Raw genomic sequence first — 70,512 nt, 5'->3', positions numbered from 1 at the left:
GATCTATTTGCCTTTCAAGCAAAATCCTGATGTCATACCTTGGCTTTAGGATTTCCCTCAAGATTTTGTTCTGATGTGCGTGCAGACCCCACTGCCCATTCTGTGGATCCAGTAAGATTTCAGCAGCTGCTCCACCCACTGCTGTTTGTGCACACAACAGAAGGGTGAATGGAGAGAGAGTACTGAGGGTAAAGGGAGATGTAGGGAGCAATGGATGAGGAAAGAGGAAGGAAAGTTGAAACCAAGGGTGAAGGAGAGAGGGAAATGGAGGAGAGTCTAAGCATGGATATGTGGAAACAGATGATGTGGTTGGAGGTTAGTGGGGCCCTCTTTGATTCAGCCGTCAGAAGTGGTGTGTTCACCCATAACTACTGGAAGGGATCAGTTACACTTATGTAATATTTGAAGAAGGCAGCACTGATGGGTGTCTTGCTTGAAACCGTACAAGGGGAACACTGGACTCTTGGGAAGGGCCATCTGGGAGAGTATGGTGACTGTGCACTATCGCAGCCATCGTTTCTTCATATGTGTTTACAGCGATCATCTTATCGCTCCATTTCCAGGAGTGAACCCAAATACCGTCTTCGAGGATCTGTCTTTAGTTCTGCATGGCTGATACTAGCCAAACACCAAGCACAAAAATTGGTGTCCCACCGTAGTTTCTCTCTGACACTAAAAACAAAAAAGAAACAACTACAGATGTCTTTTTAGAACAACCTCTTTGTGCAGATGCACTGAGGTAGATGTGCTAGAAAAGAGACAGACTCATCATCCTGGTAAAAACCTTTGTACTCGTTCTTCTCTCTTCACAAATATGAGATGTAGAGAAAGGAGAACTCCTTCTGGGGAGGTGAAAGGATAGAATCAAAGAAATCAAAGACATGTGAAGTGGTCTGAAGATTGAACTGTGTCCATTACCAAGGATAGATGAAATGTTTTTCCAGGAGATTACTGGATGAATACATATGGATATATGTACATATATCCATAGATATATATGTAGGCTTAAAGGTGAATGAGAAACTGCTTAGATTTAGGATGTACCAGATCCTCCAGTGAGGACAGACAAACGTCTAGAGGGAATAATTTCCAGTTAAATGAGGTTCCAAAACCGTTTTCATTGTGGCAAGGCAAGAGATGACTCTCTTGCTTACCTCAAAGACTCTGGCACCCAGGAGAGGTAATGAGAACAAGGAGCGCTTCTGCAACTAAAGACGAACCATACTTAACACAGCGCTGAACACACACTGTTCTTGGCAGCGCTCGTGCTTCAGCTGTGTTGAGATCAGGCTCAGCTGCACCCCTTTGCAATAATTGCTAGCGCAGATATGCAGCATACACAGCGCTGGGACTTCATAAGGAACACGGCCCCTTAGATGGATGCTCAGATTGCAAAACGCCATACCGAGCCCTCCTGTTGGTTCCAGGAAGTTTAACGTACGAAGAAAGTGCTTTTGAACGCTTTCATCATGATAGACACTACAGGGGGCTGAGGAAGAAGCCTGTGGTCACATTAACCTGTGCAGGCTGGGGATCTGTGGAAAATATTATTCCTGGTCCATGGAGAGGAAGCCTTCCTCTTTGCAGTGGTATTTCTGGCATTGTTACAACCCCAGAAGCAGCTGAGAGCTCCTGGCTGGAATGCTGTGGGCACCTTGATACTGGAGAGAGCAATAAAAAACAGTTTAAAAGCTCTGTTTTATGTAAGAGCAAGCACAGGCTACAGGTGCCCTGCCAAGGCAAAATACAACCGAGTTTATGGCCTTCTTTGTTTGTTGACGTTGCGTGATCAGGGCAAGAAAGAAAAATGGGAAGAGGGAATGGTTTGCTTGTTTCTTTGCTAGAAACAACAAAGTCCTTGCGTTTGTGTCCTCCTTGATTTTGATGTGTTTCAGAACCAGCAGATGTCTTCTATCTACATTTACAAAGCAGTGATTGTTAACGAAGATTGATTTTTTTTCCTATATTTATTAGGCACCAATATTAAGCAAAAGAAATGAACCTCTCAACTTAGATCGCCTTTGTGCTGTTCTCTTCTTCTCTCGACATAAGAACCGTCTATAGTTCTCCCACCATCTCTTGTTATTCAGGGTGCAGGAAGCTGAGTATGAGGATGAAGAAAAATCACTTTTTAAAACACTATGAAAACATTATTAACTACCTCTTAAAGTCTATAAATTCAAACAGCTTTTCTTTGGAAGTCAACTTTAAAATATTCTTAAAAGATAATGCCATAATGCAGAAGAAGAATCAGATGTAGAGGCAATCAGAGACTTTGAGCCATTGTTTTTTTCTCTGGTTTTGCTTCCCATTATCTTTTTTTTCTTCATCTCCTTTCTGTTCCACTTTTTAATTCCTCCTGAAGGTCAGACATTTGAGGCATCCAGTTCTGATTGATTGCTGTGGAAGTAACGATGAGGCAAAAGTGAGAGCAGTGACATCATGGGAGAAACAGATGGTGAGCTGATAAACTTCTAAGAAACAAAGACTCTTCTGCCAATAAGTGTTCCTAGAGAACAAGAAAAGGAAAATCGTGAACAATCTTAGTTCATAATGCAAAGAGGGTGCATTACTCCTTATGCATAGATTGTCTGAAAACAAAAACAACTAGCCGTCATGGATAGCTATTTGGATTCTGCTAGGACTTCAACCTGATCAAAATTGAAGCAGTAGTGAACTGTGGAAGAGCAGAGAGTAGAAGATGACAGAATGCAAAATCTTCCAGACAATTCCACTGATTTAGGAAGATAGTTTAGAGTGAGCTCACAAAATCCCCTCCCTCTTTACTCAGACACCTTCAGAAAATTTGCTTTTGGGGAAGCACAGTTCCCACAGTGAACCAGGCTCTTCAGTTATGGGATGGTGTCTTTAATGATCTTGTGGAGATCCTGATGTTGAGTAAATGTAGCTAGATTTGAAGAGGAATATGGATAGAACAAGAAACAGCCCTGATGTCAAAGAAAGGTTAAAAAAATATATAAATGGAATCTGTACAAGTGCATGTCTGCAGTCTTCTAGTGTGAAGAACTTGAAGAAATGGTTGGTTGGGAGAGGAGGGTGGCTTTTAGTTTTCATTCTCCCACCAGTCATTGTCACACTGCCATTACAATTACTCTAGGATCTACATAAGAGAGAACTTTATCATTACTTACTTGATTACAAGTCTGCTATCTAGGGTTGCTGGACTCTCTCTGTCAGCATCAGCAGCAGGAGCAGTAATTGCCATACCTGCTGTTCACATTTGAATGAGGTCTGTATATGGTCTCCTGCCATGAAGTGGACAAGACAATTTCTCGCTGGTAACAAGTGGCAAACTGTGCCAATGAAGACAACTGAGTTGATGCACCTTCATGGTGTAAGTTTAGAGGTGAAGCATTTTGCCTTGCATTACTTTGGGTAAACACAAGCTAAAATTATGGAAGACTGCATCATACTGACAATGCTTGGTGACACCAGACAAGCAGCACTTCCCACAAACGGAGATTTCTGTGAAGACATTCCTCAGCTTGCTGAGACAAGGCAATCTGACTTGGTGGCAGCAGAAATACTTGCACCAAAGGCGTTGGGGCTGAGGCTCAAGCCTAGTTATCTTCAGCCATGTGAGTGGATACCACTCCCAGACAAGGAGCATACAGTTGTGATTCCTCCACAGAAAAACCTCTCCCTTATTTTCTATCACTATTTGATCTCATCATGGAAAAAACATAAGCATAGATACTACTTCATGCACTACAAAGGACCCAAAGCCTGGTGAACGCTGAAGTGCCTTCGTATTAGGTGCTTTATGGACCACACACTTTAATCTCACCTCACTTTTGATGTTTATGTTTGAGTTTAAGCTCCGGGCAATCTTTGCAACCAATGAAGAGATATGCACTTGCAGGACTTGGTTCATCTGAGCACTTTTCAACATCTACCTGAAAATGAGATTACCCATACCCCAGATTGCCTATTTCTCTGCACTGACTGCTAGAGTAAGTCTAGACGTCTAGCTCTGATGTAAATGCCAACATCTGGACAGGTTTATCACAGCAGCAAAACGTCCCCTGGTAAAATCCAGAGCAATTACAGATAAATCAGGGATGAGAGCAGAGAAGAGTGAGGCTGAAGGGAAAGCCCAGGAGAAAGTGATAAAGGGATCAAATTCCCATACCACCTCAGGGGTGGCAGGGAACAGAATCAGTGCAGGGGCCCAGCTCACCCCCTTATCTATGGATTAGATGGGAAGATTTTATAGTTTTCACAGGGAGGAGACAGGAGGATCTGAATGTTTTGATATAGCCTGCAAAAATCAGTTAGTAAGTACTGGTCCTGTATGTAAGCGTAGTTATCACATTAGCCTAAACTCTGTGACAGTGCTCTGCCTCTAAAGCATGGGAGGCTACATGCAAAGGATCTGTAAGCTGTAAAAAGAGGGAGAGAGAAAGGGGAGTGAAGGAAAGGAAAGGAGAAAGAAAAGAAAGAGAAAATGCTGCGGTGCTCTAGAATAAAGCAGAGCTGCTATGGGTTAGGTCATCCAGTGACAACTGTCATTGCTTATCCATGGCATGAGCAAAAAAGCAGTGCTAGGTGGTGTGTCACCAAAGGGCACTGCTCCTTTTATCAGACACTGGAACAAAGGAGCCAATAGATATCTGCTTTCTCACCTACTTGCGAGTACTTGACCATTTTTTCATTTCTTTTCTACCTCTCTATGAAACCAACAGACAGTAAACTCTGTCTCTGTAAATCTGAGCCCTTAAGACGCTATGACAGTTGCTGAACTTGACCAAGATAGCACAGCAGAACATTATTTTGCATTCACTCATTTAAGCAGATACATCTGTTAAAATTTCCCTCTCAAACATTCCAGTATTGTTTTGCTTTCCTGTAAAGACGATTGCTATCTTGTATGAGGAACACTATCTGTGTGACTGCGGTATGTATTTATTATGGAGTTTTCTGCTATAAGGTGATCAGTTAACGTTTATTTAGTGTAAGGAGCAAAGTATTAGTGTAACTCTTGGAAAGTAAACCAGCAAGAAATGTCATCCACAGGGGTGTATTCATACATGACTTGTTATAAAATACAAGCCTAAAATACGAGAGGAAGAATGTTGCTATAATTAAAAACAAAGGACTGGAAGCAAGAATATCTGGTTTCTGCTTTCGGCTGTGTCACAGACGCTCTGTGTGGCTATGGAAGGATCACTTCTCTTTCCCTTGGGTTTCCCCATCTGGAAAATGATCTAATGATACCTTCCAAAAAGGTGCTTGAGAAGCATGACTCACTAATATTTGTAAATATCCTGGGATCAAAGGGCCTGTAGATACACAATGTAACATATGATTATGCTGTTGTTCTTTGCCAATTTCCCTTCGCTGTGGGGATGAGCTCTTTCTATTTATTGCTCGCCTCAGAAAAAGGCCCCATGAGACTCCATGTTTTTATTGACTCCAGATGAAGTTTTCACATGTTTACAAATAAAGCGATAACTTACTGACCTCCGATGCCCACCGTGGGAGCACAGCCTTGTATCTGGCTCCAAGAGTGATTCGTCCCAGTGCATGGCAATAATCAAAATGCCATATTTTGGAGGAGCAGGGTCTGTTTTCTGCCTCACTGTTGGATGGCTGCTGTGGGGCAGCACAGAGGGAAGAGCCCTGGGTGGGAGTTTGGAAAGTAAGCAGCACTGGGCAGGCGCGGGAGCTCAGCTCTGCCGTAAGGAGTGGTCTCGGCTGCAGATATTTTGCAAACGTGACACGATGCTGTTCTAGTAATGATTGGTCCTTCTTTGCCTACCCTGAGATGCAAACACTTTACAGTCCTTCTTATGAGGCAAATCACTTCTGCAGCTGCTCCACTGTGGGGATGTTTCAGAGCAAGAAGAGCCAAAGAGCAGCTCCTGCAAAATGTTTTCTCTAGCTGAAGGGAATGTATCACAAAACCAAAATGGGCTTGCAAATGCTTGGAAATAAATTCAGGCTTGTAAACTTTTAGCTATTAGGGTGCGTGAGAAAGTCTGAATGCGTTGGAGCCCGCTGGTAGATAACAATTCCAGAAAGTGATTCTGCACATTTGCGATCAAAGCGTGTCATCGGCCCTTAAAATACAGAATTTACTTCAAAATTTACTTACAGCTACTTTGTTCTCCAGGGAAAGCTGAAAGAGCTTGCAGGCTGGTAAGATGGACAGGTAGATTTAACTTATGGAGTACTTAAATCTTTTGGAGATGGGTAGACACTGTTTTGCTTAAAATAAAGTGCTTGAGGGATTCTAACACAGCTGCATTTCTTGAAATGCACCCTTCAGCCCACTGGAGAAGAAAGAAGCATGATGGCCTAAGGCCAGCGTTTGCTAAACTAGGGACAGAAATTTTACTCAGGGGAAAACTGCTTTACTTTGGGGTAATTTTTAAAAAAATTATTATACAAAAATGTTATCTTCATGGGAACAAGAGGTTGCAGGAGAGGCCAGGGCCGACCACTTTGAGCAGGAAATTATTAACGATCTTATCTTCTGGAATTTGAGTAGATTTGGTTGGTGATCTTTATAGAACAATATTTATCTTTCCCTGATGGACTTTCTCTTTGTCTCCACCAGCTATCAGAATTATAACCTGGTGTTCTGCATGAGTGCCTGTAACTGTGAGCTGAGGGACTGGGCAGCAAAGACAATGGAATTATGGTTACAGTTGGCAGTTTGTGAAGACTTTTTGTTTAAAGGTTGGATGGTAATCACAGGAGATTGGGTTTTGCGATTACTAATGGTCCTTCACTCCCCTTTCCCATGCGAGTCTTTGCCCATGCAGAACTGAAAGAAAGCGTGGGGCGGGAGATTTTCCTTTTTTATATGCTATTAAAGTGAGCTAAGATTTCAGCATGTTTTTCTTCCATTTGTGCTGTTTGTGTGTTTATGAGAAGAGAACCACAACTGCCCTTCGGTGATCGTCTGATGTTTAAAACTCTCATTCAAATTCATGTCTTCCTCAGTCTCTCAACTGTCTTGTGCAAAGTCTCTCATTTTCTTCCCGTACCACCTTATCTGTCCTTCCTCACTGTGCTATCTTGTCCCATAAATACCCCCAGAATCTATATGTTTGTACGACTTCAACTATTTTTCTTACACTATCTTGAGCTATTCCTGCTGCATATGCAATAGTAAACAATGATAGCACAAACTGATGGTGTTTTTTACTCTTTGTATATAAATATGTCTAATCCTGGTTGTTGGGAGAAGCTGCTCTTCACTTCCGTGCTTGAAAACTGGTTGTGTGTGGACTGACAGTGCATGAATTGTTCTACTCCAGAGGAAATTAATGCTGGATTCCTTACCAGATAGGCAGAGATACACTAAAAATGTAACTTATCACTAGTGGGGCTGTGCTGTCCCAGTTACAGCAAGGTCTGGGCTCCCTTGTTGCTTTATTCAAAGTGTGATGGTGGTGGTGTGCAGCCCACGGGCCAGACCACATGCTGTCTGTTGTGTTGATTGGCGTGTCGGAGACCTTTTGTGTGGAAGCCAGGGCAATACATGGTCTGATGAACCAACTTCTGAAAGAGTAGGTTGGGTTTGGGGGAGCTTCAGCTCCACCACAAGGTTATTCTGGCAGATATTGCCAGAGAGACAGAGGTATCCCACCAGTATTCTATCTCAGCTTTCTGCAATAGGAATATAGCACTGGTTTTCTTCTCTGGGGTTTAGCAGCTTTGCCCCAGAGTCCTCTACACACAAAGAAAGTGCTCAGAGTAACTTCGGCGTGTGTAGAGTCAGGCCTTCTAATGGCCTGATGGGATCTGGGGAGCACAAGAAATATGAGGTGCAAGGCCAGTTGCATTTCAGTTTGGAATTTTTCCATCTTCTTGCAGCTAGGATACATTCCCTGGAAAGCCCAACAAACGTGCCCCTCCATTAGCCACATGTTAATTATTACCAGCTATCTCAGAAACGGAAACTGTCATTCATTTTTCTTCTTAATCCCTATCTTGGGCAGCAAACGCCTGCCTCCAGAGGGCGGCTGGCAGGAGAGGACAGGGGGACAGGCCATTCCCTTGAGTTAGTACTCCAGTGTCCGACTTCTTAGTAATAACAACAATACTAATAAGTTAATTATTAACAATCTATTTCTGCTGGGGTAATGGCTGCGCTGTCAGAGCGCACAGGTAATGGGATCGTGCTTCCACTTCCAGCCATGAGTCATACGGAGCGTGAGGTAACATCCAAGTGAGTTAATGGCATTCCTGCTCACAGGTAGCCCAATGGCCCTTGTGTCTCTTTGATGCTGTTGAGTCTTTCCTACAGTGGCATTTGCAAGCAGAGGCTTCCTTGGCATGGATAACAGTGTTTACACAGGCTTTATTTTCTTGCTAGCATCAGCCAAATAAAGAGGCATTCCTCATTGCTCCCCTCATCCGGGTTGAAATTCATGCCCTGATGAAGCACACCGGGGAGGGTTATTTTAATCCTGCATACCTCCAGGCGGGGGACCAGATGCCATCGTGATTTTTGTACCTCACCTCCAGAATTTAAAGTAGGCAGAAAACTAAGCCGGACATGGTGTGTGACCAGCAGGGGGGAGTGTGGGCAGCACGAAATGTGACTTCGCTGCAAGGGGAAAACCAGCTTGCCTCGATCGTGGTCCAAGGGGCTGAATGCTGGTGATGGGAGTATGCTTTGTGTCCCTTCCCTGCTCCACCACAGTCCTGGGATATGGCCTTGACAAGCTGCTCAGCACAGGAGCTGCCTTGCCAGCGCCAAAGTTGTCTTTAGCTACCCAAAACATTGCCTCTGATGTAGGTCTGAGAGAATCCATCCATTTTTTTTGAAAAGCATGGGTTCAGAAACATAGGGCTATTGTATCCATCTCATCTGATCTGTGTAACACTTGCCAAAGGAGCTTCCTGTCTTCATCCTTGTTTGAATTAAGAAGAAACATTAAAGCTCTTTTCCAGAAAAAAAGTGACTGGAAGATTTCCAGTCCTCAGGAAATCCATGACAGCTTCTTGCAGACTTCCCCAGCTGTATTTTTTTGCCTTATTTCTAATCTCCAAGGTCGCATTGCATCATTTCCCTCCATTGCATCTTTTCATATTTGTCAATACTAAACTGAAGAGTACCATTTACTGTTGCATTGCTATCTCCAGTGTAAGGCTCTTCCATTTCATGACCAAATCACTCATGACTGTTTCATCGAATGAATGGACTGTGTCCTGGCAGCTCTGCTCCATGGCATCTTTTCCAGTGTTGCAGTCATCCTCTGGCTCTTCTTGACACCCTCCTGGCTCCTCCCCTCCCAGCTCATGGTACCAGCACTGCTTGCAGTGATCCCACTGCAGTTGTCTTGGTGCAAAAGGTAGGGATAATGCAACCTTCCTTTTCCTGTTTGGTAGTTCCTGTTTGTACAGCCCAGGATCGTATTACTCTTAATGCCATATTTCACACTGGCACATATATCTATGAACTCCAAGTCTTCTCCAGATTTCTGGCTTGCTTGGGTAGAAAACCCCTTTTGTTAGGAGGTCTCTTGCTTTGTTCCAAAGCTATGAGTCATACACTTTTGCATTAAAATGGATATTGTTTGTCTTCATTACTCAATAGTTCCATCTTTATGCCATCTTCAGACTTCAATAAGAATCATTTTGTGTGTCATTCTGAGTTGTATTTGAAGGAGCTGGGCCAAAACTACCACTTGCCAAATAGTGACTCTCCACTTACATTATCACCTCTGAGATGTATGAATTAGCCAGCGTTTAAACCTTAAGGTTCATGCTAATTTTGTATCATCCTATGCCATGAACTAAAATGGCCTGAGGAAGTCCGAGTAAATTACATCAACCCTGTTACCTCTGTCAAGCAAACTCATAATCACACTGAAAAAAAGCTTTCATTAGTCTAATTAGATCAATTTTCTACACATTTATGCTCACTGGTGTAAATTGTACTATCTCCTTAAATTCATTCTTATTAATTCTTTTTTCATCCCATTTTATTATGATGCCTTGTAGGCATACAATTACCTGCCTCGTGCTCATGGGGTCCTAGAAAAGACTGGAAAGAACAACTGAAGGATTTGAGGCCAACCTCTCACTTGGATCAGGATCGTTACCAACACTAGATCAGGTCAGCACATCTCTGTAGGGCTGAATACTGAAAAGCTTGGGAGTGTGTGTCTTTCTGCAGTGCCATACAACCTCTTCTGTTTCACAGAATCATGGAATGACCAAGGTTGGAAAAGATCTCCAAGATCATCCAGTCCAACTGTCCACCTCCCACCCCCACTAAGCCATGTCCCTCAGTACAACATCTAAACATTTCTTGAACACCTCCAGGGACAGTGACTCCACCACTTCCATGGGCAGCTCATCCCAGCGTGTGCCCACTCTTTTGGAGAAGAAGTTTTTCCTAATATCCAGCCTGACCCTCCCCTGGTGCAACTCGAGGCCACTCCTTCTAGTCTTACCACTAGTTACATGAGAGAAGAGGCCGACCCCCACCTGACCACAACCTCCTTGTTGTAGAGAGCAATAAGGTCTCCCCTGAGCCTCATCTTCTCCAGACTGAACAATCCCATCTCCCTCAGCCACTCCCCATAAGGCTTGTGCTCCAGACCCCTCACCCGCTTCATTGCCCTTCTCTGGACATGCTCCAGGGCCTCAGTGTCTTCTTTGTAGCAAGAAGCCCAAAACGGAACACATTACTGCAGATGTGGCCTCACCAGAGCTGAGTACGATCATCTCCCTGCTCTTGCTGCTGCACTGTGTCTGATAAAAGCCAGGATGCCATTGTAATGGCATTGTTTGCTCACTGCCACCTTGTTTCTAGACCTATGACACCTGTTTTGCAAACTTTACTTAGAAAAAAATCACTCACTGTCTTTTTCTGGCAGCTCTTTTAATGCTTTGCAAGGTTGTTTATTTTTATTTATTCATTTATTTTATTTAGTCTACTGAATTGAAATTGCTGCATTATTTCCACATATAAACAGACCAGAATTTTTTATTATATCCTTTGTTTTGACTTAGCTTAAAAAATGCATTTTATTGCCCTTAAATCTACTGTCCACAAATGTCTTCCCATCCTTCTGCTCCCCTATCAATTTTCTACAGTTGCGGTCAATTAAATAAGTTGTCACATTAGCTAGTGCTGTCAGCTTCTCTCTTCCCCCCTCATATCTACATATACAAAAAGCTGTACGGAGAGTGCAGTATCTCTGTATTTAATTATTGCAACTGCTTGATTTTCCCTCTAAACCGACCTTTTTTCTCAACTGTGATATTTCAGCACCAATAAAAATACTCGGTTTCCCAGCTATTCCATTTCTTCTGTTTGCCTTTCTCTCCCAGCTGATTTTGCTCAAAGCTAACATGTTTTCAGCTTTGGAAGCTGACCCTTTTAAGACTCCAGGTTTGTACATTAGTAGTTTGGACTTTATTCTGTTTACCCATAACAAATCACATTAAGCCACACTCATTTGACTCTAACTAATCAATAATTCAAGCTAGTAATCATCCTCTAGTGCAGGAATGGGGAATGAGTTTCCATCAAAGGAAAGTGTTTTGGGATGTCCACTGTGACCCCTCTTACAGCACTCTGTTTTGCCTGCAGATGAGCAGTGCTGCTGTGGCATCACTTCCCATGTTAGTCCAGGTGTTGTCGGGGCTGGTTAATATAAAATATGCACTGATGGAATGCAGTGGGCGGTTTTGCTCTTAATGCTGCAGTGCTTTGCTGTTGGACATGCTTTGGTGCCTTTGGGACAGGAAGCTCCTGGTGAGGGCACTGCTCCTGTACTGGGGCTGGCCCAGTGATGATCTAGCAAAGACCTTCACTGTTCCTTGTGGACTCGCAGTTGGAATGCCAGGAGGGAAGTACATTGAGACCCTGGAGCATGTCCAGAGAAGGGCAGTGAAGATATGAAGTGTCTAGACGACAAGTCTTATGGGGAATTGCTAAGGGAACTGGGATTGTTCAGTCTGGAAAAGAGGAGGCTCAGGGGAGACCTTATTGCTCTCTACAACTGCCTGAAAGGAGGTTATGATGAGGTGGGAGTCAGCCTCTGTTCCCAGGTAACAGCAATAGGACAAGAAGTAATGGCCTCAAGTTGTGCCAGGGGAGGTTCAGGTTGGATATTAGAAAGAATTTATTCTCAGAAAGAGTGGTGAGGCACTGGCACAAGCTACCCAGGGAGGTGGTGGAGTCACCATTCCTGGAGGTGTTCAAGAACCGTGTGGATGTGGCACTGTGGGACATGGTCAGTGGCCATGGTGGGGATGGGCTCGTGGTTGGACCAGATTGTAGAGGTCTTTTCCAACCTTAATGATTCTATTCTATTCTATTCTATTCTATTCTATTCTATTCCATTCCATTCCATTCCATTCCATTCCATTCCATTCCATTCCATTCCATTCCATTCCATTCCATTAACGTGCCAGTGTAACCCTAGTGAGGTGCAGACCTGGGGGAGCCGGCAGCCAACAGCTGCTCTCTGAAGTGTGTCCATGTTGTTGGAGAAAAACACAGCCGGCTTGGGACACCTCAGCATCTCCTTAATGAATCTTGACTCACCTGGGTACGTCAAGCACTCGACCAGATGAAATCGGCACTGGTGATGCAGCTCCTCCATTCCCACTGCCCAGTCCAATGCAAAATGAAAGGCAAGCGCTTTCAACCGAAACCTGGCACAAGCCACCAGCCTCAGCACTGCATGCCTTAAAATGCTGTCCAGCAGCGAGGCAGGCCCGCACACAGCCTGCACCTGGTCAATGGTGTGTTATTTATTAAGAAGATGATTCCCTTGGTGACTGCCATGATCTCCAAGGTGATTGCCTATGGGTGTTTCTCCATGAGATCCTCCAGCCATGGCCCCTTTGTAGCAGGCCATAGGCCTGTCTTGTCCTGATGTCAGGTGTGTCCCAGCAACTGGGATCACAAAAGCCAACCTCTCCAAAACTAAGGGCCCTAACTTAGCTTGCTTCTCTTTTCTTGTATTTGCAAACTGGCTAGCTCAAGACTTGGGCTCTCTGGGTATAAATGCATTGCTGTAAGAGTTGTTTTATGGCTCACTTTCAGGGGAAACAAGCTGCTAGGTACTATGTATCAAGCGTTTTTGACACTTGGACTGTGCCTTTTCCTCTTCTAGGAAAACAGCTTGCTGTTTCTAAACACTACTGCCTCACGTCATAATGAAAAGAGAGCACTGCCCTGTGCCGGTCTGGATCACTGCCCTGATGGCCCTGTGCTGCCCTGCGACATAACGCAGATGGATAAGGTGTTGGAGGATAACATGCCAGTCCACCCTCAACGTAGTTCTCGTGAAATGTCCAGGAAGGGAATGAGATAAAGCTGCACTGTATATATATTTTTCGCTTCCAGGAAAGAGAAAATACGTTACATTCACTGGAGATCTGCAAACTCATATCCACCATGCTTTGAAAGAATTAATGTGGCCCCTTAGGGAGAAAAAGAACATATATCAGAATATGGACAATATTGAAAAATAACTTTTCTGTGTCTAACTATAGATGTCAAAAGCTAAGCTCTTTGACCTATAGCTCAGTTCCAGAAAAAACACTTCTTTTTAGACAAGCAGAAAATAAGCTGCAAGTGATGAAACTGATCATATGTTTGAACTTTAATTTTGTTGATGGATGACAGTTGTATGAGTAGCTGCCCCTACTGTTTTTCTTTTAAATCCTTTAGTGTTGACCTTTCTGTGAATCGGTGACATCACAAAACCTATTGCCCAGTTTCGATTCTGCCAACCTTCTTCAAAAGTGGCTTTATTTATGAATATCATATTTGTAAGAAAGGGGGCATTCCTGGCATCTCAGGCATCTTCAGCCTTGGCTGTGCTGTGTCCTGCTGGTGTAAAAGAGGTTTTCCCAGAACTGGCACTAGTGAAGCGTTGTCTCAAGTTGAAGCTGTTTGGACCAAAGTTCCTGACTCCAAGATTTGCCCTAAGAACTTGGTTTCGAAATGCTGAGAAGAAAAAGGAATTTTGGAAATCATACTTAACAAGGAGGAGGCTGAGGAACTTGGCCAGAGATGAGGAAGGCTCTCTCTTAAATTCTGTTCTGGAGAAATGCTGCATTTCAGTTCAAGCACTGAGAAGCACTCCCCCAGGAGATGGAGAGCTGGGGAACTCAGGAACCTCCTACCATCCAGCTTGCCCTTGTTTTGATCTTCTTCAGTTTGGAGTATTGCCCAGCTGCCTTTGGGTGTGAAGGCGTGGCTCTGGGCAGCCAGCCACCAAGGTGTGTGGGCATCTGTAAGGTCCAGGCGCAGGAGGAATTTAAGAAAACTCCCCTGCTTTGCGCAGCTCAATATGCTGTCATGAAATTGCTCACTGAACTGTATTCATTGTGCTCAGCTTAAGGTCCCGACAAAACTGAAATACTATCTAGTGCAAACTGCGATTCAAAAGACTTATCGAATTGCCGTTTATCCAAAATAATTTGTTGAAGTCTGTTATTTAAAAAAAAAAAATTGCAAGTTCTTGGAGTGGTGAGCCAGGTGCTAATATAGCTCTGAGATGGAAGCTTTACAATTGTATCTATGGTTTGCGGTTTGCACGTCAGATAGTAATCTAGTTTCAATATGGAGATATTTAACTGGCATGCAGTTATAGATGTGATTGATTGCAACTTCCTTCGGTTGGGTTTTGTAACCTGCACGGTAGAGTGGGCAGGATTTAGTGAGGGGATTGGGGCAGTTGGGGAGGTGAGCCTGGGATGATCACGAGCGGTTTGTGGGAAGGGGTGGGAGGAGGAAATGGTGCAAAGAGGTCTTCAGTCATCTGTGGGAAGTGGTGTCTGGGGATGGGGAGGTTCCCTGCCTCAGACCCTAATTGCTGGGGAAGAGGCACAGTTGTTGTTTCGGTGGCTATACATTTCATTCCCCTCTGCTGCCAGAACAACTACAGCTGGCCAGTAGTTGTTCTCGAGCTTTTCATCCTAAAGGAGGAATATAACTCCCAAATCTCTCCTGTTCATTGCAGAGAGATGTTTGGGCCTTGTCATGCAGATCTGAGTGGAAGTTGGATCAGTGCTTGCTGGCACCATGCCTCTGCAGCAATAATCCCATGCTTCCGAGAGGGAGACAAGAGGAGTTTCTCCTACCTTTGAAGGAGAAAGATGCTTCTGAGTTCTGTTCTATCTTCTTCCTTCTAGGAGAGTGCTTGTGAGCAAAAACAGGATTTGTCACAAGGCATATCCACGCTCCCATCCCTGTGTGCTCATCATTTCATCTCTCAGACTGTGGGCAGGAGGGAGTCACTCCTTGATCACACAGGGACCATCACTTGTTTTTTGCTGTCTTTCTCCTTGATGTGGAGCACCAACAACTTCCATCAGCTGTGTGGGGTGCTGGTGCAAACCACAACTGCTGTTGCTGAGGTGTGGGGAGAACCTCGTGTTCATCTATCCTTCTGTAGCACATTGCATTTGTAGTGTTTGGCCTTTGGTGCAACTCTGAAAAGCAGTGTGAGGTGCTATAAGGGATGTAGAATAGGTGTTCGATGGGTTCCTCTGGGCTGAAATCCCATTTGCCTGTCCTTGCAGAGGACTGCACATGCTGACTGTCCAACTTCTGATTCAGTTGTTGCATTGGCATATTTGTTGTTCAAGTCAATATCATTAATGACCACTTGACTTGAGGGGAGCAATAGGCATGCTTTCATTTAGTTTTATTTTTGTTTGCTAGTTACCAAAGTGTTGAAGTCTGAGTCTGAGTTCAAATCATACTTCCTTCAGCAAGCAACATGTGTCCAGCACCTGGGACGGACATCAAGTGACCAACCTAAAACAACAGAACAGCTTTCCTGAAATCAGCCATTGGCTCTTCGACCCATAGCCATGAAAAACACCCACTCCCAATGCTGGGAGTGTAAAATATGAACTCTGGGACAAATGATAACAAATGAGCCCAAATGAAACCTTCCCTCCAGGAAATGATTTAATAGGTAAGGCCGCCCCATCGGATTTCTTCTGGGACTGTGACGTAAGTGTAAGGTAAAGTACTATCGCAGCAACTGTGCATGAGTATTCCGACCAGCTTTGTTAGATGAAGATGTATAAGTGGGGGTGACATTAGGTCCCTTAGGGTGACATTACTTGTACTTTGAGCAGGAAAAAGGCTGCTTCAGCCGCTTGATCTCTCTGTAGATGTTAAAGCAATGCTGCTGATAGCTGATGACCTGTCCTGTTACCTCTTCTTCTCACTGCCTCTGCTGCTTGCTGCAAAAGGATCGCATGAGGATCCAGTGAAAGACAGGAAGATATAGATGGACAGTGAAACAAGGGGAGTGACTCCTCACAACCTGCCACAATTACAGACTACGAGAGAAGCACCCAGGGTACAAAATCAACTCGTGAGGACAAACCAATGGATATTGCTTCCCCTTGAGCATTTTTCTTTCTTTCTTTCCAGGAGCTGAGGATCTTTGGACAAACTCCGAGTGACAGACGCAAGTGAAACTGCCAGTGGGTGGTGCATGGGCATCTCTAATGCTTGCAGCTGCGAGCCTCATGCTGCCCATGCCCGCTGCATGTATTCTATTTAAACCACAGCAGAGGGAGCGTTGGCAAAGCATCTCGGCAGAGCAACCTTTTGTTATACCTGCAGCTGCTCCCTTCCCTGTTCACGCAACTGAAGCAAAAATAATCCCAGTAACGGGGATCATGCAGTTTGTCGACTCGCTGCCTTGTGATGGTGCTGCTGCTGACGTGGCCATAGCCTGGTGGTCGCTCTCCCATCGTCGTGGCTTCTTGTAGGGAAGGAAGCACTCAAAATACCCCCAGAGGCACTGGGCTCTGCTCACCTTGCTGCCTCTCCCAGCAGCCCGCTCCATTGCGGCCTTCTTTTCACTCCCTTGCAGTGATCCTGGGCTGAGCGCCGAGGGATTGTATTTGAAATCAGAGCAAGCAGTGTGTTAAGAAATAGCTCTGGCACTCAACTGTTTAAAATTACTCTTTGTTTCCCTGACTTCTCTCCTAATTTAGATTATCCAAATCCAGATTCCCCCCTGACTTGCCCATGAGATGGAGTTCTAAGAAAATATTGTTTTGTTTCGTTTGCTTTTTAACGTCCACATTTCTCACATTTCCTGTTCCAATTTCAAAGTGGGGCTGAGCTCCCCTGTGAGCAGCGCTCCGGCTGTTATTTCGGGGACCTGAGAGAGGGGAGGAAAATAAACAAAGCGTGGGGAATGTGTTTCTTGGATTTCCCCCTTCTCGGCCACAGGTTCTGTGAGGCGAGCTGGTGAGGTTACCTACATTCCTCTCTTTTCACTACAGAGGGATGGGACGAAGGGTATTGCTAGCATGGGACGAGGTATTAAAAAATGGAGGCCTAAATTTAGGCTCCTACATTTGTATTTTGAGCCCCTAAATACGGGCTTGATCCTGCGCCCTTTGAAGTCGATGCCAACACTTCCCCTGAATCCAATCTGCGAGATGGAGTCCTAAATTATGGTCAGGTTCTGCAAAGTTCTCCACGTCTCACAGCTCCGAGTGCATCGTCACTCAGCCCCTCTGCAAACCACGCGTCTTACTGACGTGCCTAAACGTGGAGCTCTTGCTTTTCGGTGTTCCATATTTAAACTCCTGCCCCTCGATTCCGTCTTCCTTTCCATCTCAGGAGCTGTTGACGTGAGGAGGATCCCACGGCTCCCGGAGCAGCGCAGCACGGACACGCGTTTGCTTTTTTTGGTGAGCGCTGCAGATCCCTGTGGCAACGTCAGCATCTCCTGTCCCCGTATTTATTACGGTGTAACTCTAACATGGGAGGCACATGAGTGCCCACGCTCGTGCCAGGATTCGTGCAAGTGCATGACCATTTGCACAACCTTCACAAGCACCGCTCTCCTGGTAGCAGGATGTTGGCAGGTGGGAAGATCACAGGATCCAGACGAAACCTAAGACGCCGTGAGCAATCCCGTAGTGGTAATTTTAGAAGCTGGGTTCTGTACATTATTTACAGTACATTGTAGCTTTAAGGGGGTAAGGCTCCCACTCTGCACTGCCGGATTTAATCTTTTCTGTTGGGTTTCTGTGTGGGACTTTCCAAAGTGCAGTAGCTTTGGGGATTTCATCCATCCAGAGGGAGGGGGAAACTGCAGCTTATTTGCAGCAGAGCTACATTCATTCATAAACTGCTCACCTAGTGGGAGAAAAAAAAGGCCCCCAGGACCCTCTTCTTCCACATCAAGTCATCTGTTTTCTGCTGACCCACGAGCAGAGTGCTGGCGGGAGGCAGAGCTGCTCGCAGTGAACTGTGGCGTTGTCAGAAGCAGCCCCTACCCCCGGGATCTCCCATTTGGCATTACCTTCAGCAGCTAAACATCCCCTCTGCTACTCTGGCGGATGCCTGCAGCCTCCCTATCTCTTGGAGGACATTTTTTGGCAATCATGGTCCAAATACGGGAAACTCCAGTTGTTTTGGACGGATATTTGTTTCTTCAGAGACTCTTTGCAACAATTAGTTCAAAAAAAAAAGAGAGAGAGAGAAGAGAGAGCAAATGAGAAAGGATTATTTTGCAATGCCTGAACAACAGCCACCTCTCCTCTGTGGTCCCTGAGGGCCGAGGCCTAGGTCCTTCTCCGGGCTGGGTTTCTCCACTCACCCAGGCACGGGGCGCAGGGGGTGGCCGCACATGTGGCACCAAAGGCTGCATGGGACACGTGGGGCTGGAGCTGATGGGGCTTGGGCAGAGCCCTCACTCACCTTCCGGCCTTCCTCGGGATGGGTGCATCCCCCTGCCCTGTACCAAGGGAGACACTTTATTCCTGTTTAAACATGAACAAAGTGGAGAGCGGGTCTAAGATCTGCCAAAATCAAAGACTGATTTTTTTTTTTTGTCTTCTCCTTGTGTTCCCCTCAGCCAGCAGGTGCCTCTATAGAGCCAACGCTTTGCCTGTATCTCAGAGCTGTGGCACGGCGTTGGAATACCTGCTGCTTCCCAGCGATAACACGGCCTTGTCTTTCACCGTACCTTCCCCATCGTGCAGCCCCAGCAACGGGTGCCCCAGCTCCGGGTGCCCGCCCTGCGGAGGATGGTGGCAGGAGGGACATTTCTGTGTGCAGACACGCGCGTGGTGCTGCTGTATCACGTGCAGGGCAACGCTAAGGGGACACGAGCGAAGGAGCTTGGCCACGGAACGCTGCGGTAACCCCGCGGATGGAGCTGCCTTTTTGCCCTTCAAATGCCTTTCCAGCAAGTGGAATGGGGTTTGCCTGGTGGAACACCACGGGCGTTCAGTGCGGGCAGGCCCCTCCACCTAGGGACTATCACTGGATAAAGGGGATTAAGCCCAGCCGAAATGCCCCCTCCCCTTTAGCACATAGGTGCCGAGAAATCACCGTATCTGAAAAGCAGAGGCCTTGGGGGGGGGGTCGGACGGCGGCTGGGATGGCCAATCGTCCCTCGCTGCCCCCTCCCCGCAAACGGCCCCGCTGGACTTTGGAGCGATTCCCACGGACAAGGTGAATTTTGACCCGAACGCGCATCCCTCGGCGGGGCACAACGGCTGCCGTGGGGCGGCGGGGGGGAGGCGGCGCGGGTAGAGGGGCGGCACGGGAGCCCCGAGAACCGCGGTCCCGAGCGCGGCGGGCGGGGAGAACGGCGGAGGGGACCGCAACCCCCCGCGCTCCGTCGCCTTTTCGCCCAGCGTGTAAAAGGGATGGGTGGAGAGGAGGGAGGGGACCGCCGAGGAGGGTGGGACTTCTCCGGAGCGTCTCTCCCCGCGGCCGCGCCGAGCAGTTGCAGAGCGCCGGCAGCGGGCGGTGGGGCGGGCGCTGCGCGGGGAGCGGGCGCTGCGCGGAGCCGCCGCTGGAGAGCGCGGAGCGCGGCTGCCGCGGTGCTGGGGGCGAGGAGCGCACGCCGAGCCGGCGGGGGACAGCGCGCCGCGGGAGCAGCCCTGCGCGGCACCGGGACCTGCTGTTGGCTTGCCGCCGTGCTTTATCCTCTCGTTTAATTTATTTTTTCCCCACCTATACTTTGATCCGCTGGGATTTTTTTTTCCCTCCCTTTCCTGCAGAGCCTCCCCCCGCCCCGTTCCCTCCCTCTCTAGCCAGTTTGGATTTTTTTTTTTCCTGTTACTATTCTGATTTTCAAAGCGGTGGACACAGAGAGAGAGGCAGAGAGGGCAGGAGGCAGGCGGTCCGCTCGCCCCCTCTGCCACCGCCACCCCGACGTGCGGAGCGGGCTCGGGCTCGGCCCCTTCCTTCCCCCGGGGGAGGCGACCCCGGCTCGCCGCGAAGAGGGGGCGCAGCGAAAGAGATGCATTGAAACTTTCCGCGCAAACTTCGTCGTGAGTGCGGGAAGCCGAGAGCGAGCGCGGCGCGGGTGCCTGCCTGCCCCGGCGCCGGGAGAGCGGCCGCGCACGGGCGCCGCTGTGGAGCTCGGATTGCCCGGCGGCGGGGGCCGGGCGGCGGCGGCGCGGCCGCGGAGCCTGCGCTCGGCCCTGGGGAGCGCCCACCGAGAGCGGCAGCGGGGGCCGGCGGAGAGCCGGCCGTATGGAGGGGTGAAAGCGGAGACCCCGAAGAGGAGACCCCCTTCCCGCGGAGCCCCTCGCAGCGCCCGGGAGGCGGCGGGCGCGGAGGAGGCGCGGGCGAGAGCGCGGCAGCGGGGCGGCGGCGGCGCGGCGGCGAGGCGGAGTGCGGCGGGCCCCGCTCCGCGGCGTGCGCCGGCAACCATGAACTTTCTGCTCACTTGGATCCACTGGGGGCTGGCGGCGCTGCTCTATCTGCAGAGCGCGGAGGTAAGCGGCGGGGTCGGCGGCGGGACGGGGCTTTGTGCGGGAGGGACTTTTCCCCTTCTTCTCTTCTCCCCCCCCCCCCAGCCTTCCCTTCGCCTCCCACCTGCCCACCGCGCTGGCAGCGGGGCCGGGCGGGCGCCGGCGGCGCGCACACACGTGTGCGGGTACGTGTGCGTGTGCGGGGCTGCGGCGGGGGGCGAGCGGCCGGGAGCCGCGCGCGGAGTGCCCGCGCACGTGTGCGCGCATTGCACGCCCCCGGCGCGGGGCTCCCCGCGGAGTGGCCGTGGGGCCGCGGGGCCGCGGGGCCGGACGCGGGGCAGGGAGGCAGCGCGCTGCCTTCTTGCATCAGCCTCGCCTCCCGTCCTCCGGTCTCCTGACATTGCAAAAGGGTGTTCGGCCGTATTTGCCTTGGGTCCCGGCTCGGGTTCGTGCCGCCGAGCGGAGTTCAAAATACCTCGCTGGAAAAACAAATAAAGATCAAAGAGGACAAAATGGATCCTGATTTTTTTTCCAGATTGATTTTTTTTTTTTTCAAAATACATATCTCCGGCACCGAGATTACAAAACCCCGCGTTTTTCCCTTCTCTTCCTCCTTGGTCACTTTTACTTTTGCCTCATTGTCATTCCTGAGCGATTAGAGACCAACTCTTCCTCCTTTTTCTTTCTCTCTCGTTTTTTTTTTTTTTTGTTGTTTCTAAAAGGCAGTGCTCTGTGCAAACCTGCCCTATAAATCTATCTGTTTCTGGACTCCGGAGGGCTGTGTTGCCAAGAGATATTAAGGGGTTTAGACAGAGTGCCCACGTGAAAGTGGCCGTGCGCCGGGTAGGCATGGATTATGTTTAAGGCTGTAAGAGGCCAGCGCTCCCTGCACTGCTCCTCTGCTCTTGCAGGGAATGTGAGCCACATCATCTCCCACAGACATGAAAATAAAGGTCGCCTGCAAGCTGCTCAGTTATTCACATTGTTTGTTCAGCACAGATGCTGGAAGGTAACTCCCCAATTAGGAGCCATTTCAGCTGGAACTGGAGGCAGGCTCCGCACGCTTTGTTTCTCGCCTGTTATATCTCCACTTTCCCCAGTGACAGCCACACGTTGGACAGTGCTGGATGGGAACCAAGGCTCAGCTCCCATCTGAGCGTGTCACAGAGCTGCGCCGTGCAGCCTGGCGGCCACGTCTGCCTCATGGGACAATTCTTTCCGCTCTCCAAGAGTTTTTCCACCGTCACCTAAAACGGGGCTTCTCTGCCCCCTGGCTCCTTCATAAACTTGCAGAGTAGTGTCTCCTCCCTGGCTATGGGTTAGACAACTCCGTGTCCGGTGATAAAACCCTTCAACCCTCCCCTTGCTCCTTCTCCCCTCCCCTTCCTCTTCCCTGGAGACGAAGCTGCAGATCAGGTAGGGGCTGAGTCTGTCTTTCCCCAGGGGCCGTGCAGAAGTCTTTTCTCCTGGGTAGGAGGATGGTGTGATGTGAAAAGAAAGAGGGAAAAATTATGGTGTGGCGTGGGAAATGCGGAGCAGTGGGGGGTGTTGCAGGGTAAATCCGCGGGGGACTGTGAGATGCGTAGATAGCGGGGTTATGCGGGCCATAGAAGTGCTTGGACAGACGGACAGTGAGGTCTGTCCTTCAGTTCTGTCCTTATTTGTCTGTGGGCCGCTCGAGCGGCACGGTGATGGTCGAGATGTTGGGAATGCCAGTGGGTCTCACGTAGGCAGCCTGACCGTGGCTCTGGGCACGGCGGAAAGCGCAACTCTTCACATTGTGCTTTCGTGATAATACGTATCAGTGCTGTTAATCAGGCTGTCGTACTGAATAAAACCTATCTAACTAGCCAGCCGCGTTGGGGAGAAGTAAAGAAGAGCCGTGGAGAGGCTGGGCAGGAAGGCAGGGTCAGGCGCGTGTCGGGCGGCTTTCCCAAGGGCAAAGGAGGAGGGACGTGGGAAGCTCGGTGCTCCTCAGCTGAAGAGATGGCTCCTCACCGAGGGGTTGGCACGCTCACTCCCAGGACGGTGGGAAGTGTGTCACGGTGTGGGCTGGGTGGCGCTGATGCCACAGGTGTCTGCCTCCACGTGTGGCCACAGCCCTTCTGCGCGGGAGAGGGAGGAAGAGGCGGTTTTGCAGTGCCATCCTCCCGGCTGCTAGCCAGCACCGAGCTCCCACGGGCTCCAGGAGGCCGCGGTGGTGTCCCTGTTTCCTAGAGATACGGGGGACAGCAGCTCCTTCTCTGTCGGCCTTTGTCCAGGCGTAGTGATGGCAGGTCCCTGCTGATGGGGCCCTGGGAACCCATCCATTCCCTAAGACGTGGAGGGACCTGGCTCTACCAGCTGTATTGCCACAGGGAACAGGCAGCGCTCAGACACACAGGGAGGGAGAGCGCGCCTGTGACCAGACTGCTAATGATCACACACCCACCCGCCGCGCTGCCTTCAGCCTGCTTCCGCGCCAGGCCGCGCCAGGAGCTCCGCAGCCCCTTGGCCGCCCACGCACAGCGGACACCTTCCCCATAGCACTCCTATGGGGAAAGGAGGAGGGCTCCTTCGGGAGCAGAGGAGCCTGTGCTGACACTGCAGCGGGGCTCAGCGATGCCTGAGCAACCCAAGTGGGGTCTCTCGTCCATCCTGCTCCGTATCAGGGTGCCTGCGCTGTGCTGGCAGTTTGTGGGATTACTGACCTCTGGCTGTGTGCACAATGGAGAGTGAGCACAGCGAGAGCCCCCTGCTTAAGTAGAAACCGCTGAGAAGAATTTCTAGCGCCTAAGACGAAAAGTGCATTAACTCCTGTCCCAGAGTCCCTCTCAGAGTGGATGGATTGTTTGTTCCAGTCCTAAACAGTTACAAAGCTCTTTTAATGAGGCTGCACAGATTAGGGGGAGGGGAAGGGAGAGAAAGAGTGCTGGTGGTGTTGGTGAGGGGGGCGATGACTGGGGAGGAACAGCGTCATTAACCTTTTCTCTCCCTTCAGAGAATAACTTGCTCCATACTGGAACTGGGAGGAAAGGGGGGGATGGGAAAGTGCAGGTACAGAGATGTGAAACACAATTATTTCTCCAGGAGGGTTTTGCTCCACTTCTGGACATGCATTTGCTGTGACCTGCAAAGGGCACAAAAAAGAGCTTCCCACCCTTGAGTCGTCCAGGGCTTGCTTCCACACCTCTGTGACATGCTGAAAATCTATTGGAAAGAAATTGTGTTACAGAGCTGTTGGGTAATTCCGAAAGACAGCAGAGGAGAGCGTGACCTTCAGGCTCCCACCGAAGGGCACGCTAGGCCCGCTTGTCCCTTGGAACGCTTTTGGTTTCCCAGTGCCCTTTGTGATATGCAGCAGCCTGGTTTAGAGTGAGGCAGAATCCCCTGCCTCATCTGCTGTTAGAAAGGCTTTGAGAGCATTAGTGAAAGGCATTGCCCAAAGGACAGAGAAGTTTCTTGACCTGGAGAGCCGACCATGTGTTACTGATAGTTCTGGGTGTCTGCAGAGAAGTCCCCTTTGAGCTCTGCCAAGGGGGCACAGCAGCCTCATTGCCCCACTCCTGGCAGGCTCCGTTATCAATCTCATTTCACATCTATGGGTGGAATTGCGACCCAGCTGTAGGTGACGACTGGGAGGGTGTGCTGGCTCCTGCACTGGTACACCCTGGGCAGGGAGAGGTGCTGGCCACGTGTAGATCAGCAGCGAAAGTGTGTGGCTTGTGTCTGCTTCCCAGCAGCCATGCACCACGTGTGTGTGTGCGTGCAGGGAGGCAGGGGGCTTGGCAGCGGGCTGAGCAGCCTCACGCCAAGAAGGGACAGCATGACCCTCAAGGTGTCTCAGAGCTAATTCTGCTCAGTCCATCGTGGTCATCTGGTGTGTGAACCAAAAATCCTGCAGCAAAAGGTCTTGGGGGCATTGTGACTTGGATAGACTGACCTGGCTCGTGATTGCCTTCCTGCGCTGTGATGTGAATTGAGGCTTTTCTGCCCTTGAAGCGGTTTTCTTCTGACCCATAGATCTTCAGGCGCTGAGCTGCTCTGGAAGGCCGCTGCAGCCTCTGCTGCCTCCATTTTGTTTGCACTGTTGCAGTGACCTTCACACTTCAGGGATGAAATTGTTCCTAGGAACCTGCTTTTTAAACTGTTATCATGGCACTGAGGTTAGGCACACAGGCTCTCCTCGCAGGGACATAACAATGGGGTGGCTCAGGCCTGGACCGGTGTGGTACGCTCAGGTACAGAAAGACGTTAACAGAAAGGAGAAGCAAGGAGTTTGGTCAGGGGAACCTTAAACAAAGGGAACTGTGCACAGACACAAAGGAATGGCTGAGAGAGGGGCTCTGTCGGCTCGCTTTCCCCCTCCTCTTCAAAGCTGATACTCCAGGCTGTGCACAGGGCTGCTGAGAAGGCAGTAGATGGCAAATTCCCGATGTGAGCCTGAGGTGGACTTTGCCTGGTCCGTTCAGTCCTGTCTCCAGCTGTGAAATCAAAAGGCCTTTTTGTAGGCTTAAATACAGCAGATTGCTGATGAAGCAGTGTTTTGTGTGTGCCTACTTGCTGAAATGCAGCAGGTTCTGGGGTGGATGGCGTCACGCAGGTGGCAACATACCTTGCAGAAGTGAAGAAACCTGAGTGTTTTGGTTTTGGTTCAGAACAGAACAGCAGGGGGAAACCTGACTTGGCTGGAAAGTTACGTCAGAACTCCAACCCTTGCACAGAGCAGGAAGAGTGGAGTTTTTGTTACACCTGGAATTAAAAAAACACTTCCTTAGCAAAGTGGTGCAACACTGCTGCATGTCAATCTGGGGGTGGGTTGCCTATTGCTGCTCCTGGTTAGGAAATGCCCCTTGGCCCAACAGGGCAGCAAGCGCAGAGCTTGGGCCTCGTTCTGTGCTGGGGATGGGCCCGTTACGTGACAGTGCCAAGTGTCATGCCAGCCCGTATCACAAGGAGAGGAGGGACGCTGTGGGGTGTTGCAGCACGCGGTGCCCTCGCAGCTAATCGCCTGACACGGGGCCAGGCAGCGACACCTCTGCGGCCACTGACAGCCGTGGGTGACATTGAGAGGGGCGCAGTGCCCTTTGGCGCCTGACAGCTCTTCTCTCCCCCCGCCCTCCCCATTGCTGGTTCAGCTCTATGGCGGGGAGGCCGGCTGCTGGCCCAGGCCCCGCAGTAGCCCGGCGGTGCGCTCGTTCCTTTCGGCTCCCGCGGGGAGAACAAAAGGTGTCTCTGTGCCGCCGCTGGGGACGGCCTCCTCTCGGGGCTCCCCGGTGGCGGCGGGCCCAGGACCCCCCCACCCCCACCCCCTTCCCCGCGGCCCGGCGTGACGGTTCCGCGTCGTGACCGATTCTCTGTTCTCTTCGCAGTTGTCGAAGGCTGCTCCGGCCCTGGGGGATGGGGAGCGGAAGCCCAATGAAGGTAAGCGCGGGGCGAATTCCCTCGGGGGCGGGGGGGCTCGGGGAAGGAGGCCCCGGCGGCCAACACCGCCACCTCCCGGGGAGCGGCGGCGGGCGCGGGGCGCGGGGCGGGGGCGCCGCCATTAAAGCCCGCGCGGTGCTGGCCCCGAGGAGCCCGCGGGGCAGCGGCCGGGCGGCCTTGGAGCTGGGGCGGGCGGCGGGGCCGGCCCAGCCCTCCTCACGCCTCCCATAACTGCGAGAAGTGCGTGCGTGCGCTCGGGCACACACGCGCGCTCATTTATATATATATATTTATATACTCACACAAAGAGCTTAGTAGCTGCGAACAGCCTCCTAGGAATTCGCCACAGTGTCGTAGGAAGGGATTTGTCATCTTCGCTGCTTGCCTCTTCCCCGCAGGCGCTGGGGGTGCCCGGCCAGCCAGGGCTGATCCCGAACAAAGGCCTCAGCGCCACCCAGCACCCGGCTGTGGGTCTGGGGGAGAAGGAGAGCAGCTCAGGCCCTCCCGACAGGACCACCTGCCCCTGCTCTGGCTGCTGCTGTGTCCAGAGCCATGCTGGAAAATTTTTACTCTGGTGTGAGACACAGAGTGCTCAGGGTCTGGATCCCCTAGGTTCTGCTTAATGGCAGCACAGTAGAGACAAGAATATGGCCTGCTGGGGAAGCGTGGTGCTTTTGTGCCACTCCAGCTGCCTCAAGACTGAAATACGTCCTCTGCATCACTGATTTTTGCCAGTGGATAGATGTGTGTGTGGGCCAGAAGAATGGGCAGCTGCTGTGTCAGTGGGAGATGCCCCCTGCACATCCCCTGCCCCGTGTGTTGCAGCCAATTGGTTTTCACAGCCTTTAGGCCAGAAGTAGGGTAGCGGGCAGTCCATTTTGTAGGAATAAAATGGCAAGATGGAGATCGTCAGATCCGTACCACAGGGATGTGATCAATAAAGTAACTACTATGCCTCCACCAAGAAGGAAACACAAGCTTTCTTAGGCGTTGTGCGTTTCTGAAGAGCGTGTATTCTGGATTACAGTCTTACTGTAGACATTGGAGCCTTCAGGCTGAGGTGATCATCAGCTGCTCTGAGGCCATCCTGACTGTGTTTTCCTTGCTGCCTCCATAGCTGAACAGAGCCCTCGTCAATATGGCTGTGGTGAAGGGTCCCCCCCATGGGCTGTGACCTCCAGCGTTATTCCAGCTGGAGGTCAGCAGAGGGCTCTAGCAGTGTGGGCCCAGATTGGCTTTTTTTTTTTTTTTGTCGCACTCGATTTCAATTTCTGTAGCTTTATTAGCGTGACAGGCTGCGAGTGCATTGCCAGAGGTTTGTGGCAGGCTGTTTGGGATAGGTGTCCATTTTGCACGGCCGAAATTTCTGATTTGCTGGCGGGCTGCCGCGTGTTGTGCTTGACCCTTGCTCCTGCTGAAGTCAACAGAAGAAGGTTCAGTGACTTCAGAGGGATCAAGATGGAGCCTGCTGTGAGGGTTATTTCGGTAACCGTTCCCTCTGCTGTTGGTGGAAAAGAGGCAGTATCCTCATCTGGCCATTTGTTGTGGCCAGCTACCTTCCAGAGGCGGAGATGAGTTGAGCGGAGTGTCACGCCCTGGCACAGGAAGGCGGATGGGAGCAGGAGAGAATTTGGTCTAGCAGTGTGAGCAGTGAGACTTCAGTGCTATTCCCTTGGTGCTATTCCTGGCCCTGCGATGCAAATACATCAGTAAGCAAGAAGTCAGGACTCTTGGCATTACCTTCTTGGCTCTGCGTCTGTCCTGCTGGATGACCTTGGAGGTCCACTCTCTGTACCTCAGTTTCCCCTCTCTGAAGAGGAGCCGTCGATGTGCCTCTGTTGCAGAAGGACAGTCCTGGAGTGCCTTCTCCCACCAATGTTCCTGGGGCCTTTGGGGAAAGGTGATTTTGTGTCTGTGGCCATTTTGTGCTTGCTCTGAGATGTCAAGCTGCAACAGGTTTTTATTTGGGATGAACTTACTTTGGTTGGAGCATGTAATTTTAGTTTCACCCTCTACTGTTCTGTGCTCCAGAGGGCTTTCCACGTGTTTTGTGGCACAGGAAGTTGTAGAGGAATCAGACAAACACTCTTTGTTTGTTCCATGAGAAAAGATTTTCTGGTATAAATAAAGGAAACCACCAGCACTTGTGGCTGCACTTTTATTTTTAAAAGAACAGTGTGTCTGTATTGCTGCAGAGCCATTGACGAGGAGGGAGGCAAAATGATCATAGAGCTGCTCCTTTTCTAGTCTAGCTTGTTCCCACTCGTCTGCTTGAAATTTGGACTCAATCCCACCTGCCATGGCCATGTCTGCCCTAAAGTGTTAATGTGGGCCCTGTCTAGGTTTTAACTTTTCTTCCCTCTCCATTCACAAAGAAGAACCTCTGACTCAAATGTGGAGGTGTGTTACAGTGTAGGGGTGTGGGTTAAATGCAGGATTAACTTTTAACATGGGCTGAGGCCCAAATTGCGGGAGGGGAGCAGGCCAAGCAGTGTTAGTCCTTCAGTGACCTTCCCATTTTTCCCCGTCAAAGACAGACGTCCTTCCGTCCCCAATACAACCAATGGAAAGGAGGCATGGACTGAATCAGCCCGGCAAAGTGTGGAATATGACTCCCGGAGCATAGGAGTAAGCATAGCAGGGGCAGGGCTTTGAGAGATGACTGTACCTCAGTCATGTGCTCTGCTATAGCTGTGCAAATGGACTGTGAAGCATTGCACAGTCTCCGTGTGAATGCTCTGTGTGCAGCAGAATCAGGGCAGTGCGCCTTTTGTGGCAGGAGATCTGACTGGCAGCTGGAGAAGGAGTCCCCGTTTCCTCTTCAGAGGCTGATGCAGGCTTTGGAAAACCATTGTGCATTAATGTAAAGGTGAAAACTCCCACGTTGTTCATGGGAGGTGTTTGGTCCTGTCCAATCTCCCAGATCTCAAGTACAGCTAGCAGGGTGAAGCCAAGAAAGTAAAAACTCTTTAAAATGTCAGATGTGCTGTTCTGTGGCCAATCTGTTGTCCAGATTCGATGGTATAATCCAGCTGCTTGCACAGTGCAAACATTCAGAGAGCATACCAGACCTGAATCAGTTTCACTTTAGTTTTCTGCTTGGTTTTGGTTTCTGCCTCTTCATGTCACAGCCTAATTCAGCGAGCAGCCTTTGATCTGCACAGGTAAACTTCGCTTCCCCTCCCTCTTTTCTCTCCTCCTTCCCCATGCAGTCTGCAAGTGTTTCTATCCGGAGCTGTGTGCCTTTATTGCCAGGGTTCCCAGATCCTTTCTGCTGGCACAGTGTGAATAATCAGCAGTGCAGTTCAGTGGCCGTCATTGTGCCTGCAGAATTTCCCACATATTAAATTGTTCAACTTGTTGGAACATAGGCAGTGACTAGGGTCACTCTGAAGGGGAGCAGGAAGGAGGTAGTATGGACGTGATGGAAGGACAGACAAGAGGCACACTGCCGTCAGGGGAAGAAGGAAGAGGGAGGGAAGGACAGGGAACGGAAGCACACTGTCTTTTAGGCTAGGAATACCTACCTGTGCCTGCCAGGCTACATTTTCTTTTCATAAGCCACTTTCTCTTTTAATAGTAGCTCACGCTCCATGACACTTCAAATTCCCTGGATGGGAGCTCCTCCCTTCTTGTACCCGCTCTCAGCACCGTGGCACTGTCAGCTCCGCGTGACCTAGAATTAACTTTCAACAATTAACTGTGGGCTCTGAGCTCCAAGCCGTGCAGCTTTTGCATTTTTTTGTGGCAAAGTAACCTTTATGCCAGTTTGTCACAAGTTCAGGGCGCTTTAGAAACGCTTACCGGAGACCATTTTTTTCCATGATGCAAGCACTTCGCGCTTATCGCTCAGAGTTATCAATGCTGGTGCTGTAGGACTCTGCATACTGTACAGGTGGATCATTATAGTGCGTAACAGTGTGGGGCAGGTACTCCCTCTTTGCGCGTACTCTTCTCTCCTGCTTCGTTTGAGCCATCTCCCTTTGCCTGCATGCTGGTGGAGCTAGGAGGCATCGGGGGCTCTAGGTACCTGCTGTTTGCAGAAGTGTGCTAGCAGCTGGGTTTTGTGCGTGTGTGCTTATCTCTCCTATCTCTCATCTCTTTAAATCTCTCCAACCCTTGACCAAGCAGCAAGACGAAGCTTTGGCAAGAGACTGGGAAACATTGAGAAACGCTTGTGAAATCGGTGCAGATCGCAAGCAGTCAGTGTTTGCTCCATTCAGAGGAAAGGCAGGGGATAATGGCAGATCCACCCCGTTTCCCCTCCCACATGGCCTTATTGTGGTTCAGTAGCCAAGTATGTGGTCTAGTTAATCCTGGGGGTGCTGTGGGCTTGCTTTGAGTCTCCCGGTGGGTGGCTCAATTCCTTGTTTTGGGAAAGTGGTCGATGTGGAGACATGGGGGCCATGACCTGCCTGCCTGCGGCAGGTGATTCTGAAGGCAGCCTCTTGAGGTGAATGTTATGCATGAGCAAAGGAGGTGGCTGTTGGGAAGAAAGAAGCCACGTAGACGCATTGTTCAGAACCATCTCTTCATTCTCAGGAGAGTCTCTGTGCCAGAGTCTGTGAGAGGGATGCTTCTGCCTCTGGCTTATATACCCCTATCTTCTAAAACCCGCTGAGGCACCAACTGGCCATTATGAAAGGGGGTAAAAGATGAACCAGTGAGGGTTCTAGTCCAGAGTGCAGATCATCTGTAGCAGCCTCTGGTGTTTTTTGGCTGAGCTGATATGCTTGGTGGCAGCATATCTGAGAGTATTGGGGATGGCAAGGGAGGAAGGACCTGTGGGATGCATGGTGTCAGGGAGGGCTAGTCCAATTAGTAAAGCTCTCTGGCCCATCATGTCTCTGCACTAAAGCAGTGGCAGGGGAGGCGATCTCCCCTTTCCCACTTTATTTGGGGTGTGGGTGGGAGGGTGGGTGGGTGTGTGAGTAGGGCAGAGACAAGGAAAGGACTTAGGCCTGCAAGACTGTTAGTGAAGAGCATAGGGTAGATGTGTTGCAACTGTCTGGCTTGTTTTAAGGGGTAAAGAACTAGACATTCTTGAGCTAAGTTTGCATTAACTTATTTCCTCCATTCCTCCCTGTAGTTATCAAATTCCTGGAAGTCTACGAGCGCAGCTTCTGCAGGACAATTGAGACCCTGGTGGACATTTTCCAGGAGTACCCTGATGAGGTGGAGTACATATTCAGGCCATCCTGTGTGCCTCTGATGAGATGTGCGGGTTGCTGCGGCGATGAGGGCCTAGAATGTGTCCCTGTGGATGTGTACAACGTCACGATGGAGGTGAGGGCCCAACCTGCAAGCTGGCATGCTTGGGTGGAGGAAGCAAGTCACCCATCACAGCCACTCTTAAGTCCCATCTCCCATCTAACCCAGAGGAAGAGCAGCCTACCCTAGGGAACTGGAAATTGTCGGATCAGGAGGGCTTACCTCTTTCCTGATCCTTGCATCCAGCATTACACCACACAGAGGTGAAAAGTGAGCTGCCCATCTGTATGCAAAGCTAAGAAGAGAATCTGTATTTCAGTGGCGCTGACCCTCCTTAGTGCTCAAATACAGAAGCTAGGACTATGCAAAAGAGATTTCTGCAATGGAACGCTTTACCTTAGAGAATGCAAAAGGCCATTGCTGATGCTGTTATCTCTGAGGCCCTAAAGAAGATACTCCCCAGGCCCTTGCTCTACCTTAACTCTGCATTTGGTCCACACAGCTGTTGCTCTGAAGGCAGCTGTGTAGTGCAAAAGGGGAAAGCCTGCCTGTACTCCCTCCTGGAGGGCATGCGAGGTCAGCCTTTACCAACAGAGCAGAGGATTTGGGTCATTAGCTACATTGGCACAGCAGGGGTGGGAAGGGTCTCTAAGAAACACGCTGCTTCAGTGTCAAGTGGAAAAGCCTTTCTGCCTCTGGGCATCCTCCTCCTTTATTTGGAGGCTGCTGAATTCATTTCTTGGAGGAGACAGAGACTGGCTGTGATAGCGACGGCTGGGCACGTGAAGACACAAACTCTGCTTAGAGAGCTTTGTCACTGCCTTTGCCAACCTGGATCCCCGCTTGAATCCAGCATGGTGCTTGTGCCCAGTACCCTTGTGTTGTAGCTCCCTCACATACTTTTGTCTCTCAGCCTCATGAATGGGCCCTGTACATCAGTTTTTTTTATGTGGGTGAGAGACGTGCAGGACTTTATGATTACCAGCCAGTGCTTTTCACTTGTGACCTCAGCTGCATTTGAACTCTGGGAGAGAACCTGTCTGTGTCCTTCTGTGGTTCCCCTGTATGGCTTTTCCACTTGCAGGCTCCAGCTTGGGCCAGAGCCTACTAGCGCGGTGTAACTAAGGATGGTTTTCTTACCATTCCTTGCTGAATTACAGGTTTCGACTGGCATGCCCACATGCTTGTAAAGGGTCAGAGGCACTTCAGTAGCAAATGCTAGAGGTAGCAGTCCAGCCAGGTTCTGGGTTGAGAGACTGTGACAGTATGTGCAGAGTTTCTAATACAGCTTCTCTGGAGGCACACAGAGTTGGAGGCTGGGCAAAGTCTGGTTCTGCAGGGGTGTTTTAAGCACAGAGCACCAGATTTATTCTGTGTGTTGTCTCAGGGAGAAAGCGAGATGGCAGCCAGGAAGGAGTGGTGGCTTAGGGAAAATTAGTTGGATATGGAGCCTTTGCTTTGGGCCTTTGCTTTAGGCTGAAGCATGCCTCTTTCTGAGAGCAGGCTAGATGCTCCATCACTGTCTTTCTAGTATTGACCAGGGACGACCACTCAGTGAGACTCTTACTGTGGTGTTATGCCCTCTCCCATGCCTGTCTCCAAGGCAGTCCACCAGTGCTGGCACCTTCCATGCATGAGCAAACAGAGCTTTGGCACAAGACTGGTGTTGCCGCTTGCTTGTGATCAAAGGCCTTCCCTGACTGGGAGAACTGGGCCTCAAAGCCAGCTCAAACTCTGCCATGCTCTTCCCAGGTGCACCTGGAGTACAAATGCTTTTACTATGCAGTGGACTGATTTGGAGCTGTGAATATAAATAGTGAACGGGCAGTGACCCTCTCTGTTTCTTTCATTCCAGATCGCGAGAATTAAACCCCATCAGAGTCAGCACATAGCGCACATGAGCTTCTTACAGCACAGTAAATGTGACTGCAGGTGAGAATGGAGCAGCACTGGTTCCTCTTGCTGTTAACTTATTCTGAGCCTTTCCTTTTTTTCTGCCACTGTGTTGAGACTGTTGTCTCCACAGCTGGTTTGCAGTGGGATGACTGAGTCTGGGAAGACAGCTCTGTGGCTCGCGAGGCCCCTCTGTCTCTAGATGTGACAAGTGGACAATGCTAGCCTGCAGCCTGGGGTCTTCTGGCCTTGGAGAGATGCAACAGGAGAGCAGTCACTTTGCGAGCTGCTTAGCCTGTGCCACAGGCATCCCGCAGTGGCAGCTGTATATGTCTTTCTCTGGACTTGTGGGATCTGGGGATAATACTGGAAGCGTATACGGTAAGCTGCCTTCTAACAATGCCTTTGTTCTCTCTTCCCCCACAGACCAAAGAAAGATGTCAAAAATAAACAAGAAAAGTAAGTGACATGCTTTTTCTCCCTTCTCTTTTGGTGGTTGGTTGGCATTTCTTCTCCCTACCGCCCCTTGCCCTTTTCCTTGATTGGTTGGAGATACTCACTTTGAGAAGGTGTTTTTGGAAATGGCATATGGTAGTGCATGGGGCAACGCTCTGAATCCGTTCCAGGTGGGCACAGAAACCCAGATCTGACGGTCCTTCCTACATACCCCAGACCTGGAGCTTGCATGACCCACAACCATGGCAGTCATTCCTAATGCTTTACCCCGAGTCAGGGAAGTCCCGTCGTGTGTGTCCTACCAGAATGGATTCAAGGTGCAGCCCCCATTCTCCCTTGCCTCCTCCTGGGGTGTTTCTGGTTACTGCATATCGCTGCCTTTCTTTATTATTAATTTTTTTTCTTGCTGCTTGAGTGAGAACTTGCTCGCTTCTTTCATGGCAGCTTGGGTAGGAGCTCTGCTGGCTACAGGGAGAGGTGGCAGTGGAGGCCTGGTGGAGGCAGGACTGATGCCATGCACGATGTGATGCTGGTTTTGGTTGGGTTGGGGCCTGGGAAGGGTGTAAAGGAGGTGAATGTCCTAACTGGGACTTGGTGGAGGCTTTCAAGAGAGTTTTTTTGAGCTGATGGATTTGCTCTGGTGACCTGAAGAAGGTTAAGGCACAACCTTCCCTTTCCTTCCTTCCCAAAGTAAAAAGGTTGTGGAAAGGAGATAAAAAAGCTCTCGTCCTGCAGTAGTTGCAAGGACGATCGCAAAACATGGAACAACATGGACAAAAAGTGACCTCTCTGGACAAGAGGGTCATCCGGACTGCGCATGGCTGGGATAGTGACTCTGCCATTTAGAGGTGCGGAGTTGGAGAGGAAAGGGGTGAATACTGGGAGATGAGGCTGAAACAGAGAGCAAGTGGAAGAGTGAGAGAGAACGTCTTTCACCCCTTTCCTGGTGGTTGTGGATTTCTAGCTGCCTTCCAGCCTCTCCTCCTCCCCCTGAAAACCTGCTCGTGGCTGCATCAGGCTGCGTGCAGCCAACGCTCCCCTCTGTGCAGGGCCGTGTTGGGGATGGTCATCTGCGTGGCTCCGTGGTTTGAAGGTGTGTGAGTTGGGTCTGTGTGAGCTCTGGTGAGGATGGGGTGTGGGTGAAGCAGCCAGCCCAGACTGCGTTGCATTCCCTTTCCTCTTCTAACAGCACCTTGCCTGCTCTTTGCTGGTTCTGCACTCCCTGGGGAAGGAAGGGAAGGGGTGGGAGAGATCGGTGTGCTTTGATTTGTTCTGGTTTGAAAGTCCTGTTAAATATCTCCATCCTTCAGATTGATTCTCCTCTCCCTCACCACCTCCCTGTGCCTCCTGACATGTAGGGCAGCAGCTGGGAGCGAGCTGATGCTCTGACACACGTTCCATCAAGAAGACTGGAGCAGGCCTAAGAAACACATGTGGTGTTCCTTCCTGTCCCCCTACTCCCCCTCTGCAGCTCCCTCCCAAGATGGGCTGCCCCCAGGCAGAGCGGGGAAGGAGGGAGGCTGCTGAGCTGCTGCGGGGCTCACATGTCTGACAAACCCTGGTGCTTGCTCCAGGGCCTTCTCACATGCCTGTCCCTTGTTGCTATGCTGATGTAGCTCGAGGAGCAGTGCAGGCTCCAGCCTCCCCCACTCTCTGCTCTTACTGGGCTACAGAGATCCATGTTTTCTGCCCAGGCCTGCATGTCCCAGCCCCTGCCTGTCCCAGCTCCTGCCCAAAAATCAGGAGCAGCAGGTGAATTTTTAAGAGAGTGCTTTGGCTCCGTCCGCTTGTCTGTCTGTAAGATCTATGTGGAACGCAAAGGTAGGGAAGGGCTGGATGGAGGAGGAAAGAAAGGAAAATCTGAAAGCTGCTTCCAGTTATCATCTCCTGGGTGTCCTGACTGGGCCAGGCCTCCCTCCTCTGTTGCTCAGCAAGGGTGATGCTGGAAGGTACGTGAGCAGAAAGTGAGGTCTTCCTGAGACCACCGAGCCACAGGCAGTGGTGGGGTGGACGAGCAGAGCTTTCAGGCTGCATTCCCCCGTCCCATGCAGCAGCATTGCTCAGAACAGGCCTCAACCCTTGTCCCCAGCGTACTGAGCCCAGGGCCCAATCGCTCCCATCCCATAGCAGGGTGATTGCCATCCCCGCAGCAGGGCTGCTGGGTGTCCCCTCCTTGCCATCAGGTCACGGTAGTCTCTTTTTCTTCATGTCAGCCAGTGTGAGCCTGAGTTTGTCACCAGAGCTGGTTGTCTGCGCTCGCTGCAGTTCCGTGATGCTTTCACCAGGCTTCCTGATCCCTACCCCTCTCCACTGCCCCGCTGTCCCTCTCCAGGGGTGCGGGTGCCCTCAGAGGCCTGTGGATGCTTGCAGCCCTGCGTGGAGGTGGCCTCAGTGCACACTGTGTCCCTGGCGCTGGCTTGGCTGCGGGCAGGCTGGTGGCGGTGTTACAAGAAGGCCAGTGAGCGTGTGTGCGAGGTGGAGGTCTGCGCTTTGCTCTGGGACTTGCCCTCCAGTCCTGCCTCATGTGCTTTTCCCTCCCAACAAGGCACATGGCTGTGTTTTTTTTCTCTTCCTTGCGTTTTCTTCTGTTTTCTCTCTTGCTCTCCCTCTCTCTTTCCTTCTCTCTCTCTTTCTCTGTTTTTTTTTTTTGTTTTTCTTCCAGAAAATCAAAGCGAGGAAAGGGGAAGGGTCAAAAGAGAAAGCGCAAGAAAGGCCGGTACAAACCACCCAGCTTGTACGTTTGTGTCCTCTGCTTGTAGACTCTCTTCCCTCCCTTTCCCCAACCAGTCCGCCTGCTTGCTGCTCACTCAAAATTTCACCCTCCCCCCTAGTCACTGGTGGGCTGCAGGTCCTGCAGGGGCAATGCTGGCGGTGGCACCGCTCTGGCGCAGAGGGTGTCTCAGGGAAGGTGGCTTTGGCTTGCTTGACTCTGTCTAATCATCACCAGTGACCATCTCCCCTGGGCACAGGAGTGCGGGCGGGTGCCCCACGCCGCTTTGCCACTCCTTTCGTTATAGCTGTGTCCCGCACTGTCCCCCACTTGCCTTGTGCCTTCGCTGTGATGGCTGGTGAAAGATGAGCTGGTGCCTGCTGTGCATGTGTGTGTGTGCGTGCGTGCGCGCGTGTGCGTGTGTGTCTGGCAGAGTCACAAGCGGAGAGGAGAGGTGGGACGGTGGGAAGCCGGAGAGGGGGTGCCGGGGAACTGGGGGGGCTCTCTGTCTCTCTCTCTGCTGGATTCGGTGGCTTCTCTCTCCCTGCCTCTTTCTCCCTGTCTCTCTCTCTTTCGCTCTCTCTCTCACGGTGGTTCACAAAATTCTGCATTGTAAATTCACAGTCCTTCAGAGCAGACTCCTAGGTGGCAAGGTGGGGATGGGACTCATGGAAAGGAGGGCAGTGCAGACTGCAGGTGTAAGCGCACAATGCTGGCACCCAGCTGCTTTCCAGGGGACAGACCCTGCGTACTTAACCCGTTTAGCCTCTGGCTTCTTTCTACTCCAGCAGCCCACTTCAGAGAGCGCCTCTCATTGTCACCTCAATAGCTGGGTGGGACTTCTCACCTTCCCATCCTTGCTTCTCCCTTCCTACTCCCTGTGGCGTATGCCAGTGGATCCAATGCAGGATTTGTGAATACTGTGCAGAGAGCCTGTTTTCTTTCTCTTTATGCTAATGCAAGGGGATGCTGTCCTGACCATGTCCTGGGCCTGCTGGGGTGCTGCTGGAAACCCATCAGCCCGTGACACTCCAATGGGCAGCATGGGGGCTGCGGGAGGGGGCAAGGGGATTGCTTTGATGTTTAGGGTGTTGCATGTGTATTTTCTTTCTGCTGAAGCGCTGTAGCTTAGACATCTTTCCTTTTGCCTTTTTGCAGTCACTGTGAGCCTTGCTCAGAGAGGAGAAAGCACTTGTTTGTACAAGATCCCCAGACCTGTAAATGTTCCTGCAAATTCACAGACTCACGTTGCAAGTCGAGGCAGCTTGAGTTAAACGAGCGCACTTGCAGGTTTGTGTCCTGAAGGATGAAAGAGAAACACACAGAGAGAAAGAGAGAGAAAGAAAGAGGGGGGAGCTTGCTTCCTGCTGACTTCTGGCATCAGTGCTATGTGATCACTTCTTTTCTCTGTCCTACATGGGCCAGAGGACAGAGATTCTCTGTGTCAAGGGGCGGCTGTGCGTTTCTGATATGCTGTCAGGACATGGATGGGGATGGGTGTTCATACCTAAGATGTCCTTTCCCTAGAACAAGATAACAGAGTTCATACTGCTGCAGTAGCTGTGGGGAGGGTCTGTAGCCTTCTGTACATTATCTGTATGCAATTCTGAGAGTACTGTTGTACAAAGCCAAATCCTTCTTAGCTGGCTGAGATTTCACCACCCCTATCTTCCAAGCCCTTTCTGTGTGGCTTGTGGACACTGTTGTGTGCAGAGTGAGGAAGGCCAGGCCACACTCTCATTCACCTCTTTGTTCTTAAAAGCCAGGGAGAGGACCTTGTCCTCTTGCCCTGCACTCACAAGTTCTCTTTTCATGTCTTCGCCAGAGTTGTGGTTTGAGGGGCGAGGGGCTCCATTCAGGGCTGTGGTGTGGGATACAGCAGGGTCAAGCCTGTTGTAGGTGAAGGCATGCAGAAGTCTGTATTTCAGACATGTGAGTTGGGAGATGGAAAGACACTGTGTGGTTAGTGTCCATTCAGAGATCCACACTGTGAGTGTATTGCCTCAGTATTACCTGTCATGCTCCCATCTGTAACATGGATGTGCAGAAATTGATTCCTGGTTCTCACCTGAGCTCTTTGGTGAGCTCAGCAGGATCTCTTGACTTGCTTAATCTGTGTGTGTATCTCTGGTGTGTGATCATCCTACCTATTTCAGAGAGTGGCATTAAGATGGAGTTGTTAATGAGCCCTTGGCTGTGACTCCAAACTGAGTTCATAGAAGTCTAGGAGCTTCCTCTTGTCAAGGGAATATTGCAGGAGCAGTGACTGGATGAGAAAAGGTGAAGGAGAGAGATGCAGGGTCCTCTGCTGGCTGCATCCTGATGGAGAACGCATCCATTTGCCTGCCTGGAATTGGCTAGGTGACTAGAGCTCCTTCAGGCAGCATGTGCTTCCAATAGGTGTACAAGTGCTTTGTGCCAAAGCCAGAGGCATTTAGCACTGCCAGAGCAGTCGAAACTGTTCTGCATACAGAGTTTTCTGGGGTACTGCAATGTAAGTGGGAAAATAATTGATGGAGGGGCCAGACTACAGCAGCTTGCAGAGTTACCCTCCTCCCAGTGAGCATAGCCCCCAAAGAGCCAGACCAGACCTTGCCTTGTTATTTTCCCCCTGGTCTTGCACCGTATCCCCAGAGTAACTGAAAATTACCTTCCAGAGTTTGAAGAGTGAGAAATAGTACAAAGTACAAAGAAAAACAAACAATACCCCGAATAAGTCATGATGGCAGAAGGGATTTACTTGTGTCTTTTACTAGTCCCTCCCTTTGGTGGGATGATTGGCACTAAGGGAGGTTTCCAGAGCTGGTGTGTTGGCCAGAAAGATGGCAAGGAGTCATAAGAACGGGTAGGTTATCTGTTTCCAGACAAAAAGCTGGTTAAGCTGAAGTTCCTGCTGCTGCTTCTCCTTGTAAAGTTAGAAGTGGGCCCTAGAAGGGAGGGCAATTTTTTGTTTCTCCCACTGCTTCTTCAGGCTGCTGCTGCTGCTCTCCTCTGGCGCTAACCCCTGCTCATGGCAGCCACTGAAACGAGAGGCACTTTCTTTTCAGCGAACTTCTTGCCTGCATGAGGCTTTGTTGTCTGCATTGCTTCCAACCCAAACAACAGGCTAGGTGGGGAGCTGGGGGAGCGTGTCTCTCTGCATGCATTGCTTGGCTTTGTTTTTGTGTGTATGTGTGTATCTATGTGTGCATGTTGTGAGAGGGTGCAAACAAGACACTCAGCTTGTGAATGAGGAGGCCTCTGATCCTACTCCTAAATTTCCCTCTGTACCAGTGCTCCCCCACATCTAGGTGAGCCTGGGGGAATAGAATTTGTTGACCCATTCATGGGTCGAGGTTCTCTGCTGCTCTGCCCCAACTACACAGCACTTCATCCCACCAGTGACGTCATGCCATGTCTTAACACCATGTGCTCTTAAACACATCAGCCACGTCCCTTCCTCCCCTCCCTTGCCCTGCTTGCACCCCCGTCACAAACATTAACCTCTTCTCCTTTTCTTTCCTTGCCTCTCCTCTCTGACAGATGTGAAAAACCGAGACGGTGAGCAGCGGAAAAGAAGGGGGAACAGCCCTGTTTCTGGAGCCTGATTTCTCGCCTGGACAGAAAAATACAAAACAAAACACTAATCCAAATGAACCCTAAAAATGAAGGATCGGTAGAGCACAGCACTTTCAGTACGGATGATGGACTCCGGAAGGAACATTCCCCAAGGCACCCGCCGCACAGAATTCACCTTTGGGTTTTGAACTGTTTTATTTTATTTTTTGTTTCATGCTGCTAAATAACAGAGCCAGGAAGACTATAGGGGTGTATTTGATGGGTTTTCCCATGCATACATATATATGTGTGTATACATGCATATACATATATATATATGTATATATATTTTAACCACATCTATATATACATATATGTATATCTTAACCACACACACACACACACATATATATTTTATATATATATATATATATACTGATTATTTTTTTTAACATTGCTAATGTTATTGGTGTCTTCACTGGATAATACTCGACTGCTGTGGACACAAGCGGGCTACTTGGGGCATAAGAAACAAGCTAAGACTGGACTTGAGTAGAAGCGCTGGGTGTAAACTTCTTAACTCTAACTGACCTGTGCGGCCTCCGCTGTTTCTCTGTAGAGTGTGCTGTACCACAAACCACCTTCTCCTTGCCTGGGACAGGGAGGAGAGGTGACGGAGAGGATGGGCAGGGAGTTCCAAAGAGCGGCATCCTAGGGTGCGATGGGTCAAAGGCCAAGGAAATGGCCATCTGCGTGATCAAGGATTCCTCCTCCCCTCTCTTCCCCCAACCTTCGCCCTTACTCGTCTCATAACCTGCCTGCCTTGCTGGGACATGGGATGTCAGTGTACATTTTGCGTTGACTTCATTCGCTATAGAAACTTTGCCAGAGAGACGTGCTGGCTTCTCTTAAGGATGGTGGGCAGCTGATGCGCACTAACTTTCCCTTCAAGAAAGTATCACAGGAGTCTAGATTTCCCGCCCTTGGTGGCTGCAAAAGGACACAAGGCCTACAGTGTGCTGAAGCAAGAATGGGGACCGGTGCCTAGCCACACAATTGTTCAGCACTGTCTGCTTTCTTCATGCACAGAGCTGCCACTCAAGAGCATCCAAGATGCTTATGGAACATTTCTGGAAAGGGATATTAATCAAAAGTATATACACAGTAGGGGTGTGCGTGTGTGTTGGTGAATGTGTGCATTTGTGTCTGTGTGCATGTATGTTTGTGTTTTTCTCTCTTTTTTATATATATATATTTATTTTTATACATATATATATATAAAAAATAATATATATGTATGCCAAGATGGAAGGGGGGAAAAAGAAAGCAATTTTTTGCTGCCTTCCGTTTGCACGTCCAGTGTGAATGACCCTTGGGAACGTCAAGATTTTTTTAGTGACGTACTGTAAATACCAGGCTCCTTTTCCACCTCTTGGTCTGGGAATCAAATGTGAAGGCAGCCAGAATCCCTAAGCCATGTCTGAAAATCTTGGCTATGTGTGTATCTGCAATATACTCTGCGGTGTATGTGGAACCCACCTTACACACGCGACACACACACACACACACCCCTGAAAGCGTGTTTGTACATCTATGTGGATATATATAATCTAGTTCTGTGATTAAAATTATTAATAATAATAATAATAATCAAAAAGGTACTCGGTCTGTGTCAGAAATCTGCCAAACATCATCTGCAATTGAATTTTCAACGCCTGATAATGTACAACACGGAAAGCTTCCAAAAAAGACAAGACAGTCTAAAAACAGACTCACAACAAGTGACTACTAACCACTAGGAACTCCCCATCTGAGTGATGACTTTCAGGAGAACACACGGGTGGGTGCTTGCATCTGCAATGTATAATACTCATGCTGCATCGTGCGCAAGACAGAGGCTTCCGATGGGGGGGAGGGAAGAGAAAGTGTTTTATATACTTATTTAATATCCCTTTTTAAATTAGAAATTAAACATAATTTAATTAAAGAGTAGGGATTTTTCAGTATTCTTTGTTAATATTTAATTTGAACTATTTATAAGCCGTACCTCTTTTTTTTTCTTTTTTTTTTCTTTTTTTTTTTCTTTTTTATTTGTACTGGTTGTGTATAAATTTAACTTTCCTGTTGTCCCATCCCATCTCTCCCCAATTGTTGGCAGAGTCAGTAGCATGTTATGGGCAGTTATTTAATTAATTTCTCTAACACCTACCCCTACACATTCCTATTGAGACAAGGGTTAGATATACATCTACATACTATATATATATTTGGCTATGTGTTTGTATATATATATATATGTTTATGTATATGTGTGATTCGGATGAAATAGACGCTACGATTTTTTTATATATGTACAAAGAAGAGACAGGAAAAATAGAAAATTCTACATCTTGAATCTCTCTCCTTTTTAATTTTAATATTTGTTATCATTTTATTTATTGGTGCTACTGTTTATCTGTAATAATTGCGGGGAAAAAAGATATTAACACTACATATTGTGTCTAGTGAGTTTTTTCAAGATATTCCTTAGTACATATTTATTTTTAAACAAAGAAATTACAGATATATCTTAAAAAACCGACGACGACGACGACAAACAAACTTTTTTTTGTATTAAAGAATTTAATTCTGACTTTGATTTCCTTTGCCTTCTCCTTCTACCCTGCACCCTGATTTTCTTCCGTTGTGTAGCAGACCCTCCAGCATTGCCTCTGGAGGCTATAGGGCACCAGCAACCTGCCAGTTGGACTCTTGGATTTGGGCCCAGAGCCTCCAAAAGCATCTAGGTACCTAAAGCGCCTTGAAATCAGTGGGAGGTAGGCTCCAAAATACGTTCGTGAAGCCCAGGCCAAGTTCCCAGCTCAGTGAGAAGAGGGTGGTCTGATGGGCAGGAATGAGGGGGCAGGACTCCTGGGTTCCTTTCCAGCCTCTGATACCAAGGAGTGTGGCGCTGGTCGCGGCCTTGCCTCTTGCCTTACCAGGAGTCAAGCCCCATCGTGCTGGGTTCTGTAGAGGTACGAGTACCCATGAGCTTGGTGGATCTTACAATCCAAGATGAAAAGTAATGCTCTGAGCCTGCCCTTCGCTGGTAATGGACTTGGTGTTTGCTGTTGGAGCTGTGTAACCGGCTACCAGTGATGGCTCAGCAAGACCTCACCGTCCTGGATGATGTTGAATGAAGAACTATTCATCTCTGACCATGCTCAGCCTTTTGTGAGGTACCGTTGCGACTTTTGCAATGTGCTTTAGGATTTGAGAGGAAAAGCCATTTGGAAACAGTGTCATTTCCTCAGCAGCCATGGAGGTGAGTGTGTCACATGCTGGAGAGGAACATACAGGATCTTCCTGGCTAATGGAGGTGCCTCACCTGGGTTAATACAGACCTCTGAGTTCCTGGCTGCCTCAGTCCTGCTCTTGTCAAGGTAAAGGATCCAGTTTTTATTTAGTGCCAATGTGGGCAGCTCAGGAGGTGGATCTGCAGTTTTGAACTCTGCAGAGAGTGGAGGAAAATGGACAAGTAATTGAAGAGGCTCTGGTTCATCTTGTTCAGTAAGATCTTGTAGAATGCATTGGTAAGAGGTGTGACGGTGAGCAGGGCCATTTGTGGATGCTGCTGTGTGAAGAACCCAAGGAGTCTCTTGTCATTGGCTGTTTCACAGACGGCTGTGCAAGGTAACAAAGACAGGAAGTCTAGTCTATCACCAGTACACCTGCATTGGCTCTATATGACCTTGGAAGGGTTTACAAGTCAGCAAATCAAAAAGATTGAAACCAGCAGGTCGGTGGTGCTGCCATATTCTGAGCTGAAGAGACCTTTCTGCATGTTGTATCTCAGCAGGACAGAACCCAAGTCTGGATAGATGTAGTGGTTCACAGCATGTCAAACCCTGCATGCTGATAGTGAGCTGAGCTGGCTGCTTCTGGGATGTGAAGGAGAACACCACCTGCAGTCCTCCCTCCTGCTTCTGAGGGCTAGGTTACTCCATGACACAGTGACAGTGCCTGGTGGGGTGGCACTTTTCATCTGGGACAACTCCACCTGCTGAAGGGATACACTTGCATGTGGCTGCTGCAGGGCTTGGTCAGAGACCTTGCACCGTGTTATACGCGCACTGCAGCTGCAACAGGATAGCAGCACAGCAAGAGATTGTCCAAGCCAGCTCTGAAATAGGCATCTGGAAGCAGTCCAGCTCTTCAAATTTACCCTCCAGAACAGATATGGCTGGGCTGCACCCTCCTGTAAGGAGAATGGCTGTGGCACATTGTTGGAAGGGAGTCTTGGCCTCCCTGGAGAGGCTACGCATGGGTGAGGATCGCGCTTTGCGAGGTATTCAGCCTCAGGAGTGTGGCTTTCCCTAGTCCTGCCTGTTCTGAGCCCATCTGTCACACCTGGCTCATGTGTGCCTTGTCCTGGGGTGAGACGAGGACGCATGGAGCCTGGCCACGTTCTCTGCTGTGTGCCCAGCACGAATGGGGTTTTCTCTTGAAACGTCTGATCACGTACAGGCTTGCTGGCTGTACTGATTAAAATGTTATCTTCAGGCAGATTTCTTCATGCCTGCTTCAGTTATTCTGTGGGACTCAAAGAGTGGAGCCACCTGAAAAGGAAGAAAAAGGTGTCCCAGACAGAAAACCCCACTGGCAATGGGAAAAGGGTGCTTTAGGTTAGAAATGCCTTCCCTCTTTCCAATTTGACACCTGTTAGCTTCTTTGACTCCTTGTTACTACTGATTTAGGCTGCAGATTGAGCCTGTCAGCCCTCTGGTAGGGAAGCAGGGAGAGAGCACCTCAGAGAAAGGCTCCGCTTGGGTGCTAAGGCCATCTCCAGAGCGTGTTATGAAGGAGGACCCAGGAAACCCGGAGGAAATCTGTCCCCTGTCAGGGAAGTGAGACCAGCCCACACTTTGGAGGTGCTGTGGTATCACATTGTTATTGGGTGTGGGAGTGGGCAGACTCTCAGCGCAGGCTGTGGTGGTAAACACCGCTTCTCTACAGGTGTCTCATGATGGCTCCCAAGCACCTCACCTGAGAGCAGGCCACCTTTGGGCCAGGTGCTGTAGGAATGCCACCAGAGGCAGGAGCTAGGCTGGCTCCATGCCTCGTGGGATGTGGTGAACTGTGATACCCTTGCACTGGGGGCTGGTGGCAGCCTGTGAGGAATGTGGAGAGCTCTGGTCTTCAGAGAGCCCTTTCCCCTCCATTCTGACAGCTCCGCACCATGGTGGGGATGAGGGTTGAGTCCTCCCTCAGATGTCAAGTCCTGGTGGTAGTGGTTTGCCAGCTTCATGTGTTGGGAGGGGATGGTGGGGCATCTCCCAGAGGTGCAGCTCTCTGTGTGTCTGGAGGTGACATGCAAATTTGGCAGACAGGCTTCTTCTACAGGTGTGACCTGTTTATCTGCCCAAGACTGAAGAAGCCTTCCAGTTACACGTTTCCTCCAAGTGCTGCATGAGATGCCTCAATGTACATTCAGGAAGGCGATGCGGCACATTCACTGCTGAGCGACATACTGGAAAATATCCATGCTTCTTGGCTATATCCCTGTGTTGTGATACAAGGCTAAACTTACTGATTTATGGTCTTTATTTTTACCTCACTCATGAACTCCCAACATTTCTTTAAGAGGTAAAAGTGTACCTAACTCCTCCCCAAAGGAAAGTGCCCAGGTGTTTCCTCTGGCATCAGCCCATTGCTACCTGTTGCTGTAGGCTCCTATGTGTCTCTAACACAGGGGTACCCGCACTGCTCACCCTCTGCCATGCATCTCCTGGCCATGCCTGGCACTTGGACATGGCAGGGGAAGGAGCTGAGCTACAAACCATGTGCCCACATGGCAAGGGTTCAGCTAGGGAATTACTTCAGTACGGCTTTTGCCCGCTACTTAGGAGCTCCTTGCACATTCCACATCTGGAGAATTTTGCATGGTAGACCCAGGCTGGGAAAGGTATCTGGCTCTGCCCGCATCACTGATGACATACCAAAATAACCTGAGATGCACGTGGTGATGCCTTGCTCCTGACCTGCATGGAGCTTTGCAGATGTGAAGCTTTGGCTATGGATGGCAAGAATCTGTGAATCTTGGTTGAACATATCTGTGGTGCAATGTCTTCTGTGTCCAACCCTGTTCAATGGGAGCATTACCTAAGCAGAAGGAGGAGAGACCAGACCCCTTTACTGCAAGCCTTGTGGACTGCTCAGGAGAGGTGGCACAAGACGATCATAATGAACAACTTAAGCAAATAAACCATTTCCATCACCTCTTCAGAGATTTTAAGGCCAGAAGTGGGGTCTGCATGAACTGAGTAGAGCCCTTTACTCCTAACTCTTACCCATAACTTTTGCCTGAGCTACAGTGTACATTTTGGAAAGGCTTCCAAGCTGCTGTTTGGCTGCCCAGCCTTCAGACCCTTCTCATTACAGAGAACCCTAGCACTGGAGGCAGCCCATGCTGCATGCCATTAACCCTGTGTCATTGGCCTCTCCTCCAGAAGCTCCTGCTGGCACCTTTGCTACCCTTCCTGCCTGTGCTTGGCTGTAACTCTAGGACTGCAGAACCAAAAGCCCTAACAGAACTTTATGATGGACTCATTCCTTTCAAGGAAACACCTCACCTAGCTGCTTAAAGGTCGGTGTAAGTACTAACTTCTGGAAAAGCAAATTACTGTCAGCCGGCTCCACATTTTCTTTTTTTTTTTTCCAGCTCTAATTGGCTCACTTCTCCTCAAGTCCCCTTCATTATTTTGGGCAACTTGCTGGAAAGTTCAAATCTTCTTTTGCATTGCAAGGACCTCACATCTGGGAGGAGCAGCCTGGAAGCTCCTGGTTAGCTCATGTTTCTTCTAAGGTGTTGTTGCTCCTGGAGAATAAGAAGCCAGCTCCTACGTATTTTAATTTATCTCACCATTGAAAGTTTGATGAATTGGGGTCAACAGCACTGAATCTGATTGTTTCCAGTCTCCATAGGCACCATAAATTATGAGTCACAGGCTCATCCTGAGTTACTCGGTGACTAATCTGAGGCCATTCTTGAGGCTTAGGTCCAATTTGTTGCTTGCAGTACTGACTTGTGAGAACTGTGTGTTGCGAATATACAGAGCAGACCTAGTCAATACACAGCACCCAGGAGAACTGGCTAAACTGCCAGAGGTGGTGCTGATGAGTCAGGGAGTGGCACTGCCCTATGCACCAGTACTCCGTTGGAGTGGCTGGATGTGCAGTCCAAGAGTCTGTGACATTAGTGACTCACTTTGTGGGACTGAGTGTGATCCACACCCCTGCAGAATTGTTGGGACCAGACATGAATTCAGAGACATCACAAGAAGAACAATTCCCAGTTTTCAGTTGTCCACCAGTTGCAAATATGCTGCTGATCTGAATATGTGTGTCTTTGTGCAGGTCGTATTCCATAGCCTAACGCATTGCATCTTCTGGTCTTTGTCTTTCTCTTTAGCCTCTGTTTTCTCTGCCTCAATTTCACATTGTTGCTTTAGGTTTATAAATGTGCCTAGGTGAGCTTCCCTCCTCTCAAACACGGACCTCAGATGCTTGTGGAATTTCTCTGCGTCTCATTTGACAGCATTTCTTGGCCGGTGACAGCTTGGAAGTTCTTCAAATCCTCCTACATCAACTCATTGAGCTCTGCACTCAATCATCTCCTGATACCTTTCATTTATAACAATAATAATCCTTTTCCCTCAGAAGGTGTCCTCCGCTGAACACACTCAAAGGTAGATCACTCCAGAACCACAGAAGAGGCTCTAGATAAGTTTAGAGTCTCTTGTGTGTCTCTCTCTAAATTCACCTCTCCCCAGTTGCTTGTTCTCAGCTCTTCTGGCAGTTTCCAGGGTGTCCCCTTTCCAATGCAAAGCAGCTTTGCCCCAGATACATTAGCTTATCTTTTCCCAAGTTAAATCTCATTTTGTTTCCTGCTCATTTCTAATCTCTCTAAATCCTTTTGAGGGATTTCTCAGTTTGCACTGGAATTTGCAATCGCTTCTGCTGGAGGTGCCAGCCTGGGGAGCTCACAGGGGAGCGTTTCCCTTGGTCCTGCTGAGCCAGGAGGATGCTGTGGCTCTGGTGCTGGGGAGGTGGCGGTGGTGCCCCGCAGTGTGGGTGCAGGTGCAGTCTTGCACATAGCTATATTCAATCATGCGGTGAACTATATTTCTCACTCATCATCAGACAGGAATTGCCTAGCACACCTGAAGGGCTGGAAAAAGTGTGGGAGTCAGCAGGTCCTAGTCTGTACAGCAGAGGTGTGGGAAGTGAGGGAGCTGCGTTCAGTTCCCAGCTGGGCTGATGATCTCCTTTGCCTCCCTGCCTTGATTTCCCCATGCATAAAGCAACTGTGGTCTTTCAGTATCAAAGCACATATTTCATTTTGGGGTTTTTGACAGATGATCAAGTTCCATTCACTTCTTGTTATTTTATTGTCTGTTTGTAGAAGGATTCCCAGCTTGTTGAAATTATTAGAAATCTCTGTATACTTTCCCCCAAAGCAGATAAGTCATAGAATCATAGAATCATTTAGGTTGGAAAAGACCCTTAAGATCATCAAGTCCAACCATCACCTACCACTAACAAGACCTTCACTAAACCATGTCTCTAAGTGCCACATCCACACATCTCTTCCCTGGGCAGCCCATTCCAATGCCTGATCTTTTATATGAAGAAATTTTTCCAAATATCAAATCTAAACCTCCCTTGGCACAACTTGAGACCATTTCCTTGCATCTTATGGCTTGTAACCCAAGAAAAGAGGCAGGCATCCTCCTCGCTGCACCCTTCTTGCTGTCAGTTGTAGTGATGAGGTTTCTCCTCAGCTTCCTTTTATTTTGGCTAAACAGCCTCAGTTCCTTCAGACACTCTTGTAAGTCTTGTTTTCTAGTCCCTTCACCAGCTTTGCCACTTTTCTCCAAACACGTTCCAGCAACTCAACAGCCTTTGTGTAACGAGAGGCCCAAAACTGAACACCCAGTTCCAGCTGAAGTCATGCCTCCCTGTGCCTCTCCATCTTGAGACATAACCTCAATAAATATTTTGGTACCAATCACACTTTTATCCCTTTGCTCATTAGGAAGGGGGTAGGATCATTGAGAACGATAACAAGCGGGTATTAATTACTTGGCTTGTATATTACTGGTATGTATTGCTTCCAATTGGCCACCCTCTGCTCTTTTACTGTAGTTGCATGTGCAAGCTTTGCTCTCATTCCCTCTTCTGCATGGTGGTTCCTTTGAAAGGAACTGCTTTCTGCCCTCACTGGAAAAGACTTGTGTGGATCATATCCTTGAAAGTGCAGTGAGGACCTTTTGTGAGACTTTGGGGTGGGATGAACCTGTTGCTCACCGTTTTGCAGGATGGCAATGTTCTGGCATTTATTTGTGCTGTGGAAGGGAAGAGCTCCTAACTTCTGTTTAGGAGGGATTCCCTGAAGCTGTGCTCATTGCAATCTGGAGGTTTGCACCTGTGCTTCAGCTAGAATTGTGGTGCTGTATATCAGGCAGAAGGGGGTGAGGAGTGAGGGAAACACTGAGGCAGAGATCAGCCGAGGCTTTGCTGTCTGGGAAAGGTGAGGCACAGTGCAAGAGTAGTGAAAGAGGAAGGTAAGGGATACCCTATGCAATGGGAGGATGAGGAGGAAGAAGCTGAGTGTCTCAGGAGTGGGGTGGGGCAAGCCTTAGATTATCTGTCAGCCCTGGACATAGGAAGCCTTCCCACTTACAAAACCTCCTGCACTCCTGTGGACGTGTCTCTCAGTGGAGCCAATTCTTCTGAATCCTGGAAAACTTGTGGCTAGAGCTTGCAGGAGTGCTGGAGTTGTGCCTGCACTGAGCAACTTCTCAGGCTGACCATGCAGGTGAATAGGCAGCTATTAAAGCCCAGGTCACCAGCTCTCCCAGTTTTACTGGGAAGCTTGTGCTATTTGTATGGGCACAAGAGCTGTGTGATGTACAAGTCTCTAGTCAAGCCAAAAAGCTTCCAAGCCTTCATGCTGGGCAAGCAATATGCCAGCAATGACTTTCCTTCCTAGCCTTAAATCCTGTCACCCTTCAGCACACTTTAGACCCTGTTTCCGTCTCCTGTCATATCCCTTTACAGCCAGGTTCTGCCCTATTTTTAATCTGCTCCCTGTCTTCTGGTGTCATTAATCTCAGACCTTTCCTAAGCCTGGAAAAAGGTTGTGTATACTTGTCTCACTGTGGCTCTTTTTTATGGTTTCTCTATTGATTTTAAGTCACTTGAGCCCTGTTTGCCTTTTGGGTTGTAGATACACGCGATCTCAGTCATCTAATTGGAGGTTTCCACAGCAACTGCTAAATATTTTTTTCCAGAGGGGACTTCCAGGCCCCATTGGTGGAGAAGTGAAAATGTGGCTGTCTGGTGCCATGGTATGTCACCTTACACCTGTCCCAGCGGCTGTTTCAGAGTGTGGTTGAACTGCTTAATTCCAAATACATTTATGTTCCTTTTGGGCTCCTCAGACACGCGAGCACCATCAGCCAAAGCCATTAGCTCCTCATCCCTGGTGTCCTGGGATCATTCAGCAGCAACCAGAGCATGGCACCCTGTGGCTTCCCCACTGGAGGCTCTACTCTGAGCAGCGAGTTTTCACTTTTTCTTTAATCACATCTTCACGTTCTAATGCCCAGTGAGAACTTTGACCCTTATCCAGGGATTAGCTGTTATCCTTAAGAGCTTTCTGTAGCAAGCCTTATAAAAGAACTCCAGCTTTGGAGAATGCAAGCAAATCATGTCCACCGGGTTAATTTTCTTTATTAGCTGACTACCTCCCTTTTCCGCACACAGCCCTTGGATATTGTCTCCTCACTCCAGGAGAAGGGCTGTTCCCATCAGTTCACAGGAAGTTCACCGCCGGGATCCTTATTACCACTGAGCCACCCTCAGCAAGAAGGACAAATGTTGGCCTCGGTGAAATTAAAGGAAAAACATTTTGTTCCCTCATTGGGCTGTTTCACATCCCCTCCCCATCCCCAGAAAAAGTCAGCCCTCTGATGGAGGGCTGCCAAGTGGACCCTGTAAAGAGGCAACGCATCTTCAATAGGGGATGTAGAGAGAGCTCCGGTTAAGTAGAGGTAGCAAAACCCACTCAGCTGTTTAATAGGTTGTCTTCATGAAAAGAAGTGCCTGTCTTCCCTTGTGTCTCTCTATCACAGCCTATTTCAAGCGTAATCCTGTTTTCTAAGCAGGATTTTAGTAAGGCATAAAAAGGGATTTTTGTTCTTGCTATTGACTGTTATTTTTCATGTGTCTGCAAGGTGCTCAGATACGGGAAAACCAGAAGCACGGTGCTTTTTGCTGTAAGTAATTAGAGGCAGGATTCACAGGTATATTCTGGCTGCTTTCAGCCTTTCCCGTGACAGAAAGCAGCTGCACACCCAGCATTAGCCAATCTGCTAATAGGCCGTGTCACAAGACACAGCATCACCATGTCTCACAAAGAAACAGCATTGTCCTCCCTAAGCTTATTGTGCGAAGTATCACGGGAACACCACCAAATCGTGTCCCGCAGACCATTCCAGACTAAACATCGACGGCCCAGTTCCCTGACCTGGACTGGGGCCTTGAGGGAGGAGAGGAGGCACCCAGCTCCTGCCAGGCTATGGGAACAGCCAGTGTGAGCACACGCACGCCAGCCCCGTGCAGACCTGCACGGGCTGCAGTGCATCCTGAGGATGGAATCTGCACGGAGATTTGAATTAGTGCTTTTAACTGGAGTGAGCCAAATGTGTGGCCTCTATGGAAGATGTGCTTTAGCCAAACCCCGTGTTTGGCAGAACTGTAAAATAAACTGGCTGAAAGGTACGGCCGTTTGCACTACTGCCTCAGTTTCTTCATCTGTTAGCAGCTGTAACAGCACTGAACCACCTCAGGGGACGATCTGTAAGTGAATTAATGGCAAGTTGTTAAGGATGGATTAATTGGTAGCCTCCGTCAGGTGCTCAGAGATTCCACGATAGCGGGCAGCAAGATGGAGCTTTGCATGCTGTGCGAAACATAGCTTTTGCTTACATTGCAGCCTGTCACTGAGCCTTTGCTCCACTCTGCGTGGCTCCAGCACAAAGTCATGCCTTAGTTAAGATGAGCACTCATCAGTCACGTAATGAGATTTCCAGGTGTGCAGTGTTTTGTGTGGGCAGGATGAAGGAGCTTCCCAGCTGCAACTGTCTTTCCCTGAAGCAATACGTAAGGAGTAACATGGGTAGTGTTCTCCTGGAGTCCCGCATGATATGCGTGATGACAAAGGGAAGAAAAACAGGAGGAACACAGCAAAGGGGGATGCTGCTTACAGCATGGTAGTGCTGTGATGTTTTCCCCATAAAATGATAAAAGTGAGGGAGCACGGCTCTGGGGGAGAGAGCCTGGGGAGTGCAAAACATCACTCAAAGTCTGCTTTGCTGGGAGAGCAAGATCAAGAATTTGAGAGAAATACCTGTTGATATCAGATTTGGTCTTTGCCTCCAGATACAAGTGCTAGAGTGTGGGGCCTGTGTCTGGGGTGTGACCACTGCTTATTAGAGTTCAAGTTTTGTCAGCCTCTGAATCCCTTCCCGTCTTCCATGGTGCTCCAGAGCTCTGCAGAGAAGCCAGATGCACAGATCTCTGTAGAATATCCAGCAAGGTGTACCACATGGTCACTTCTTCTAAATCACAAAGACTTAGTCGTTAGATTCATTGCAGAGATGTCTGGAGTGCAAGCAGAAAAACGTCCTTTGACAAGTATCTCCCCAACCCCACACCCCAATTTCTCTCTATTAATCAGAAGCCAGCTCCCCCAGGCTATGCTGGCTGCACCCAGTCAGGATGCTCTGCCTGATCCTGCAGATCCCCAGAGCACTGAGCTCCCACCTCGCTTCCCATAGCCATTGCTTCTGCCTCCAAAGATGGAGCCTCTTCCCCCAAGGCTGAACAATGTGACAACATGCTCAGACCTTGGCTCGTACCACCAGTAACCTCCAAGCTGCTGACTGTTGCTCAGCAATAAACACCACTTGTGCTATTAATAAACACTAACTGTCAGCCTTGGTATTTTTAATGCTTGAACACAGTGCCCTGGCATGCGGAGCCACTTGGAGACTAAAGGCCAGATTCAGAGATGAGACTAAACCGGAGTAAGGCAATGCGTTGTGCACCCCTGCAGCCTGTGCACGTTGTGGGGTGGAAGGTCTCTGTTCCCTTGAGTGCTGGGCAGGACCCAAGTTCTTCCCCTCATGGGATTTCCTTTCCCATCCACTGCAATCCCAAGGCACTGAGGCTCAGAGGCAGGCCCTACTTGTTGTTGTAGCCAGGGATGGATATAGGAGGAACTCTGGACCCATGTGAGTCAGTGAAAATGCTTCAGATTTTCTTCGTGATGTGCCAGTATGTTTAGCTGAATCAGCAAGGGAACGCTGCCTACTTACACAGTGTCTTTGGACTCGCAGTCCTGGAAGGGAAGGTTTCAGCACCAGCTTGAGACGTACTCCCCTGTGTATAGAGGTCAAGCAAGTCCTGAGGGGAATGGTGCATGGGGGTGTGACTCCTCCAAAAGTCTGGAAGAGAATTAGGAAGGAAAAGGAAGCATGTACAGGATTCAGTCAAACTGTACTGAAGTTCCTTGCTTCTTGCACCTCTCCTCAAACTGTCCTGGTTCTTCCTGGGATTAGTGTAGACTGAAGGGGACAGGTATGATGCCACCTGGAGGGGCTTTGCCCTTGGCTGCTGGGGGCATGGAGAGGGTGCTGGGAGGGTTTTGGAGGGGAAGATGGGGGGAATGGCTGAGCAAACAGCCACCACAGTGAAACAACTGGGTCCCAGTTCTGGTAAAGCTCAGCAAATACTGCATAAAACCTCTGCTGGCAGTGGTGCTTACCCTAGTCATCAGGCAGAGTGCTATCAGAGGGCAGATCCAGAGCAGCCTAGGGAGGCAGGGAGAGTTGTGCAAGAGAAAGCTCTGGCCAGCATGACTCAACCCTCATTAGCAGTGACACACCTACAAGAAGCCCATTAAAAGGAAGAAAATCAAGCATCTATCTTCTTCCCTTTGCTATAGACCATCTATTTTACCACATCCACATCTCAGTGGCTGGACTGTTGGATGAATGCCGTGATGGCAGCGGAGATAATTGTTGTGGATCATAATTCCTGGTACTTGGAGCTGCATAGCATTTTTTGAGAATTAGTGTCTATCCTGAAGAGCTTCCAGCATCGCTGGAAGCAAGTTGCTATAATGGAGTTCAAATGGCCAGAGAAGAGGAAGCTGGGAGAGCACAGTATCAGAGCGAATTCCTTACCCCGTTGCTTTAATAGCCTTTAAGTTCCCCACTAGCGAAACCCTGGGCTCCCAGCTCTGCCCTTGCCCCATGGACCTAACCAGCCCATCCTGCTGTGCTCCTCACTTATGTGGTCCAAAGCTCCACTATCTCCTCTCTTCCACTGCCTTGGACTCCACTTATTCCAGAGCCATCCACTCTGATGACTTCTGCCTCTTCCAAAGGCTGGAGAAGCCATAAGACAGCACTGCCCCTGTGTGCTGCATACAGTCCTGCACTGGCTGTTAGTGTTCATAGCACAGTTGTAGATCTCCTTCTGGGACATGCCCTCAGCTCCTGGGGTGAAGCTGTGCTCTCTGAACACCATCCAATTGCTAATTTTCCCTTGAAATCCCTCCCTCCTAGAGAGAGGTATTCTGTGTGTCTAGGCAAATATGCCCTGAGCTGGGTGTGCAGACAGAACAGAAAGCGTGTCTGCAGCACACTCCTTGACACCGGTGTCCTTTGCTGGTCGATCACTTGGAAAAAGGCCTTATTTTCCTGCTTCCACTGAAGAAGAAAAAAGTGAGTTTACCTTGAGGTGCTTAATATACAGACCTAAGACTGTATTTTACAAGGAGATGGCTAAATCCAGTCATCTCCTTGCGTACGTGTGCATTGTGTTCTGGAGGTGGTATTGCACAAATCTCAATGAGAATGGGTGTTGATCAGAGTTTTGAACAGTTTTCTGCCTGTTAGTGTGGATATTGGTAATGGTGTGCCACTGGTGTGTCTGGACAGGGTCAGGATGGCTCTGCCATTGCAGGCAATTGGCTGCTGTAGAAGAGACAGGTTGTCCACGTCCATCTTTCCTTCCTGTGCCCCTTCTCCCTCCCTCCTGCAGGCCTCTAGGAGGGGTCTTCTCTCTCAGAAACACCATCCTAAACCCACTGTCTTTTATCTGATTCAGACTGGGTTTCTTTCTACTTTTCTCTTCTCTCTATTGACCCACAGGGGAGGGACCAGATGAGCTCCAAATGATGTCAGATTTGGTTTATTATTGTTTAATTTCATGTTGCTTTCTGTTGCCATTGCATGGAGTTAACTCAGTTTGGGAAAAAACACTCTTCTTTGGACTGGACAGATGGTCTGCAAATTAATTTTTTTGCTTACCTAATCCAAAGCAGGCTGTTCTTTCATCAGAGCTTTGGTTAGGAGAGATCTTCCCTTGGCAAAAATAGTAGGGGGAAAGGTAGGAAGTAGGGGGGAGAGCAAGGAGATAATGAGTAAGCTCTATCATGGTTGAGGTTTCCCAGCTTGTCTCCCTGTCTCCCCTCTGCAGAGCCCCATTTCATTCCTGCTAGCCCTGCAGACCCAGTCTCAGAAGAGTTTCCCAGTGGTCTGGGATGGGCCCAGTGACAGCCACTGCAGGGAAGAGGGCAGGAAATGTGGCTTCAGGTAATTATGAAGTAACCTGTTCAGATGTGTCATTTTGTCTTAGTCCCTGTCCATCAGGGCTGGCTTGTGTCCTGAAGCAAAAAAGCTTAGATCTCTCACATTTTTATTCTATCTTGTGTAGCTCTGGATATTCATTTTTATCCACTGAAACATCTGATCCTTTCGTGCTTCCTGCAAAGCTCTTGGCCTCCCTGATGACAATGATTTCCATCTGTGCTCTCCCTCAGATCATTTCCAGGCTCCTTTTGGTGAGTGTGTGGGTTTGCTGGGATCCGAGCTCCTGTTTTCTGAATGAGCTCAAGGGCTTCCTGGGATGGCTCTGAAGACCTTACTACTGAACCAGCTCCATAAAGCAGAGCATCCCATCCTGCAGGAGTCTGTGGGGCCCACTCACTGTGGATGGGCCCTCTTGTGCACCTTCCAGGATTAATAAGCCAAACTTGTTGGGCTGTTTGGAGTGTGGAGAAGACTCCAGGTAGGAGGAGAGGAAGGGAAGACACCCAGAAGCCACATACTTAACCCACTCCCAACATCAATCTTAGCAGGGATGCTAGCTGACGAACACTTTACCTCTTGCGTGTCCACAGGGCAGATGAAGAACACTACATTTGTTGCCACCAGTACTTTTAGTATCCAGCTCTTAAACGCCTAGACCTATATCATCTTAAAATGTTTACTTATTTTGTTTGGCCTGAATCCTAGAGGACATAACTGTGGGTTTCCGAATATTTAAGGCCAATGTGTTATTTATAAGCCATGTCGGAAACATTCTGAGCATGTGGATTTCTACTGAGTAGAGTCTGGGTTTGGTATGTCCACACACTTCGGGTTTGCCATTCTGCAATGCTTTCTGAGGTGATTGCATTTGAGGTTAGCAATGTTTGCAGCTGCGCCAGTCTCAAGACATTCTCTAAGTCTTTAAATCTACTGGCAAACAGAAATGAAATAAAAAGGCGGGTAGTAAAGGACTGAGGGAGACCTTGCAGCACCCCATTTAAAATCCTATCAGACATCACACCCCTTGCCTCTCCTCTCTGTTGGTCTCTTAACAGAGCTCTCACTCTTTTCTCCTGGGACAGTGACCACAGACCTCAGTGCAGCCACCCCTCTGCAACCACCTCCCCAGGGAGGAATGAGGGATGAAGAAGCACTGCGTGTGAATGGAGCTCGTCTCCACGCTGTCTGCCCACACTGTCCCTTCTCAGCAGCCTCTCCTCAGGGACACACAGCCCCGCTGCAGCCCATGGGCCCAGTGACGAGATGGGAGCCAGCCTGGTTCCTGGGGCTCATGTTTTCCTCCTTCTGCAGGAGCAATTAGGCTGCCCTGAGGCTGTCTTCAGTAGGCTGATGTTATCTCTACCCTGACGCAGGAGATCAGCCCTAAGACCTTCTAGCAGCCATGCCAGCGTCACTCTTTCCCCACTGCCTGTGTGCTTTTACCTGAGAGATAGGCTGGCTTCCAGGGCTCTTCAGTCTTTCCTTTCACATCACCTGAGAAGCTCCAGAAAACCATACTGCCCTGTGTTCAAGGTGAGCCCAGGAGGCTGTTCACAGTGGAGATGCACCCTGCAGCTCCAACTTTCTGGCTGCGGTTCTCTAGGAGGGAGACTTGGCTTCCCCATCACCCCACAGAAGGTCTCCACATTTGCTGCCAATTAATTGAGACAAGACAAAAACCTGTGTCAGGAGTGCCTGCTCCCACTGACACCATTGTATCCAGCAGATCTGCTCTGCTGAAAAGTTAATTGTGTCTAGAAGTGATCCTTGCTGCTCTGTATCTCTGCAGAGGGAGAGGCAATCTCTACCCTGGAAAGCTTTTACCTAATTAGACAAGACAGATAGAGGGGGAGACTGAAAGAAGGAAGTGGTGCTCCGCTTGCCCAGGGCCACGTGCTCGGTGAGTTGCAGCAGTGGGATGTGAAGCCAAGCCCTGTGGTGCTTGCGCCGCAGGTCCACATCACCTCCATGGCAGGGATCCCACACAGCATGGTGATGGACCCACCCTAAAGCCCATTCTCACACATCCAGCCCACTGTTCCCCCTCATGTGTTGGATGCAGGAGAGCAGTTTCCTTGGAGAAAAGCCTGTCCTGGCTGGAGATGTGGGTGCGAGGGCCTGGAGATGGGCAGTGTTTGGCCAGCATCAACCTGAGCGGAGATGCAGGTTTGGAACACTGTTTGCAGCTGGGCAAATGAGAGATACGTAGCCCTGGAGCTAGGGGCAGGGATATGTTGAGGCTGACACTGGCAATAAACATCAGAATGATCCAGTGTGCTGTTTCCATGCACCTGTGAGCAGTTCACCTTGCCAAGAGAGACCGCAGCACCGACCACAAGCCTGGGGACACCTCTCTGAGGCTGTGGTGCCTATGCTGTGTCAGTCACCAGAGAGATGGCCAGACGCCAGGCCCTGCACAGGGCACTAGTTCTATTGTACTCTGTGCCCAGATAACATGGAATTTGTCATGGAGCAAAGGGGCTGGACTAGACTCAAACTACCCCCCTGATATCTGTGATACCTTAATTATGGCTCTGAAGTAAAATCAGACATATGGCCTTTGTTTCTCCATAGACTACAGAACACATCCTCATAGGTTGGTGAGAGCCCTCAGCCCTATCTTGTTTTCACACTGTCCAAGAATCTACACAGTATTTTTCTACAGAGGTGAGGGGTTTGAGTGACAGGACTTGCAAGGAGACTGGGCCAGGCTAGGGCCCCTTCTTGCTGACCTGCTGTATTCTGATACCCACGATTATTTGGGGTACATCAAGATCTTCAGTTATACATCCTAGCAGAACATTTTATATCTTACGGTGATTACAAGTTCTTTAAACAGCAAGCCAAGGTCTTGTAAAGAATAGGAAGGACAAGGGTGAAAGAAAATGCCCCTGAACTGTGAGACAGAGTGGAAGAAAGATCCTTATTTCAGCTGTTTCAGCAGACTGAGTTCCCTCCAGATACCAAGAACCACTTGGGAGTTGCTTGCCTAGAACCCTAAAGTTTGAATGGGAGAGATGAACTAGGAATGGTATGCTTCCACAGAGATGGGAGGACTACAGCTTCCGAGCTTCAGGTCCAGCCTGGTCTGCAGGCCATTTCAGTTCATGCGTGCTCACATTTTATTGCCCACAGAATTACATTAGCAGGACTCATCTCATTCTGTTCATCTGCTTCTGATGTTGGGGATCACCTGGCACTTTGCTCACCAGCTTTGTTCGCTGAGGATAATCAGCTGGGGCAAGCAGCAAGGTGTTTTACCTTTCTCCCTGATCAGAGGAGCCAGCCCCATGCAATTAAGAAGCCTAGCTCAAGGCAACAGAAGCCATTATGCTGGGCTCCTCTGCTCTGCTTGAACTCTGTTATCCACACTAAAAATGTCAGAGAAAGAAAACACTTCCTTCTCTCCTTGGCGTCTCCCTGGCGCTGGCTGAGTGGCAGGTGCATATCTGAGATACTTGTACGTGTGTCTATCTGATCACCCTTTCTCCCCACTTCAGGCTATTTAATTTGAGGTGGGATGGTGGTTGGCCTCATGACAGAGCAAGAACACCTGGCTAGGTGTGACTCTCAGCCCTCCTTGGGGAATATCTCTTTGGTTTGGCAATCCTTCTGACTCTTAGGGAGAGAACTCATCTTGGTTGTTGAAGGCATCGTGTAGAGCTCTCTGCTTGCCCCGTGGGAAGAAATAGGAGTTAAGAAGAATCCCAGTGCTTCCCTCCTTCCTGCCTTTAAGTGCCTTTATGATTTTCCGTTCTCCTCTGCTGGGCCTGTGAGAGAAGGGATGCAAGGTAAGGCATCCTGCTTTTGGTTAAGAGTAATTCATCAGCTTTTTACGCTGCAGATAAAGAGCCTCCTGAGCTTGGCTGGTACCGGTGTTTTGGGGATTTTTTTTTTCTAAACATTGCAAGGATTATTCTCTTCTGGTTATGAATGTTCATGTGCAGTCCATCTCCCCCTTCTCTGGACAAAAATATGTAGCATTCAAATTAAAACACAAACATACATGTATGCTTTTACGTACATACATCTGCTATGCACAAAACTGAACCTCCTATCTAGACTCAAACATAACTGATGCTTGAGGGAAGATGTATTCACTCCTGTCCAAACCATAGACTGTTCCTTCATGGATGGTCCCTGTAATTTCCTACTTCTCTCCCAGATGTCACTAAACATTGCTCTGTTACTCAAACATGCTTCCCAGTCAGAACTAATGTGGGTTTGTTTTTTTTTTCCACATTCAGGCTCTATTATCGCCAATTTGTGTATTAATAAAGGCAGTTAAAGGCTTCTTTTCACAAAGAAAGCTCTTTCCAGAGAAGGTTCCTCTAACCCATTGGTTAGAAAGTCCCCTCAGTCTGGTGGCACAACAGTGGCCATGTTTGAGTCACAGAGTTATGGAACAGTTTGAGTTGGAAGCGACCTGTAAAGATCATTTAGTCCAGCTCCCCTGCAATAGACAAGTCCCTGGTTGCTTCCAGTCCAACAGCTCAAGGCGTCCTGAGCTCACTGGGTATCTCAGAAAGAGATATGCATTCCCTTAGCACTTCAAACATCATTTTTGCTACTGGCAGTGAAGTGGCCCTGCTGGAGATGTTGGTTCACATTGTAGCAATAGGAACAGTGGTGCTTAGAAAACAGAACAGAGTGCTTGGTAGTTTGGGCACGGAGAGCAGTGTCCAAGCCTGAGCAAAAAGAAGTAGTGAGATTTGTGGAGGTGAACCTAATCCTGCTGAAGTGCACAGTCTCTGACAGCACAGACCACTGTAGACATATCGAACTGTGCTGAGATCATTGTCTTTTGTTTAGGAGATGCGAGTCTCACCGTTCTGACTGGGAGAAGATCAGAATGAACTGGTTTGTCTCCAAGGTGGACAGCCATGCAGGATTAGGTAGGAATAAAAGCTTTTATCTTTATGAAAGACCTGTGATTAAAATTGCAGATCTCAACTGCGTTCTTTGAAGAGATTGCATGGGATTTAAGAATGAAAGTGCAGATGTCTGCTGCATACGAGCAACGGAATTTGCTGTCACTTGAAGAAAGCTCCTCCGTGCAGGGATGAGAGCTATCTGATGGACTAGATAACCATCTGCAGGAGGGAAGGTCCATCGCAACCTTCCCAACTTCTGTCTTTCTTGTGAGGGCAAGTCAAGCTGCTTTCTCTGGCTATGATACCTGATGAGCTAAATAAACCACTTGCGTTATATGTGTAAGAGGAATGAGGAAAGAATGAATCTCAGAGGGCAGATGTTAGCCAGACTGCCTCAGGCACTTCTGGGAGGTCTCTTGATACCACCACGATATGAAGAAGTAAGGAATGAGTTAACTCTGAGGTTGTGTTGTTGTGGGATGGGGGCTGTGGCTGTTGCTGTGGAGGTCTGACATTTGGGTAGTAGTCACAAAAGTGTCAGAATTGGGAGAACGGTTTGGTTCTAGAAAGTGACATGTGGATAGGTGTAGGGAAAGGAGGGCCTCTTCTTGTGGTGTCAGGAATGAGCTTCATTTTCAGTTTAGAAAGTTGTACGTCACACTGGGATAGGCAGTGATGGACTCATTTCTGAAGCTCCTTGTCCCTGTGTTCCTGCAGGCACAAATATTCCCCCCAATGCTTTTACAACACAGAGAGGAAAGTGACTTCATGACATTCCTTTTCTGACTGTTTCTCTGGCGTGTGCTTTCTAAACATAGATCTAAAAATCAGAAAGCACCAGGAGAATTATGGGTTTCTACACCCTATTGTGCTTTATAATAATTATAATTATTGTAAATACGGCCCAGACACTGTAATTTTCTGCTCTCCATTGGGTCTTTCTTTTTCATTTTCTTCTTCTTTTTATGACTGTTTTCTAAGAAAGTTTTCATATGTCACCTTATAGATGGGAAATGGCAGAGTCAGCTCTTAAAATAAAAGGAGAGGAGTGGCTTGGGGGAGATGGAGAGAGAAATGTCATATAGTCTGTGGTGAGGGCACCAGTGGGGGCAATCAGGAGACCTGGTTCTGTACCTAAGCTAATGCCAACCTGCTGTGATTATAGGCTCCATCTTTATACCTATTTTTGTTGTGGGGGCCTCCTCTTTTCTCTGTTGCTACTTGGCTTAGCAGCTCTCTGATCTTAAGTCAGATCTTAAGAGGTGATGAGCACTTCTCACATGTCATGTTTGGTTGAAGTTGTTATGAGAAGATATAGTATAGATACTTGAATAGGTGGGTGTTAAACTGTGCAACATTGTTCAGGTACAGTCAGAAAATACACTAAGGATGGATGTGTGGTATGTTATAGCCATACAGCATGCTATTCCCTTTGTGTGTCCAGAGACCAGATATGGCTGAGATGTGTCTTCCTGACCAGGGAACTTTGTTTCATTCTTGTGGAAACTAAGGCATGGAGTAGAGTGAAGAGTGAGGGAGAATTGAGTATATTCAGGCTTTTCCCACCAGGAAAAACAAATGTGGACAGGATGTGGATTTAGACAGGTGAAGTGCAAAGTACACCTATACCTCAGAGAACAGATGCAGCTAATTGTCAGCTGGATATTTGCACAGGAGTGGTGAGGGAAGGAAAAATGCAGTAAACAGAATCAGGGGGGAAAAGGACAAAATATCCAGATGGTCTAAATTCAGGCAAGAAAATTTGCATTGACTTCAGACTGAACTTAAAGAAAAAAAAGTAGAAAGAAAATGGGGGGAAAAAAAGGTAGGATGAGGTGATATTGAACCTGGGAAAAGTCAGTACACGGGGGATAAAATATGGTGGACAAAAGAAGAATATCAGTGTGATGGAGAGAACAGGAAAGCAAAAGACAGTCAATGTAGAACTCATCCAGAATGAAAATCACCATTTTTAAAATAAGGAACTGATTTGAAACATCCTTAGAAATGACCTTAGAAACTCAGCAGATATTTGAATTGAACTGCAACTAATTTATCCAAGTTTTGCCCAAGCATATTAGCTAAGCCTAGAGATTATGTTTCTTCTCATGAGTCTCCACTGGAGACTTCCAGAGCAAAACAAAGCAAGGTACGTTTCACCACAGAACAAGGGGAAATGTGGTTTTATATCTTTTTAAAGCAAATGGAGGAGTCTTTGTGGCTGACTTTCTACAAAGAGTACAGGGTTTATAGGATGGACTAAGGGTATGAGAAATGTAGGTATTATACTTCCAACGAATAGAAATGCAGTTTAGTGATTGCAGCTGGTGTTGGGACTTGAGTTTTGACTTCTAGTTCCAGGTGTGGGAGCTGACCAGCCGTAGCCTGTGGGTTGGTGGTGTTCTGAGTTTAATTCCTGCCTTTCCCATCAACCTAAAACCATTTGCAGAATCTCTCTCTTAGTACAGCAACACCAATTGCCTTACAGGGGATTTCCCTGAAGCCTAAGTCACTGTTTGCAAAGTGCCCAGAAATCTGCTGGTGAAAGGTGGTTTAGAGGAACAATGATTTAACATATGGAGCAAGAACTTCTTACAAGAAGGTTTGTGTAGTTGCCTCAGGCCATCCATAAATAAACTATTGCAGGCAATGCAATAGGCTGAACAGAGCACTGTGCATTAAAGGAACAGCTGCTTTAATATTTGGAAATAAGTCAAATCCTCAACTATCTGCATTTCTTACAAATACCACAAATTCTTTAGGTTTGTGGCTCCACCATTCCAAGCTGTTGCTTTGACTTGCTAATACATCTCTGTAGTGAAAAGAAAACACATGTGTGCTTCTTTTATTTATGGGTCTAACGCTCAGATGTTACCTTGTGCCCACCAAGACAGCGAGAATGTGGAGTGTGCTGAATTCCAGGCGGAGAGATCTGCAGGGATTCTGGAGGGGAAATCTGCCAATCAGGTATTTTTGAAAAGTAGGTAATCTAGTTTAATTCAAGAATGTATTACAAGATAGACAATTATCTGGTGTTAATTGACCATTTCATTGAATTAATTAGAGCTATTCTGACTTATAGCTTCTGATAATTAGAGCTATTCTGACTTATAGCTACTGAGGATTTGGCTGAGTCCATGTAAACAACTCTAAGCCCATCAAAAGGCAGCAAGAATTAGTACCAACAGATAAATCTAGGTGGGCTATAGGTCCTTACCAACTGTCTTCCAAACTCAGCTCTTTCTTGTTACTGCAATGAGTGCAGGGCCCTGGGTATTGGTTTTGCAAGACTCAACATTGACTCCAGGCTCCAGGGCTAGTTATGTTGTTTAAAGGACTCAAAAAGCGGAGAGTGTGAGAAACACCAGATTAGGCAGCTGGCAGTTTAATTTTGGCATGGGTAAGCACAAGGTAATACAACATGAAAGACCAATTTAAACTACTTATGTAACACAACAGACCCTAAATTAATTATTTCTTACTTAGGAAAACATCAAGGTCTTTTTCAGACTCCTTGAGAACAAGTAATCACAATAGCTGATAGTACTGAAAAGGTTGTATTATAATATCTTTCTATAAATCAGAAATATGCCTATACTTGAAGTGATGTGCTCAGATTTTGTCAGATTTCTATTCAGAAATAGAAGGTTCCTAAAGAGGGATGATGCAAATTATTAGAAGACCTAGAAAAATTTCACAAAGAAAAGACTGGGAGCATTAATTTAGTAAGAGGGATGTGATTTGGCAATGAAAAGAACAATAGCTGGGAGAAGGCATATGAGACCCTGCTATTTTATTAAAATACCAGAATGTGAAATGACTTACAATACTGCACCTGAAATACTAATGAAGTTGCGCACTGTTTTACACAGTATCTATCCCGTGGAATTCATTGTTTGAAAATATTACTGAGGCCAAGAGCTTTGGAAGATATTACCCTCACATTTTCCATACAGGAGCAATAAAAATATCATCCACCCCTACACCAGATGGGATAAAAACCTGCAAGGGATATAAATCTTCAGCTTTCATGACAATAATTGCTGTGAGCTAGACGAGGAAGCCTGTTGCATAACTGTCCACCATGAGGGTTTTTCTACCTCCCATGTAGCATGCAGGGCTGGCTACCAGCAGAGGTGGGCTGCTGTAAGTGACACAGTCTTCTCCTCTCCCCATGAACATCTTTTTATCTGGAGCATGTCCTTCAGCTGTCCTGCTACGGATCCTTGAAGTAGGGAAGCACCTATGGGACAGACCCCTACCCTGGGCGGTCTCAACAGAGAAGGCTGTATTTGGCATGCTGGCATTTTACTGGCGAGCTGGCTGAAATGCGACACGCCTCTGGCCTTGGGAGATATGAAGGCTGGCATTCATGTGACTCCATGCAGCAGCAAGCTCCTGGGGTACGAGTCAGTAGCAGAGAAGATGCTCATCTGCTGCAGACATTGGTATTTCTCTCAAGACAGAGATTTTCAGGTGAATTACTGCCCCTGTGAGAAGACACAATTAGTGAGAATGGGGCAGTTCCCTTAGGCAGCTCATGAGTTGGTTTGGAGAGGAGGACTGAAAGTCCAGACTTGGCCCAAAGTTGGGTACAGAGAAGGTGAGGAGAACCAAAGGGTCTGGCGTTTGAAGTACACAGCCAACCCGGAGTTAGGGAAATGACTTTGGCTACGTTAAAATTTGAACCCAGTGGGGAAGGGGTGTTGTCTCCTTGCCAAAAGATGCGCTCTTGCTATTCATGTGTGGCGTGGTTAGGTGCCAGGCAAGAATGGGACTCCACTGCTCTAGGCAATGTTCACACAGAGCAGGAGGTATGAAGCCAACAGTTGTGGCTATTTCAGTGATGAAAAACCAAGGGAATGCCAAGGCTGTGGATTGTCCTAACATCCTGAGAAACTGAGCCGATGATGTAAGATCTCAGCCCTCACCTGCTGTCATTCAGGGAGCGACCTTCAGCTTTTCCATGGGAAGAGAAATTCTGAAAGTCAATTCAATTATTTTTGGAATTTTCATGCAAAGTAGATTTTCAAATGATTTCCAGTTGGAGATTTTGGATTTCGTGGTTTGTAGTTCATTTACAGAATTCAAGAATTTCAAACCATCAGCTGGCAATACTAATTCATGCCCTTTTTGTGTTTTATCATAATTACAGTCTGTTTTAGAATAAAGTGTCATGCTTAATATGGCAAGAGATTTGAAATGTTCCATTCTTTTATTTTAAAACACAATTAGAGGCAGCTGCTATTTAGTACTAATTAAAAAATCTTATCTTTCTTTACAGATCAAAGCGACTTTTGTTTGTTTTGTAATGAAACAGCCTGACAAAAAGTCAAACACAGAAAGTGTCAAACTGGTTCATTATAAAATAAACAGGAGGCACTTTGATCAGTGAAAAAGATAAGGTGTTTTAATTAGTATTAAATAACAACTGTCTGTCGTGATTTAAGAAAGGAAGTAAAACTGCAATATTTCAAGTCTTTTATTTGGTGATGTGCATGCTGAAAGTAAAAGAGAACTGCAATGGGGAAATGATTTCAAACGAAAAGAGAGGAGATTTAGATTGGATATAAGAAAGATTTTTACAGTAAGGGCAGTGAGGCACTTGCACAGGTTGCCCAGAGAGGTGGTGGAAGCCCCATCCCTGGAGACACTCAAGATCAGGCTGGATGGGGCTCTGAGCACCTGATGCAGCTGTAGGTGCCCCTGTTCATTGCAGGGGAGTTGGACCAGATGGCCTCTAGGGATCCCTTCTAACTCAAATGTTCTATGATAATAAAAAGTGGGATAAGATTTTGACATGCATAAGTTCATGAAAACATACTTCTCATCCTGAAACACTGAAGACACCCATACTGGTGTATTTTTCCAGGGGAAATTTCCATTGTCATTAATATTTTGTTATTAAAACCAACACGTTTAATCAAAAGATCTTTTAGAATGAAAAGCTATGGATCTCTGCTGAAAGCGCCCTCAGAACAGTGTCCTGTGATCTCAGGGACAAGCAAACATCAGTCTCTGTCCAGCTCTTGGGCACCAACTCTGCCCCTTGTTCTGGGATCATTGAGAGCTGCTGGGTTATGCTGCTTGCTTTTCACAGCCTCCTGTTTATCTCACCTTTGGTCCTGCTCCGTGTTTACAGTTAAGCTGTTCACTCAAGTGCCATATACTTTGTCAGGATTTGCTGAGAGAGCAAAGTTCTTCAAGCAGAAGACAAGAGCAGAGGAAAAACAGCCCGTAGCTGCTACACTTGTCTGCAGCTTGCTTCAGAGAGGTTGCTCAAGATGGGCTGCCAGCTATTATGTATAGAAAAGATAGCAGTAGCTGTATGTCGGCAAAATTTAGAGGCCTCTGAGACTCTCCTTTGTTGTCATTTTTCAGTGATTTCTCGGGGCCTTTGAGATGATGGCGCAGTAATTGGAGTTTTTATTTCCAGTATATTATCAGGAATGTTTTTATGGTTGCACTAAATTCTGAAATGCAGATGAGGTGACTGCTTCTGCTGCCTCACCCCAGCTCTTCACATTTACAGTTTCCCGTGTTTGTCTTATAGCTATCGCAGATAAAAGAGTATAAATAAACAAAAAGTAATAAGGAGAAAACATGACTTCTACTGGGACCAAATCACACAGTTAGGAAGAAAGAAAAGCTGCCAGGCAGCCAAAGGCAGGTTTACCCTCACCTGCTCATATCCTACAGAACTGTAAGACATGAAGATTTAGCACTTTAGTTCAACAAAGAAGAAAACCTTGGCAAGCTGGGCTTTTTGACAGGACCCTTCATATTTATGTGAAGCAGGCGTGGGCCTCCAGTGAGAATCCCTCGATCATTACTGCAAGTAAAATCCCATTAAATTATTTGGGATACAAGAAATTCAGGTCTGTGAGTGAAAGGCAATAACCTGTTGCTTAAGAGGTAAACAAAGCAGCACAGAACTGGGAACCACTTGAGGCAAACGTTAATTTGGACTGGGACGTGAAGATATATATGCATATTACAAGGCAGCAAAAATATTGTGTGAAAGTAATAAACAAGTGATTGTTTATACGTTTTCAAAGGAACTCTTGAAATAATATTTATGAAGGGCCAGGAGAGGAAAATCCAGCCGTTTATCCAGGAAGTCATACTGAATAAAGCTGGAAATGGCAACAACACTACACCAGGGGTCAAGACCACACATGGGTGCAGTGTTTCTACCACATCCGTCAAGCTGGCAGTGATGTTAGTGGTCATGCAGGTGTCTCAGACCTCAAGTTGTGACTCCTGTGGTGAGAGTTGGTCTGACAAAGTGAGATCCTATGCAGGTTTGAAGTGAGCTGCTTTGGTGGGCGGTGTGGTATAAATGTGAAGGACTAGAACTAAGAGGCTGAGATGAGGAAGTGGATGGAGGAGCCAAAGGGATAAAACCACTGAAGGTGGAACTGCCCGATTTGCTGCATTTTCCTGATTTTGAGCCTGAGGATTCACAGCTGGGGTTGCAGCACTAGCCTGTAAGTAAAAGTTGTCCCTGTTCAGAAGAACTGCTGTCATCTTACATACACCCCAAGAGTATGTCCACAGGGACTGTCCTGCCCAAGAATCTCTCTGGCCCAGGTACAACTTTTTGGTGACCCAGGAAGATTCCTTTGTGTGCAGAGGGGTGCTAACATCACTCAGGCCTAGGCAGACTCTCTCTGATGGAACAACTAACTTCAGCTTTTCTTCCATCCCCTTCCATTCCCACCTTCCTCCTCCCTTGGGGATAACGCTGTCCCTGGGCTCGTTCCTCCTCAACTGCTGCTCCTTTCTGAGAGTGAGTACAATGGTTCTCCCAGCCCCAAACCCTTTATTCCCTTATTTCCCATTGCCTCCATTTATGTCCTAAAATCACAGCTCATTTTCCCGCTAACCACTCCCCGCCCAGGCTCACCGTGGAAGGTCAATCACCTATCTATGCGCTAATCAGGCTTTCTTGGCAGCCATCCCAAGGGAGGGACCCAGTATTCTTACGTAGCCCACGTGCTCCCATGGCCGTGCCTGCCTTGTGTAGGCAGCAAGCGGCAGAGCCGCTGCTTCAGTTGCAAACTGAATGACTTTTCCACAAAGACACTCCTTTGGTTTTCCCCTCAAGATGGTCCCAAAGATGAAATGATCTGACACACGCAACACTGTGTTACAGTGTAGTAGATGCTGTGGTGGCTGGGAGGGGTTTCACAAGGGTCACCAGTGAGCCAGGTTTGGTGAGCCAGCCAGCAACGATGCCTGCGAGGAGCTTGTGCACTGTGCCACATACTTTGGTAGTTTGGTGTGGGTCCTACCCTCAGATCCTAAAGAAACACTTCTGCCTCATGCACAGCACAGGGCGTGCCTTGTGCCTTTCCTCCAGGACGCCAAGCTGCCTGCGCTGCAGAGCCGTGTCCCTGGAGATGTCCCTGAAGCTGTCCCCAGTCTTCATGCTGAGACCAGTGAGGGAGGAGACCACAGTCACTGCTCTGAGCTCCACCTTCTCTTGTGACTTGTGGCCTCGGAGGGTGCATGTGTATCACATAACCACACGAGGGCTGTGGCCTGGTGCTGGGCCCCAACACAGAGCATTTGTGGGCTGCATCCTGTCCTGTTGTGTTTTGTACACCTGGTGGGAGATCTGCACGCATTTCAGTAAGCGGATCTCCAAATAGGCGAGTCAGCCCTCGCTGGGAGAGGAGCACAAGTTTTCAGAGTCGTGACCTCTTTTAGGGCACAGCAGGAGCTTTGGGGATGAGACATCTGACACTCTTTTCCTTCTCCAACACAAAATCACCTCTAGACAAGGTTTTGGGCCTTTGGCCTGAGTGGAACTTCCCACCTACTGGTTCCCCAACTTAATTGAGAATTAGTTTTCAGCCACTTCCCCTCAACTGCCACTCTGAGAAGCTCCGGTCCATGAAAACAAAGCGCTTGCCTTGGCCTCATGCTCGAGCTGAACATGCCAAGCAGATAGCCAGTGGGCCGTTTCTTCCCATCGCTCCGGTTGGGGATTGTGGGGTCCTTTGATCGTGTCCTCAAAGTGAGCATAGCCGAGCTGTAAATCAGCGCCCCTGCTGCTCTGAACTCTTTCCTTTGCCCGGTACCACAGGGAGAAGGGACATGTTATTCCTCTCCATGCTGGGGTGAGACAGGGTGAAACCTAGACCTGGCAGCTGGGCCAATAGACATCTCTGTGCTATTCACTCTTGATTTTGCAGAAATTTTCCACCTTAGAAAGCACATCTTTCTTCTCTTCTTCCAGGTGAATCATGTAGGCAAGAGGTCAGGTTCTTTCCTGTCTAAAGAACAACCACATTATACTTAGATGATAAGTTGAAGAAGTGCCAGATTTCTTTTTATAGCTTCTTTATGACTCCCTGTCTGTGTGTATAGAGTGAGGAGAGCTGTGATTTATGTGGTAACATTAAGGCTGCTTTGTGAAGGAGCCCTGTAGTTGCCGAATAGGCTGTGATCATTTTAAGGCAAGCAGGTAATAAAAAAATAAACAAACAATGAGCAGCTACTAAAGCATACGTGTTACCTTTCCCTTCTTAAAAGGCATGGAGGCACTACACGCAAGGGCAAGGGCAGTGAACTGGGAGAGAAATTAGAAGAAAGCTCATGAGTTCCTGCTGCTTCTGATGGTTACCCCATGTCCAGCCTGAGCTCCAGTGAGCCCATGACCTCTGTTAAACATGCCACATCCCTGGAGGGGTTGCATTCAGAAACTGGGCTCTGAAACAACTTTCCTCTCCAGGCAAATACCCACCCACTTTGAAGATGGAATTCAATAAATTTCTGAAATGTCGTACCTGTGAGAATTGGGGACCAGACTGGGTGAGCCCGGCAGCCCTTGTAATCTCACATTCCTTTGGCTGGAGACAGGTAGGGAATGTGTACAATTCTTGTGCGAACCAGGTCTGCGTTATGCTGGACTTTCCTCCTCGCCATCTGTCACCCTGTATCACCCTCCTCATTTGAAGTTCCCAGGTCTCTCTTTGCACTTCCTGAGGGGTTTTGTCTT

General features: G+C 48.5%; 1 protein-coding gene and 1 long non-coding RNA gene across 11 annotated transcripts; both read left to right on the top strand.

Moving 5' to 3' along the window:
• Window positions 20,469-42,413, top strand: VEGFA (vascular endothelial growth factor A). 10 transcript variants are annotated; one of them, XM_021390894.1, is made up of 9 exons: window positions 21,450-22,128; window positions 26,064-26,115; window positions 31,205-31,401; window positions 33,182-33,258; window positions 33,646-33,678; window positions 33,846-33,992; window positions 36,338-36,409; window positions 37,544-37,675; window positions 39,908-42,413. In XM_021390894.1, the coding sequence occupies exons 3-9, from the start codon at window positions 31,327-31,329 to the stop codon at window positions 39,927-39,929; spliced, it is 558 nt and encodes a 185-aa protein (XP_021246569.1). In that variant the 5' UTR covers window positions 21,450-22,128; window positions 26,064-26,115; window positions 31,205-31,326; the 3' UTR covers window positions 39,930-42,413. The 10 variants fall into 10 exon arrangements, with proteins under 10 accessions (XP_021246571.1, XP_021246565.1, XP_021246568.1 ...); XM_021390886.1 differs by lacking the exon at window positions 21,450-22,128 and adding an exon at window positions 25,443-25,920; XM_021390890.1 differs by lacking the exons at window positions 21,450-22,128; window positions 33,846-33,992 and adding an exon at window positions 20,579-20,736.
• Window positions 59,162-65,687, top strand: LOC110396562. Its single transcript, XR_002437056.1, has 4 exons — window positions 59,162-59,420; window positions 60,442-60,524; window positions 63,372-63,470; window positions 64,376-65,687. It is a non-coding gene; the product is annotated as an uncharacterized LOC110396562 (long non-coding RNA).

Source organism: Numida meleagris, chromosome 3 (assembly GCF_002078875.1).
Source record: "Numida meleagris isolate 19003 breed g44 Domestic line chromosome 3, NumMel1.0, whole genome shotgun sequence".
NCBI classification, from domain to species: Eukaryota; Metazoa; Chordata; class Aves; order Galliformes; family Numididae; genus Numida; species Numida meleagris.
Note: the sequence above shows the minus strand (reverse complement) of the source record. Positions and strands in the feature narration are given on the sequence as shown.

Excerpts from the sequence above, each read along its gene's own strand:
- VEGFA (XM_021390886.1), top strand. The coding sequence starts at position 25,834 with ATGGCGGGGAGGCCGGCTGCTGGCCCAGGCCCCGCAGTAGCCCGGCGG. Across the intron at positions 25,921-26,063 it reads TCCCGCGGGGAGAACAAAAG|TTGTCGAAGGCTGCTCCGGC; the intron begins GTGTCTCTGTGC and ends TTCTCTTCGCAG. Across the intron at positions 36,410-37,543 it reads CGGTACAAACCACCCAGCTT|TCACTGTGAGCCTTGCTCAG; the intron begins GTACGTTTGTGT and ends GCCTTTTTGCAG.